Below are 72,089 nucleotides of genomic sequence, written 5' to 3' on the forward strand. Positions count from 1 at the left end.
GAAATATCGAAAAATGAAATATAAAAAAGTTAATTAAAATAAAAAGAAAAAAAAATTAAATAGTAACGCGTGATCAGCACCGAACCCCAGACCATCTTGTCTACAAACTTCTTCAACCTGTGGCGTAAACGACCGCACCACGGCTCACACGCTGCGTTTACGAATATATACTTAAAGAGCTTCATTCCGGTTAATTAACAAAATCTGTTTTGGCCCATTATATGCTCCCTAATTAGTCTATAAATTTTCCCTTTAATACAATTGTTTGGTATATAGAGCTCTAATTTCTGGAAGAGTTTGAAAATTATAAGTTAATATTAAAGGGAGTTACGGAGTGAGTCGTTTGCGTAGCTCCAGAGTCGAAATTTATCTGTTTTTAGCTAATATTCCCTCTTTCCCAAAGTAGAATAATTATTTATATATGTAGAACACTTTATTCACGATGAAATATTGAAAAATGAAATATAAATAGAGTTAAATAAAATAAAATGAAAAAAATTTAAAAATTAATGCGTGACCAGCACCGAACCTCTTACCATCGGGTTTACAAACTTGTCTACCCGTGGCGTTAACGACCACACCACGGCTCACACGCTGCGTCTACGAATATATACTTAAAGAGCTTCATTCCGGTAAATTAACAAAATCTGTTTTGGCCCATTATATGCTCCCTAATTTGTCTATAAATATTCCCTTTAATAAAATTGTTTGGTATATAATGCTCTAATTTCTGGAAGAGTTTGAAAATTATAAGTTAATATTAAAGGGAGTTACGGAGTGAGTCGTTTGAGTAGCTCCAGAGTCGAAATTTATCTGTTTTTTAGCTAATATTCCCTCTTTCCCAAAGTAGAATAATTATTTATATATGTAGAACACGATGAAATATTGAAAAATGAAATATAAACAAAGTTAAATAAAATAAAATGAAAAAAATTTAAAAATTAATGCGTGACCAGCACCGAACCTCTGACCATCGGGTCTACAAACTTCTCTCCCCGTGGCGTTAACGACCACACCACGGCTCACACACTGCGTCTACGAATATATACTTAAAGAGCTTCATTCCGGTTAATTAACAAAATCTGTTTTGGCACATTATATGCTCCCTAATTTGTCTATAAATATTCCCTTTAATACAATTGTTTGGTATATAGAGCTCTAATTTCTGGAAGAGTTTGAAAATTATAAGTTAATATTAAAGGGAGTTACTGAGTGAGTCGTTTGCGTAGCTCCAGAGTCAAAATTTATCCGTTTTTCAGCAAATATTCCCTCTTTCCCAAAGAAGAAGAATTACTTTTATGTATGGAACACTTTATTCACGTTGAAATATCGAAAAATGAAATATAAAAAATTAATTAAAATAAAAAGAAAAAAAATTAAATAGTAACGCGTGATCAGCATCGAACCTCTGACCTTCGGGTCTACAAACTTCTTTAACCCGCGGTGCTAACGACCTCCCCACGGCACACACGTTTCTTCCACGAATATGTAGCTTAAAGAGCTTCATTCCGGTAAATTAACAAAATCTGTTTTAGTCCATTATATGCTCCCTAATTAGTCTATAAATATTCCCTTTAATACAATTGTTTGGTATATAGAGCTCTAATTTCTGGAAGAGTTTGAAAATTATAAGTTAATGTTAAAGGGAGTTAAGGACTGAGTCGTTTGCGTAGCTCCAGAGTCGAAATTTATCTGTTTTTTAGCTAATATTCCCTCTTTCCCAAAGTAGAATAAATATTTATATATGTAGAACACTTTATTCACAATGAAATATTGAAAAATGAAATATAAACAAAGTTAAATAAAATAAAATGAAAAAAATTTAAAAATTAATGCGTGACCAGCACCGAACCTCTGACCATCGGGTCTACAAACTTCTCTCCCCGTAGCGTTAACGACCACACCACGGCTCACACGCTGCGTCTACGAATATATACTTAAAGAGCTTCATTCCGGTTAATTAACAAAATCTGTTTTGGCACATTATATGCTCCCTAATTTGTCTATAAATATTCCCTTTAATACAATTGTTTGGTATATAGAGCTCTAATTTCTGGAAGAGTTTGAAAATTATAAGTTAATATTAAAGGGAGTTACTGAGTGAGTCGTTTGCGTAGCTCCAGAGTCAAAATTTATCCGTTTTTCAGCAAATATTCCCTCTTTCCCAAAGAAGAAGAATTACTTTTATGTATGGAACACTTTATTCACGTTGAAATATCGAAAAATGAAATATAAAAAATTAATTAAAATAAAAAGAAAAAAAAATTAAATAGTAACGCGTGATCAGCATCGAACCTCTGACCTTCGGGTCTACAAACTTCTTTAACCCGCGGTGCTAACGACCTCCCCACGGCACACACGTTTCTTCCACGAATATGTAGCTTAAAGAACTTCATTCCGGTAAATTAACAAAATCTGTTTTAGTCCATTATATGCTCCCTAATTAGTCTATAAATATTCCCTTTAATACAATTGTTTGGTATATAGAGCTCTAATTTCTGGAAGAGTTTGAAAATTATAAGTTAATGTTAAAGGGAGTTAAGGACTGAGTCGTTTGCGTAGCTCCAGAGTCGAAATTTATCTGTTTTTTAGCTAATATTCCCTCTTTCCCAAAGTAGAATAAATATTTATATATGTAGAACACTTTATTCACAATGAAATATTGAAAAATGAAATATAAACAAAGTTAAATAAAATAAAATGAAAAAAATTTAAAAATTAATGCGTGACCAGCACCGAACCTCTGACCATCGGGTCTACAAACTTCTCTCCCCGTAGCGTTAACGACCACACCACGGCTCACACGCTGCGTCTACGAATATATACTTAAAGAGCTTCATTCCGGTTAATTAACAAAATCTGTTTTGGCACATTATATGCTCCCTAATTTGTCTATAAATATTCCCTTTAATACAATTGTTTGGTATATAGAGCTCTAATTTCTGGAAGAGTTTGAAAATTATAAGTTAATATTAAAGGGAGTTACGGAGTGAGTCGTTTGCGTAGCTCCAGAGTCGAAATTTATCTGTTTTTTAGCTAATATTCCCTCTTTCCCAAAGTAGAATAATTATTTATATATGTAGAACACTTTATTCACGATGAAATATTGAAAAATGAAATATAAATAAAGTTAAATAAAATAAAATGAAAAAAATTTAAAAATTAATGCGTGACCAGCACCGAACCTCTGACCATCGGGTCTGCAAACTTCTCTCCCCGTGGCGTTAACGACCACACCACGGCTCACACGCTGCGTCTACGAATATATACTTAAAGAGCTTCATTCCGGTTAATTAACAAAATCTGTTTTGGCACATTATATGCTCCCTAATTTGTCTATAAATATTCCCTTTAATACAATTGCTTGGTATATAGAGCTCTAATTTCTGGAAGAGTTTGAAAATTATAAGTTAATATTAAAGGGAGTTACTGAGTGAGTCGTTTGCGTAGCTCCAGAGTCAAAATTTATCCGTTTTTCAGCAAATATTCCCTCTTTCCCAAAGAAGAAGAATTACTTTTATGTATGGAACACTTTATTCACGTTGAAATATCGAAAAATGAAATATAAAAAATTAATTAAAATAAAAAGAAAAAAAAATTAAATAGTAACGCGTGATCAGCACCGAACCTCTGACCTTCGGGTCTACAAACTTCTTTAAACCGCGGTGCTAACGACCTCCCCACGGCACACACGTTTCTTCCACGAATATGTAGCTTAAAGAGCTTCATTCCGGTAAATTAACAAAATCTGTTTTAGTCCATTATATGCTCCCTAATTAGTCTATAAATATTCCCTTTAATACAATTGTTTGGTATATAGAGCTCTAATTTCTGGAAGAGTTTGAAAATTATAAGTTAATGTTAAAGGGAGTTAAGGACTGAGTCGTTTGCGTAGCTCCAGAGTCGAAATTTATCTGTTTTTTAGCTAATATTCCCTCTTTCCCAAAGTAGAATAAATATTTATATATGTAGAACACTTTATTCACAATGAAATATTGAAAAATGAAATATAAACAAAGTTAAATAAAATAAAATGAAAAAAATTTAAAAATTAATGCGTGACCAGCACCGAACCTCTGACCATCGGGTCTACAAACTTCTCTCCCCGTAGCGTTAACGACCACACCACGGCTCACACGCTGCGTCTACGAATATATACTTAAAGAGCTTCATTCCGGTTAATTAACAAAATCTGTTTTGGCACATTATATGCTCCCTAATTTGTCTATAAATATTCCCTTTAATACAATTGTTTGGTATATAGAGCTCTAATTTCTGGAAGAGTTTGAAAATTATAAGTTAATATTAAAGGGAGTTACGGAGTGAGTCGTTTGCGTAGCTCCAGAGTCGAAATTTATCTGTTTTTTAGCTAATATTCCCTCTTTCCCAAAGTAGAATAATTATTTATATATGTAGAACACTTTATTCACGATGAAATATTGAAAAATGAAATATAAATAAAGTTAAATAAAATAAAATGAAAAAAATTTTAAAATTAATGCGTGACCAGCACCGAACCTCTTACCATCGGGTCTACAAACTTCTCTACCCGTGGCGTTAACGACCACACCACGGCACACACGCTGCGTCTACGAATATATACTTAAAGAGCTTCATTCCGGTTAATTAACAAAATCTTTTTTGGCACATTATATGCTCCCTAATTTGTCTATAAATATTCCCTTTAATACAATTGTTTGGTATATAGAGCTCTAATTTCTGGAAGAGTTTGAAAATTATAAGTTAATATTAAAGGGAGTTACTGAGTGAGTCGTTTGCGTAGCTCCAGAGTCAAAATTTATCCGTTTTTCAGCATATATTCCCTCTTTCCCAAAGAAGAAGAATTACTTTTATGTATGGAACACTTTATTCACGTTGAAATATCGAAAAATGAAATTTAAAAAAGTTAATTAAAATAAAAAGAAAAAAAAATTAAATAGTAACGCGTGATCAGCACCGAACCCCAGACCATCGTGTCTACAAACTTCTTCAACCCGTGGCGTAAACGACCGCACAACGGCTCACACGCTGCGTTTACGAATATATACTTAAAGAGCTTCATTCCGGTTAATTAACAAAATCTGTTTTGGCCCATTATATGCTCCCTAATTAGTCTATAAATATTCCCTTTAATACAATTGTTTGGTATATAGAGCTCTAATTTCTGAAAGAGTTTGAAAATTATAAGTTAATATTAAAGGGAGTTACAAAGTGAGTCGTAGTGTAGCTCCAGAGTCAAAATTTATCCGTTTTTCAGCAAATATTCCCTCTTTCCCAAAGAAGAAGAATTACTTTTATGTATGGAACACTTTATTCATGTTGAAATATCGAAAAATGAAATATAAAAAAAGTTAATTAAAATAAAAAGAAAAAAAAATTAAATAGTAACGCGTGATCAGCACCGAACCTCTGACCTTCGGGTCTACAAACTTCTTTAACCCGCGGTGCTAACGACCTCCCCACGGCACACACGTTTCTTCCACGAATATTTAGCTTAAAGAGCTTCATTCCGGTAAATTAACAAAATCTGTTTTAGTCCATTATATGCTCCCTAATTAGTCTATAAATATTCCCTTTAATACAATTGTTTGGTATATAGAGCTCTAATTTCTGGAAGAGTTTGAAAATTATAAGTTAATGTTAAAGGGAGTTAAGGACTGAGTCGTTTGCGTAGCTCCAGAGTCGAAATTTATCTGTTTTTTAGCTAATATTCCCTCTTTCCCAAAGTAGAATAAATATTTATATATGTAGAACACTTTATTCACAATGAAATATTGAAAAATGAAATATAAACAAAGTTAAATAAAATAAAATGAAAAAAATTTAAAAATTAATGCGTGACCAGCACCGAACCTCTGACCATCGGGTCTACAAACTTCTCTCCCCGTGGCGTTAACGACCACACCACGGCTCACACGCAGCGTCTACGAATATATACTTAAAGAGCTTCATTCCGGTTAATTAACAAAATCTGTTTTTGCACATTATATGCTCCCTAATTTGTCTATAAATATTCCCTTTAATACAATTGTTTGGTATATAGAGCTCTAATTTCTGGAAGAGTTTGAAAATTATAAGTTAATATTAAAGTTAGTTACGGAGTGAGTCGTTTGCGTAGCTCCAGAGTCGAAATTTATCTGTTTTTTAGCTAATGTTCACTCTTTCCCAAAGTAGAATAATTATTTATATATGTAGAACACTTTTTTCACGATGAAATATTGAAAAATGAAATATAAATAAAGTTAAATAAAATAAAATGAAAAAAATTTAAAAATTAATGCGTGACCAGCACCGAACCTCTTACCATCGGGTCTACAAACTTCTCTACCCGTGGCGTTAACGACCACACCACGGCTCACACGCTGCGTCTACGAATATATACTTAAAGAGCTTCATTCCGGTTAATTAACAAAATCTTTTTTGGCACATTATATGCTCCCTAATTTGTCTATAAATATTCCCTTTAATACAATTGTTTGGTATATAGAGCTCTAATTTCTGGAAGAGTTTGAAAATTATAAGTTAATATTAAAGGGAGTTACTGAGTGAGTCGTTTGCGTAGCTCCAGAGTCAAAATTTATCCGTTTTTCAGCATATATTCCCTCTTTCCCAAAGAAGAAGAATTACTTTTATGTATGGAACACTTTATTCACGTTGAAATATCGAAAAATGAAATATAAAAAAGTTAATTAAAATAAAAAGAAAAAAAAATTAAATAGTAACGCGTGATCAGCACCGAACCCCAGACCATCGTGTCTACAAACTTCTTCAACCCGTGGCGTAAACGACCGCACCACGGCTCACACGCTGCGTTTACGAATATATACTTAAAGAGCTTCATTCCGGTTAATTAACAAAATCTGTTTTGGCCCATTATATGCTCCCTAATTAGTCTATAAATATTCCCTTTAATACAATTGTTTGGTATATAGAGCTCTAATTTCTGAAAGAGTTTGAAAATTATAAGTTAATATTAAAGGGAGTTACAAAGTGAGTCGTAGTGTAGCTCCAGAGTCAAAATTTATCCGTTTTTCAGCAAATATTCCCTCTTTCCCAAAGAAGAAGAATTACTTTTATGTATGGAACACTTTATTCATGTTGAAATATCGAAAAATGAAATATAAAAAAAGTTAATTAAAATAAAAAGAAGAAAAAATTAAATAGTAACGCGTGATCAGCACCAAACCTCTGACCTTCGGGTCTACAAACTTCTTTAACCCGCGGTGCTAACGACCTCCCCACGGCACACACGTTTCTTCCACGAATATTTAGCTTAAAGAGCTTCATTCCGGTAAATTAACAAAATCTGTTTTAGTCCATTATATGCTCCCTAATTAGTCTATAAATATTCCCTTTAATACAATTGTTTGGTATATAGAGCTCTAATTTCTGGAAGAGTTTGAAAATTATAAGTTAATGTTAAAGGGAGTTAAGGACTGAGTCGTTTGCGTAGCTCCATAGTCGAAATTTATCTGTTTTTTAGCTAATATTCCCTCTTTCCCAAAGTAGAATAAATATTTATATATGTAGAACACTTTATTCACAATGAAATATTGAAAAATGAAATATAAACAAAGTTAAATAAAATAAAATGAAAAAAATTTAAAAATTAATGCGTGACCAGCACCGAACCTCTGACCATCGGGTCTACAAACTTCTCTCCCCGTGGCGTTAACGACCACACCACGGCTCACACGCTGCGTCTACGAATATATACTTAAAGAGCTTCATTCCGGTTAATTAACAAAATCTGTTTTGGCACATTATATGCTCCCTAATTTGTCTATAAATATTCCCTTTAATACAATTGTTTGGTATATAGAGCTCTAATTTCTGGAAGAGTTTGAAAATTATAAGTTAATATTAAAGGGAGTTACAAAGTGAGTCGTAGTGTAGCTCCAGAGTCAAAATTTATCCGTTTTTCAGCAAATATTCCCTCTTTCCCAAAGAAGAAGAATTACTTTTATGTATGGAACACTTTATTCATGTTGAAATATCGAAAAATGAAATATAAAAAAAGTTAATTAAAATAAAAAGAAAAAAAAATTAAATAGTAACGCGTGATCAGCACCGAACCTCTGACCTTCGGGTCTACAAACTTCTTTAACCCTCTGTGCTAACGACCTCCCCACGGCACACACGTTTCTTCCACGAATATTTAGCTTAAAGAGCTTCATTCCGGTAAATTAACAAAATCTGTTTTAGTCCATTATATGCTCCCTAATTAGTCTATAAATATTCCCTTTAATACAATTGTTTGGTATATAGAGCTCTAATTTCTGGAAGAGTTTGAAAATTATAAGTTAATGTTAAAGGGAGTTAAGGACTGAGTCGTTTGCGTAGCTCCAGAGTCGAAATTTATCTGTTTTTTAGCTAATATTCCCTCTTTCCCAAAGTAGAATAAATATTTATATATGTAGAACACTTTATTCACAATGAAATATTGAAAAATGAAATATAAACAAAGTTAAATAAAATAAAATGAAAAAAATTTAAAAATTAATGCGTGACCAGCACCGAACCTCTGACCATCGGGTCTACAAACTTCTCTCCCCGTGGCGTTAACGACCACACCACGGCTCACACGCTGCGTCTACGAATATATACTTAAAGAGCTTCATTCCGGTTAATTAACAAAATCTGTTTTTGCACATTATATGCTCCCTAATTTGTCTATAAATATTCCCTTTAATACAATTGTTTGGTATATAGAGCTCTAATTTCTGGAAGAGTTTGAAAATTATAAGTTAATATTAAAGTTAGTTACGGAGTGAGTCGTTTGCGTAGCTCCAGAGTCGAAATTTATCTGTTTTTTTAGCTAATGTTCCCTCTTTCCCAAAGTAGAATAATTATTTATATATGTAGAACACTTTTTTCACGATGAAATATTGAAAAATGAAATATAAATAAAGTTAAATAAAATAAAATGAAAAAAATTTAAAAATTAATGCGTGACCAGCACCGAACCTCTTACCATCGGGTCTACAAACTTCTCTACCCGTGGCGTTAACGACCACACCACGGCTCACACGCTGCGTCTACGAATATATACTTAAAGAGCTTCATTCCGGTTAATTAACAAAATCTTTTTTGGCACATTATATGCTCCCTAATTTGTCTATAAATATTCCCTTTAATACAATTGTTTGGTATATAGAGCTCTAATTTCTGGAATAGTTTGAAAATTATAAGTTAATATTAAAGGGAGTTACTGAGTGAGTCGTTTGCGTAGCTCCAGAGTCAAAATTTATCCGTTTTTCAGCATATATTCCCTCTTTCCCAAAGAAGAAGAATTACTTTTATGTATGGAACACTTTATTCACGTTGAAATATCGAAAAATGAAATATAAAAAAGTTAATTAAAATAAAAAGAAAAAAAAATTAAATAGTAACGCGTGATCAGCACCGAACCCCAGACCATCGTGTCTACAAACTTCTTCAACCCGTGGCGTAAACGACCGCACCACGGCTCACACGCTGCGTTTACGAATATATATTTAAAGAGCTTCATTCCGGTTAATTAACAAAATCTGTTTTGGCCCATTATATGCTCCCTAATTAGTCTATAAATATTCCCTTTAATACAATTGTTTGGTATATAGAGCTCTAATTTCTGAAAGAGTTTGAAAATTATAAGTTAATATTAAAGGGAGTTACAAAGTGAGTCGTAGTGTAGCTCCAGAGTCAAAATTTATCCGTTTTTCAGCAAATATTCCCTCTTTCCCAAAGAAGAAGAATTACTTTTATGTATGGAACACTTTATTCATGTTGAAATATCGAAAAATGAAATATAAAAAAAGTTAATTAAAATAAAAAGAAGAAAAAATTAAATAGTAACGCGTGATCAGCACCGAACCTCTGACCTTCGGGTCTACAAACTTCTTTAACCCGCGGTGCTAACGACCTCCCCACGGCACACACGTTTCTTCCACGAATATTTAGCTTAAAGAGCTTCATTCCGGTAAATTAACAAAATCTGTTTTAGTCCATTATATGCTCCCTAATTAGTCTATAAATATTCCCTTTAATACAATTGTTTGGTATATAGAGCTCTAATTTCTGGAAGAGTTTGAAAATTATAAGTTAATGTTAAAGGGAGTTAAGGACTGAGTCGTTTGCGTAGCTCCAGAGTCGAAATTTATCTGTTTTTTAGCTAATATTCCCTCTTTCCCAAAGTAGAATAAATATTTATATATGTAGAACACTTTATTCACAATGAAATATTGAAAAATGAAATATAAACAAAGTTAAATAAAATAAAATGAAAAAAATTTAAAAATTAATGCGTGACCAGCACCGAACCTCTGACCATCGGGTCTACAAACTTCTCTCCCCGTGGCGTTAACGACCACACCACGGCTCACACGCTGCGTCTACGAATATATACTTAAAGAGCTTCATTCCGGTTAATTAACAAAATCTGTTTTGGCACATTATATGCTCCCTAATTTGTCTATAAATATTCCCTTTAATACAATTGTTTGGTATATAGAGCTCTAATTTCTGGAAGAGTTTGAAAATTATAAGTTAATATTAAAGTTAGTTACGGAGTGAGTCGTTTGCGTAGCTCCAGAGTCGAAATTTATCTGTTTTTTAGCTAATGTTCCCTCTTTCCCAAAGTAGAATAATTATTTATATATGTAGAACACTTTTTTCACGATGAAATATTGAAAAATGAAATATAAATAAAGTTAAATAAAATAAAATGAAAAAAATTTAAAAATTAATGCGTGACCAGCACCGAACCTCTTACCATCGGGTCTACAAACTTCTCTACCCGTGGCGTTAACGACCACACCACGGCTCACACGCTGCGTCTACGAATATATACTTAAAGAGCTTCATTCCGGTTAATTAACAAAATCTTTTTTGGCACATTATATGCTCCCTAATTTGTCTATAAATATTCCCTTTAATACAATTGTTTGGTATATAGAGCTCTAATTTCTGGAAGAGTTTGAAAATTATAAGTTAATATTAAAGGGAGTTACTGAGTGAGTCGTTTGCGTAGCTCCAGAGTCAAAATTTATCCGTTTTTCAGCATATATTCCCTCTTTCCCAAAGAAGAAGAATTACTTTTATGTATGGAACACTTTATTCACGTTGAAATATCGAAAAATGAAATATAAAAAAGTTAATTAAAATGAAAAGAAAAAAAAATTAAATAGTAACGCGTGATCAGCACCGAACCCCAGACCATCGTGTCTACAAACTTCTTCAACCCGTGGCGTAAACGACCGCACCACGGCTCACACGCTGCGTTTACGAATATATACTTAAAGAGCTTCATTCCGGTTAATTAACAAAATCTGTTTTGGCCCATTATATGCTCCCTAATTAGTCTATAAATATTCCCTTTAATACAATTGTTTGGTATATAGAGCTCTAATTTCTGAAAGAGTTTGAAAATTATAAGTTAATATTAAAGGGAGTTACAGAGTGAGTCGTAGTGTAGCTCCAGATTCAAAATTTATCCGTTTTTCAGCAAATATTCCCTCTTTCCCAAAGAAGAAGAATTACTTTTATATATAGAACACTTTATTCACGATGAAATATTGAAAAATGAAATATAAAAAAAGTTAAATAAAATAAAATAAAAAAAATTTAAAATTTAATGCGTGACCAGCACCGAACCTCTGACCTTCGGGTCTATAAACTTCTCTCCCCGTGGCGTTAACGACCACACCACGGCTCACACGCTGCGTCTACGAATATATACTTAAAGAGCTTCATTCCGGTTAATTAACAAAATCTGTTTTGGCCCATTATATGCTCCCTAATTAGTCTATAAATATTCCCTTTAATACAATTGTTTGGTATATAGAGCTCTAATTTCTGGAAGAGTTTGAAAATTATAAGTTAATATTAAAGGGAGTTACAGAGTGAGTCGTAGTGTAGCTCCAGAGTCAAAATTTATCCGTTTTTCAGCAAATATTCCCTCTTTCCCAAAGAAGAAGAATTACTTTTATGTATGGAACATTTTATTCACGTTGAAATATCGAAAAATGAAATATAAAAAAGGTTAATTAAAATAAAAAGAAAAAAAAATTAAATAGTCACGCGTGATCAGCACCGAACCTCTGACCTTCGGGTCTAAAAACTTCTTTAACCCGCGGTGCTAACGACCTCCCCACGGCACACACGTTTCTTCCACGAATATGTAGCTTAAAGAGCTTCATTCCGGTAAATTAACAAAATCTGTTTTAGTCCATTATATACTCCCTAATTAGTCTATAAATATTCCCTTTAATACAATTGCTTGGTATATAGAGCTCTAATTTCTGGAAGAGTTTGAAAATTATAAGTTAATGTTAAAGGGAGTTAAGGACTGAGTCGTTTGCGTAGCTCCAGAGTCGAAATTTATCTGTTTTTTAGCTAATATTCCCTCTTTCCCAAAGTAGAATAATTATTTATATATGTAGAACACTTTATTCACGATGAAATATTGAAAAATGAAATATAAACAAAGTTAAATAAAATAAAATGAAAAAAATTTAAAAATTAATGCGTGATCAGCACCGAACCTCTGACCATCGGGTCTACAAACTTCTCTCCCCGTAGCGTTAACGACCACACCACGGCTCACACGCTGCGTCTACGAATATATACTTAAAGAGCTTCATTCCGGTTAATTAACAAAATCTTTTTTGGCACATTATATGCTCCCTAATTTGTCTATAAATATTCCCTTTAATACAATTGTTTGGTATATAGAGCTCTAATTTCTGGAAGAGTTTGAAAATTATAAGTTAATATTAAAGGGAGTTACGGAGCGAGTCGTTTGCGTAGCTCCAGAGTCGAAATTTATCCGTTTTTCAGCATATATTCCCTCTTTTTCAAAGAAGAAGAATTACTTTTATGTATGGAACACTTTATTCACGTTGAAATATCGAAAAATGAAATATAAAAAAGTTAATTAAAAAAAAAGAAAAAAAAATTAAATAGTAACGCGTGATCAGCACCGAACCCCAGACCATCGTGTCTACAAACTTCTTCAACCCGTGGCGTAAACGACCGCACCACGGCTCACACGCTGCGTTTACGAATATATACTTAAAGAGCTTCATTCCGGTTAATTAACAAAATCTGTTTTGGCCCATTATATGCTCCCTAATTAGTCTATAAATATTCCCTTTAATACAATTGTTTGGTATATAGAGCTCTAATTTCTGAAAGAGTTTGAAAATTATAAGTTAATATTAAAGGGAGTTACAGAGTGAGTCGTTTGCGTAGCTCCAGAGTCAAAATTTATCCGTTTTTCAGCATATATTCCCTCTTTCCCAAAGAAGAAGAATTACTTTTATGTATGGAACACTTTATTCACGTTGAAATATCGAAAAATGAAATATAAAAAATTTAATTAAAATAAAAAGAAAAAAAAAATTAAATAGTAACGCGTGATCAGCACCGAACCCCAGACCATCGTGTCTACAAACTTCTTCAACCCGTGGCGTAAACGACCGCACCACGGCTCACACGCTGCGTTTACGAATATATACTTAAAGAGCTTCATTCCGGTTAATTAACAAAATCTGTTTTGGCCCATTATATGCTCCCTAATTAGTCTATAAATATTCCCTTTAATACAATTGTTTGGTATATAGAGCTCTAATTTCTGGAAGAGTTTGAAAATTATAAGTTAATATTAAAGGGAGTTACGGAGTGAGTCGTTTGCGTAGCTCCAGAGTCGAAATTTATCTGTTTTTTAGCTAATATTCCCTCTTTCCCAAAGTAGAATAATTATTTTTATATATAGAACACTTTATTCACGATGAAATATTGAAAAATGAAATATAAAAAAAGTTAAATAAAATAAAATGAAAAAAAATTAAAAATTAATGCGTGACCAGCACCGAACCTCTTACCATCGAGTCTACAAACTTCTCTACCCGTGGCGTTAACGACCACACCACGGCTCACACGCTGCGTCTACGAATATATACTTAAAGAGCTTCATTCCGGTTAATTAACAAAATCTTTTTTGGCACATTATATGCTCCCTAATTTGTCTATAAATATTCCCTTTAATACAATTGTTTGGTATATAGAGCTCTAATTTCTGGAAGAGTTTGAAAATTATAAGTTAATATTAAAGGGAGTTACGGAGTGAGTCGTAGTGTAGCTCCAGAGTCAAAATTTATCCGTTTTTCAGCAAATATTCCCTCTTTCCCAACGAAGAAGAATTACTTTTATGTATGGAACACTTTATTCACGTTGCAATATCGAAAAATGAAATATAAAAAAAGTTAATTAAAATAAAAAGAAAAAAAAAATTAAATAGTAACGCGCGATCAGCACCGAACCTCTGACCTTCGGGTCTACAAACTTCTTTCCCCGTGGCGTTAACGACCACACTACGGCTCACACGCTGTGTCTACGTATATATACTTAAAGAGCTTTATTCCGATTGATTAACAAAATCTGTTTTGGCCCATTATATGCTGCCTAATTAGTCTTTAAATATTCCCTTTAATACAATTGTTTGGTATATAATGCTCTAATTTCTGGAAGAGCTTGAAAATTAGAAGTTAATATTAAAGGGAGTTACGGAGTGAGTCGTTTGAGTAGCTCCAGAGTCGAAATTTATCAGTTTTTTAGCTATTATTCCCTCTTTCCCAAAGTAGAATAATTATTTTTATATATAGAACACTTTATTCACGATGAAATATTGAAAAATAAAATATAAATAAAGTTAAATAAAATAACATGAAAAAAATTTTAAAATTAATGCGTGATCAGCACCGAACCCCAGACCATCGGGTCTACAAACTTCTTCCACCCGTGGCGTTAACGACCACACCACGGCTCACACGCTGCGTCTACGAATATATACTTAAAGAGCTTCATTCCGGTTAATTAACAAAATCTGTTTTGGCCCATTATATGCTCCCTAATTAGTCTATAAATATTCCCTTTAACACAATTGTTTGGTATATAGAGCTCTAATTTCTGGAAGAGTTTGAAAATTATAAGTTAATATTAAAGGGAGTTACGGAGTGAGTCGTTTGCGTAGCTCCTGAGTCGAAATTTATCTGTTTTTTAGCTAATATTCCCTCTTTCCCAAAGTAGAATAATTAATTTTATATATAGAACACTTTATTAGCGATGAAATATTGAAAAATGAAATATTAAAAAAGTTTAATAAAATAAAATGAAAAAAATTTAAAAATTAATGTGTGACCAGCACCGAACCTCTGACCATCGGGTCTACAAACTTCTCTCCCCGTGGCGTTAACGACCACACCACGGCTCACACGCTGCGTCTACGAATATATAGCTTAAAGAGCTTATTTGCGGTTAATTAACAAAATCTGTTTTGGCCCATTATATGCTCCCTAATTAGTCTATAAATATTCCCTTTAATACAATTGTTTGGTATATAAGGCTCTAATTTCTGGAAGAGTTTGAAAATTATAAGTTAATATTAAAGGGAGTTACGGAGTGAGTCGTTTGCGTAGCTCCAGAATCGAAATTTATCTGTTTTTTAGCTAATATCCCCTCTTTCCCAAAGTAGAATAATTATTTTTATATATAGAACACTTTATTCACGATGAAATATTGAAAAATGAAATATAAAAAAAGTTAAATAAAATAAAATGAAAAAAATTTAAAAATTAATGCGTGACCAGCACCGAACCTCTGACCATCGGGTCTACAAAATTCTCTCCCCGTGGCGTTAACGACCACACCACGGCTCACACGCTGCGTCTACGAACATATAGCTTAAAGAGCTTCATTCCGGTTAATTAACAAAATCTGTTTTGGCCCATTATATGCTTCCTAACTAGTCTAAAAAAATTCCCTTCAATACAATTGTTTGGTATATAAAGCTCTAATTTCTGGAAGAGTTTGAATATTATAAGTTAATATTAAAAGGAGTTACGGAGTTAGTCGTTTGCGTAGCTCCAGAGTCGAAATTTATCTGTTTTTTTATCTAATATTCCCTCTTTCCCAAAGTAGAATAATTATTTTTATATATGGAACACTTTATTCACGATGTAATATTGAAAAATGAAATATAAAAAAAGTTAAATAAAATGAAAAAAATTTAAAAATTAATGCGTGACCAGCACCGAACCTCTGACCATCGGGTCTACAAACTTCTCTCCCCGTGGCGTTAACGACCACACCACGGCTCACACGCTGCGTCTACGAATATATAGCTTAAAGAGCTTATTTCCGGTTAATTAACAAAATCTGTTTTGGCCCATTATATGCTCCCTAATTAGTCTATAAATATTCCCTTTAATACAATTGTTTGGTATATAAAATTCTAATTTCTGGAAGAGTTTGAAAATTATAAGTTAATATTAAAGGGAGTTACGGAGTGAGTCGTTTGCGTAGCTCCAGAATCGAAATTTATCTGTTTTTTAGCTAATATTCCCTCTTTCCCAAAGTAGAATAATTATTTTTATATATAGAACACTTTATTCACGATGAAATATTGAAAAATGAAATATAAAAAAAGTTAAATAAAATAAAATGAAAAAAATTTAAAAATTAATGCGTGACCAGCACCGAACCTCTGACCATCGGGTCTACAAAATTCTCTCCCCGTGGCGTTAATGACCACACCACGGCTCACACGCTGCGTCTACGAACATATAGCTTAAAGAGCTTCATTCCGGTTAATTAACAAAATCTGTTTTGGCCCATTATATGCTTCCTAACTAGTCTAAAAAAATTCCCTTCAATACAATTGTTTGGTATATAAAGCTCTAATTTCTGGAAGAGTTTGAAAATTATAAGTTAATATTAAAAGGAGTTACGGAGTTAGTCGTTTGCGTAGCTCCAGAGTCGAAATTTATCTGTTTTTTTATCTAATATTCCCTCTTTCCCAAAGTAGAATAATTATTTTTATATATGGAACACTTTATTCACGATGAAATATTGAAAAATGAAATATAAAAAAAGTTAAATAAAATGAAAAAAATTTAAAAATTAATGCGTGACCAGCACCGAACCTCTGACCATCGGGTCGACAAACTTCTTTCCCCGTGGCGTTAACGACCACACCACGGCTCACACGCTGCATTTACGAATATATAGCTTAAAGAGCTTCATTCCGGTTAATTAACAAAATCTGTTTTGGCCCATTATATGCTCCCTAATTAGTCTATAAATATTCCCTTTAATACAATTGTTTGGTATATAAAGCTCTAATTTCTGGAAGAGTTTGAAAATTATAAGTTAATATTAAAGGGAGTTACGGAGTGAGTCGTTTGTGTATCTCCAGAGTCGAAATTTATCTGTTTTTTAGCTAATATTCCCTCTTTCTCAAAGAAGAATATTTATTTTTATATATGGAACTCTTTATTTTTCTATTTTTTAAAGGAAATAGCGAATAATAGCTAATAAACGGATAAATTTGTGATAATTTTTACTTATTTATTTATTTAATTTTATGTTATATTTTTAACTTCTTTTCCAATATTTTTAAGTGAATAAAGTGTTCTATATATGAAAAGAATTATTTTTCTTTGTTAAAGAGTGAATAATGGCTGAAAAAGGGACAAAAGTCATATCAGGAGGCACGCACTTATCGCGCCCCTTAACTCCCTGTAATATTAACCTATATATTTCAAACTCGGCCTGAAATTAGTGTTTAATGTAAGAAACAATTGTACCAATGGAATTTTTTTACAGACTATTTAGTAGGCCTAGAAAGGGCCGAAATAAGTTTTGTTGCCTAACCGGGAGTAGGTGTATTAAGCTAAATATTCGTGAGACTTTCGTGTGAAGCGTGGCGTAGTTGGTAGCGCTCTGTGCAAGGTTGATGTGTTATCCCGGAGGTCCTGGGTTCGAAACCCGTTGAGGGTAGACTTTATATTTTGTTTATTTATTTTATATTATTTTTTTTAATATACTTTTCGATATTTTAACGCGAATCAAGTGTTCTGTATTTAAAAATAACTATTTTTTCTTTGGGAAATAGCGAGTAATAGCTAATAAACGAATAAATTTCGGATAATTCTTATTTATTCATTTATTTTATCTTATGTTATTTTTTTTAACTTCTCTTTCAATATTTTTAAGTGAATAAAGTGTTCTATATATGAAAATACTGAAAGAAAACACAAATAATTAAGATCAAAAGGATAAAACTTCTTTGAAAAAAACGCGCTAAGAAGCAGCAGAAATTTCAGAGAAAAGTATCAATACAAAACAAATGAAATAAAATAAAAATATGACCACCGAAGCCGACGTCTTCAGGGGGTACCGGTTTTTAATGGCTACCGGGGCCGGTACCCCCTGAAGACGTCGGCTCGGTGGTCATATTTTTATTTTATTTCATTTGTTCTATATATGAAAAGAATTAATGTATAAATATAATATTGTGTTGAAAAGCGTTTAAGGCTACACGGTACCCTTTTTTAAAAAAAATTTTTAAGGCCTGTAATATTAAAAGTAATAATAGATTTTCATTTGTATTATATTATTAAACTGATTTTCAAAAAGAAAAGGGAAATCGACAAACCACAATTTAAAAAATTTAAATTTTTTTAAAAAATTCAAGATTTTTTTAAATTTTTATAACTTTTTTAATTTTCAAAATTTTTCAGTTATTTTAAATAATATAAATATCTTAGATTATTAGGAACAAAAGTTAGTATGGATTTGATGCTCTGATACTTAGTTGAATCTTAATTATTTTTATCGTTACTAAACACGTGGAAAACCCGAAAATTCTAAGAACTCCAACTTCAAATTTTTATTTAAAAAATTGTATACATCTCACACTGAAATCCATACTAACTTTTGGTCTGTATATACATAAAAGTTTCTACAAAAAATTTCAAGGCTTTATCTTTAAAGGGAAAAAAGCCTTAGGGAATCGAAAACAGTGGCATCAACAAAAAAGAAAGTCTGAGAAAATGACATTTAAAGTAAAGAGAACCATAAAACCAAAACTAAAAATGCTTGTACAGTCCTACTTTCTTAATATATTATAAACAAACTTATTGCTGGTCCAAAAACACTAATTTACTTGAATATTAATAGTATTATATTTTTTCACATTTAAAATTTATATGTAACCTGTATCGGCTAAAATACACGTAACATTGGTTTAAACAAACAAAGCAATAGGATTAAAGAAATAGCTAGCATAATTATATAAATATTCAGTCAATCAAGTATAACAAATATTCTGTTACGAATGTATTTATAAATTAAAAAATATTAGTCTTAAAAAAGACTTTTTATAAATAAAAATTTAGTAAAAACACAACTTTAGAACGTATCCATCGAACACCGAACATAACTAAACAACAATGCTTCTAGAAGTGAAAGTGAAATTTGATAACTTTTGGAGAAAGTGAAAATTAATAATCATCGAAATAAAATAAGTCTTTTTTTGAAAAAAAAAGTTTTAAAATTAGATTTAAAAGAAAACGAAACTAACCACGCCCCCTCGCTTGTCAAATTGTGAGTCTGACACAACTCGGAAAAATCCTAATATCTCTAAAACTAATTAGATCTCAGATTCAAAATTTTTCAACTTGCTTCCCAACCACATTAGCCACCCAAAAATGCAAAAATAATTTTTTGCATATTTTTGCGAATTTTAGGGTACTGTGTAGCCTTAAATGAGGAAATTCGAAGTCTATATTTTGTATAGAAATATGGTCATATATCTCCCTCTAATATTAACCTATAATATTCAAATAGGACCACGTATTATATTACCGGGTAATAGAATACCCTACCTGAAGAAATAATTATAGACCTCGTAGGGGTACACAATGTGGCCCTGTAGTTTACTATGTATGTATATCTAAAATAGTCTTCTGTAAAGCTTTGAAATGAGGAAATTCGTCTTCTAAAGAGCTTTAAAAATTCGAAGTCATTTTTCATTATTATCTAGCGCAAGACCCGATATCAGACCTGAATATCGATCCATAATATTTTAATAGGATCACGTAATATATTGCCTTGTAATAGTGTGCCCTTCCAGAGGAAATAATTATAGACTTCTTAGGGGGTACACAATGTGGGCTTGCAGTTTACTATGTACGCATACCTAAAATAGTGCGTTCAATCGCTTTAAAATGAGGAAATTCGTTTTCTAAAAACCTAGGACGAGACGATTCGAAGTCAATTTTCAATATTAACGCAAGGCCCGATATCAGACCTTAATATTGACCCATAATATTTTAATTGGACCACGTACTATATTACCGGGTATTAAATAGTCTGATGATCGAATGATGGGGCGAAAAAAAAATTTTTTTTTTTTACCTTTAAACTAAAAAATTGTTTATTTATAAATCTATATATTAATAGGCTAGCAATATTTTGTCTCGCTAAAAACTCCCAAACTACGCAACAGAATTAAACAAATAAGGTGTCGTTTTAAAGGTATTGTTATGTAGATGTGTAATAAGGTCTTAAATTATGAAAATTTCCTTTAATTAATTAATAAAATTAATAATTTAGTTTCAACCAATGAGAATTCAGCAAATCATTTTTCGGGTGGTTCGCATAAGCATTGTTTCCGTAAGCATTGTTTGATTTAAAGCATTTCTGAATTAATAGATTGATAAACAAAAATAAGAGTGGATAAAAAAAACGGAACTGAATTTCTTAAAAAAAGAATTCAATATCTTTAGTTCCTTTGATAAATTTTTAGTTTCATGATACGTCGCCAATAGCCCATTGTGCAGCTCTAGTGCGACGTAAATTAACAACAACAACAACAAGTTTCATGATAAATTTTTTGTTTCGTTACAATAGAATGGCAATGGCATCGTGCGAATATTCAAACCAAAACAAACGTGCGAATATTCAAACCAAAACAAACTTTCTACAAACAATTATTTTGATTTGAGATTTAAAACGCTATCTTAGTTATTTAGTTCTATTTTTATTTATTTAGTGCCTGCTGCCTAAATAAAATGCCTGCTATCAGGCGTCGAAATATCTCTGGCAGACGTCAGAGAAATGAATGGCGGAATTCTAAACGGGAAAGCATTTCTTATTGAGATATATTCTCTGCTACAGCTCCAAATTTCTCAGCTACATGAAGAAAAGATAATCAAATTGTGAAGGGGGCACAGAAGTGTATAAATTTCATTAAGTAATTGATTTCAATATCTGGCATTTTTATTCTAAAATTTAAATGTGTTAAAATGTTTTTATAAGATTGCGAAGCAATATGCAATGGAACTGCGAAGCAGTTCTGGGGGTTGGCGAGCGTAGCGAGCAGGGGGCGGAGCCCCCTAGTAATTTATTAATACTCAAATTGCTTGAAAGATGATATATTCCCTAATAATGACAGCGAAGTTTTTTGTTTTATCAAGGCTAAACTCGATCTGCCGTCACACGCTGGCGCTGCGGCAAGCGTCAGCGGCAGATCGAGTTTAGCCTTGGTTTTATTCAGTCATTTATTTATGTTTATTATGTCCGACATTGTAAAAAAGGGAAAAAAAATGTTTTTTTGGCTTCTGAGGGCTCTAGCCACGAATAAAACTTTAATAAAAGAGGGGGGAATGTAGGATCTCGGGGCCCCAAGCTACAGCTTATTTAGCTTAAGTAACGTGTACAGAAATAGGCAACCGGATCCTTTACATAATTATGAAATCAGTTCGTAAACAAACAAAAGGCTGTGATGAACATTTAACTAAGCATACCCTTAATTATTTAATGAAAATAGTTTGAAATATTCCAGTATGTGCATCAGCATTAGTCAATGTCAATTAAGAATGGTGTGAGTTCTTTTTTTTTTATTTCTTATAGTAATAAGTGCAATAACGTGTTCTTAATCTTTCAACATAGGAATTATTTATATAAAAGCTCAGCAATTTTGCATTGCACATGTAAATGCAACTAAGGGATACTAATACATTTCGAAGAAAATTTTGTGTAAAATTTTTTACATTTGGGCCGTGAAATTTGTCAAACCTAGTGCCGGTATAAATGCTGTTGCTTTATCTTTATAATTATACAAGTTCAATGAGTGTAAATTGCTGTAAAGACCATTTTTCTATAATCTTTTTAATTCCTTTTTTTCTCCCTTTTTAAAATTGGTTAACCATAGTTTTTGCAACCCTATTAAACTTTTATTACCTTAATCACTTATTGCAGTAAGTTTATTTTACCTTGTTGTATCAAGTAGCTCATTATGGGAAGATTTCTGTATCATGATCTATAGCTGAATAAATGCCAAGTTTTGGCAGCTTTCATGCAGTGGCCCTTGAGAAACTAAAAAAAATAACATAAAAGGGGGCCTACTGAAAGGATATTACTCATAGCCATCCTCAGACAAATTTCTACTTGTTTTATTTATTTATTTTAGTTTGCAAATTTAAAATAATTTTGTTACCTTATAGTTGGCATGACAGATCAGGATACAGAAATATTCCCCTCATTATTACTGTATAGAAACTTAACTAATAATTGTAAATAAAATTCTGCATTCTTAGTTAATTTGTGTGAAAATATTACAAAATTGTTAAACCTTCTGTGAGGGTAAACTAATCAAGGGTATTCAAGTACTTTTCGCTTCACTGGGCGCAAGCGAATAGTTACTAAAAATGTATGCATGTGCTTGTCTTAGTTGTTATTATGTGTTTGTGAGAATATGTACTAAAGACCTAATAAATATTGACCAGATCTGAAAGTGCAAGCATGTAAGAGGCAAAAATTAAATCCACAGTTTCTAAAGCAATATGAGTTTGTAGTTATATATTGTTTTGATTTTGGATTATAAATCTCAAAATAACTGAAACTCTACTATTTTAAAAAGGTATCTAGTATAAAATCTAAGTAAATATGTGCACTACATATTAACACGATAAAGCAAACTCATGTTATCTCATTCGCTTTTGTTTGGACAGGAGGATTCATTATATTGAGCGTCAACTGTATTTATATTATTTTATGGAATATAACTCAGCTAGAGACTGAAGCTTTAAGTGGCGTTAAGTGAAAACTCTAATATAACATTTCTTGTTCTTATAAAACAGAATAATCTCTGTTTTTTTAAAATTTCTAATGCATGTTTACTAATTTTGCCTATGAATAATTGCAGTCCTTACAATTTATGCAAATTCTTAAAAATATTTAAATTTTTTTTATAGAATTGTTAAAATTGGAGGTGAGTTTTATCATTGAATAGCTTTTTCCGGAGTCGTTGAGCATGGCAAGGATACCAGTAATGAGTGTATCAGCACCCATTAATGATCCTGTTGGTGTTATGAATACTTAGTGCTCATATGTATCAATGCTCATAGATCCTGTTGCAAGTAAGTTTAATAATTAGTCATTGGGAATTGAAAAATCAGAATTTATTTGCACTTGAAAATTTCTCATAGCAATTTAGTACAGTACAGAACCCGTTATCCGGAAATCAGAAAACCGGAAAACCAAGAAACCGGAACGAAATTTGATAAATTTTCCCGCAATTTTTAAAAAAAAATTTTTTTTCCTCATAAGATTTTAGGATTTTTCTTTCTTTTTTGAAAGATGTTTACCTTATCATCATTCCAGAAATAATCATTAGTGTATTACTTCATCTTTTTTTCTTATTTTTAAGATTATTTCCAAATATTATTTTTTTTAATTGGGTTTAACACTAAAAAAACGGCTTTTTGTAGCGATTCAGAAAACCGGAAAAATCAGTTATCCGGAATAGCGATAGTCCCGATCGTTCCGGATAATCGGTTCTCTACTGTATTTGAGATTACATAGATATTATATTTTGTACTAAGGATGTACCTAATGAATAACTATATACTTATGGCTCATGTTACTTTGTTGGTAATGTTTACAATTCTCATACATTGATATTCACAAAAAATAAAATAACCAAAGTAATATACTTATAAATAAATCTTACTTATCTACTTAAATCATACTTACTTAAAGATAACTATATACCTATAAATAAATCATTGTATTTATCTGCACCTGATCAAAAATCATACTTAAATATTCTTACTTCTCATTTTTAATTTAATCAAATCCACATTTCTTTTTAAAGCAAAACCTTGATCAAATATATTTTATGCATTTATTGTAGTAACCTGTAATTATAGCTTATTTTATTTTTTGTTTATTTATCTGTCATTAATTCACTTTTCCTATTGATTTTTATATTGCATAACTTTAATTTTCTCTTTTCTTTTCTTTTATAGAGGATGAAAGTAAATTGAAAGCTTTGCCAGAATTGAGTGGAGAGCTTGAAGTAAGGTATAAATTTAATATAGTAAAATGCTATATTCAGATTGTCATTGTATGGGGAATTCGAAATTTATTTTTTCAGTTTCAGAAATGACAGTTCATTTTTCATAATTTCGCAGATTATGTATGCCACAATTAAAGTCATTGTGCCGTTAAGCCCAGCATTCAATTCCATTTTGACTACCGAATTACAGGAACCCAGGACTGCTGTTTTTAAAAATTAGATTAAATCAGGGTTAGTAATTGTCCTGATGATCCTGATATAAAGTATTTTATCCGTATTTGTCCTGAATTTTTTGTGTGTATTGAATATTCGATTTTCCAGTAATGAAAATGCAGATTTTTGAGAAATTAGATTTAAAGAATTGAAAAATTTTGATTCAATATCCTTTTTCTTTCTTTTTTAAATGCTTGTCATAATTGCAATATTTGATAGTTCCAATATAGGGACTGTCTATTGATTATTTACATGGTTTAGAGTCTTACCCAGAGGAATCATTGTTTCAACCTCTTTGAGAATTAAGTCATTCAATGGAAAGGAAAATTGATAAGCAATTTCGCTACATCAAATTTTTATGATGTCGATTTCAAGGGTGATATGCTTACTTATTATTTTCACCAAAAACAATAAAAAATCTTGTAAGATTTCCCAGTTGCACAAAAATTGATTGTTTTCTTTCATGTGATTTCAGTCATTAAGCAGTTATAAAACTTTTAAATGATAAATTAGGGGATTGCTTACTAAAATTAGTGTTCTACATAAATGTTAAGCGGCATATTCATTGCATTTTTGTTTTGAGATCATTGAAACCCTACTTTAAAGAGATTAAAGAAATCTTCAACTCAATTACACATTTGAATTATATATTGGTATGAGTAAAATATTGACGAATTGATACTGTTCATTTTTTTAATGCAACAGCCTCATCAAATTTTTCCATGTTTTGATTGGGAACTATTATTTGTTGTTCCGTGTTAATAAAATTATTCTGGAAACTGTTAAAACTTTTTGCTATGAACAAGTAATTTTTTGCTGTGAAATTTTATTTTGTTACTATTAAGTAGAGTAAATTGTACTTTTTAACTAACTGTTCCAAAAAATGCTATGCTGTTCCAAATCTGTTCTAAATTTTGTCCTGTTTTTTTATTTTTAAATTGCTGTCTTGATTTGTTCTTTGCCCTGCTACAAAGCTTGTTTAATGTCTTCAGCTTGGGCATTTTATTTAATAATAATGTGTATAACCTTTTTTTTTATTTAAATATATTTGCAGTTTTTTGTCTGTTCAAGTTTTTAGAGATTTATTAAATGTTTTTAAATTTACTAGCAAATAGGATATTTCATATTTTCATCATATAATTTCAAAATTAAATTTGGGAACTCTACTTCTTGTTATATAATATTTTAAGCATAAAAATCTGTCTGTTGTCTAATATTTTATTGACAATTTTTTTAAATGGTAACTAATCGAACCTAATTAGAATTTTAATATTATGATATATTGTCACAAAACATACATATTTCACGGTGTATTACAATATTTTTAAAATTTAAATATTGACTTGGGTCAAGTTTTTGTTAACCAAACAAAATATAAAATTCAGTATAATTCAATATAATCTATAATTATAAATGTCAATAATACTCCTAAATTTATCGCATTCTATATTTATCATTTTCAATAAGGAGTGCAATTTTTTGATGTTCAAGAACTGTAATTGATAATTGTGTTTTTGATATTTATCATTATTGAAAATTATCATATACTCAATATGTATTCAAATTTACTCAATGTAAATCAAATATTGTTATCATAATGGTTAAGAATGAATGTTTTGTTGCTCAACCCTAGTAACTAATATGATTCTTGTTGTGGTTTTGAAAATATTTGTTTAAAATTATTTAATTATATAGTTTCATTTGCTTTTTTATTACGATTTCCTTAAAAAATATTTCCACTGAACTGTATTATTTTTTTCGGCAACTTCGTAAGACAATTTTAGAAATAATTCACAGGCTCCCTACAAATAATCATTTGCTACCTCATAGCAAACCAATCTTGTCTTTAATGTTCAAATCATTGGAAGGAAGTAACAACTATCTTCTTAATAAGTGACTCAATTATATATACAATATATATTATTTAAAAAAAAAAAAACTTTATTTAATAAGTTGTGTGTAAATCAACCAGCAGATATGTATATTTTCAAATAGTAACAATTATTGATCAATTTAATTTCCCTAACATTATAGGCAGAATAAGAACTTACAGTATGTTTTTGTTCTGCATGCATTGTTATTTGTTGAGTATAATTGAAATACATAAAAATCAAGAGCATGGATCTAGAAAAGTTTAAACTTCTAGGATTTCATTTTTATGAGCCATGCTGTTTGATTAAAAAAAAGTGTTAAATTTTACTGAAATATTGGGCTGTAAGTCTTTAGGCAACCATGTGCCCAGGATTTGTAAGCCCGTAATTATAAATAATATTCTAATTAAAATTAAATTTATCTCTCCGAGGTAATACTATTACAAAAATTATGCAAAGTAAAGTTTATTTGGTAAAAGTTTTGAATGGCTGAAAATATTTTTTGAAAACTGAAAATTTTCTTCTCTAGCATTTTTATTTGCTTCTCTACATTTTATAATAATAAATAAAAGATTAAGAGTTTGTATTTTCTTCATATTGTGGCAAAAGAGTGGCGCTTTTTGTTACAGAATTTAAAGTGAAAATAAAATTTGACTTACTGCGCTTCATCTGAAAACCGAATTTTTAATTTTAAATACTTGATTAATTTTTTATTTTTTCAGAAATTACTTAACTACATTAGATTGATGTTTACATCTGAACAGATTAATATCTCTAACTAATAAAATGTTGCTATTTATAAACTTAGAATTTTGTTGCTTCCATAAAAACTTAAATGAAATTATGCAGATATTTTTCTCAACATATATTTCCTCTATATATTTATTGTTGGAATTTTATGACTTCTCCTATACTGATTTTATTGATGTTTTATTTTTATTCAAATATTCATATTTTAGGTGGAAAATGAGGAAAACATATTAGTAGTTTTAAGATTCAATCATAGAATTTCATAAGACCTTCAGGCCACCATGCAGCTTTGAAGTAAGAATGTGTTTTTGATATGATATATCTTTTTCAATGAATTTGCTTTTGCATTAATATATTTCACACGTGTGCAGATTCATTGAAAACTAGTTTATTAATAATCAATTTTTGTAAATTTTTGCATTACATTGAGTGGAATGTGTTTCTGTAGGTTTTTAAACTCGCATTTTCATGGGGAAAAGAATATTGACTTGAGTGGATGTCATTTAATGTATCTTATAAGAGATTTTAGATTTTTCTCTTGTTTGATTAATTAGTTATTTTGTGTTTAAAAGTTTAAAAATGTATTATTATAGACTTCCATTACAATGATAAATGCTTATATGAATTATTCTTGATAAAATGAGGGAATCAAAGAAGAAAAGAATAGAGAAAAGAGATGCAGATAATAGTTCTGCAATGAATCAATTTATAAATAAAGTTTATAAGCTTATTAATATTAAGTTTAAGATATAAATTTCTATGATCACAAGGAGTTAACTCATTTTAGATTCTCAGTACAGAAATTTTAATAAATGACTAACTCTTTGTGTGTACAAGTTCTCCTTATTTTTGAGAAATTCTTTACTTTCTTGTGCCATTTTTCAGAATTCTGCATATCTTACTAATTATATCTGAAAATTAATGACTCTAAGAAAAGGAAATTTGTAGAAGTGTTTGTAATAGCAGGATTTTTTAAAAAAAGAATAGCAAAATTATATTTTAAAACAGCCTTTCTCAGCCCAAAATAATTCATAATTTAAATACTATTCATTTTAAAATAAACTATGTTATTATATATCTTTCATTTGCTAAGATGGAGTAAAATACTTTTCATAACTATGAACAAACAATTGAAAAAAGATTTTACTCAATGGCATAATTGCTATTAATGTTTAAATTAAAAAATATAATATAAAAAATGTTTCATTTGAAAAAATATCCTTGTATAGTTCTTACGATATTACATATGTTCAATAATGTAAAAGACTTACAAATTTTTCAACCTTGATAACTATTTCTTCATATATTTATACAATGTGAATTTAGTTTTCCTCCAAAAAAGTCTTACATGTCTAATTAGAACAGTGAAAAAAAATTCATTTTTTAAGTGAGTCAAGTTAATAAACCTTAAATATCTTATAAAGAATACTAGATTAAATATGTATTATATAATTAATAAAAAATTTAAAACTTTTTTGTTTCTTTTTGCTTTTAGTTTATTTTGGTTTGTGGAAGTTGGAATTCAAATATTTAATTATTAGTAGTTATAGATCTACTATATTTACCAAAAAAGGGGGTGAATGCATTATTAACATTAATTTATTCCAGCTTTAATATTTAATTAGTTTTAAACGTTTTCAAGAATGTTATTAGCCCTCCAAGGGTTGAGCCTCTGGGATAAATATTCCAAAATTTCCTTACTACCCACTTTTCTATTGAATAACGGAGAAAACTGATTTTATGATGATTTTATTATTTGCAGCTTACAATTCAAAAATGGACTAAGGCTCAAAGGTGCTTTGAAAGTCACTAGTATTTAGAAACAAAGATTTTTCAACACTGTCACTAACAATAAGATTTTTTTTTATCTGTGTATTTTTCTTGAAAATTAGGGGTCTTCATGAACTGCTAGTTGCTATTTAGAGCATCTCATTTCCTTGGAGCTGAGCTTACCAACTCACAGATTTCTCCAATTCTTAAGTTTCACTTTAAACATAATTTCAACCCAATTTACTATTGTTTTATAGAAAATCATTCTCTAAAAGAGTTTACGATGACAAATGATATTTATTTTAGAATATTGAGTCTTGTTTATCATCCTGTTTTACTGTTAAAATTATACAGTTGTTACAGTTACTTCTTAGAGTTTTTGAAAAAATTGCTAGCCTTAATTTAACGAATTCCATTTGTTATCTGGAATTTTTTTTTAAATGTTTGGTTCATTGTTATAAAAATTTATATAAAACTAGAGTTTATTTTGAGAAAAACTTGAATTCAAACTAAAAATTTTTGTAAGTTTTTTGAAAGGCAAAAAAAACAAAAACAACAAAAACAACTGTATGCTCTTTCCAAAAATCTAAACTCATTTCCTCTAGTTATTTTATGAAGCACTTTTTAACTCATATATCAATTAACAGGTTTGTTTCTGCCATGTCAAGTGCAGTATCTATATTTTAAATGAGGGGGAGGGGAATTACAAAATTTTTTCTTTTTAAATTTATTTTAACCATATTTTCAAGTAAAGTTAACAGTTTTCTATTTTCAAAATTTGTGCCATCCCTTGCAGAGCTTTTTGATGAAAATATTTTAATTTGGACAGGATGGACAGCTTATGAGTCATTAAGATGTTAGTTTTGATTCTTGTGGCATTAAATTGCATTCTTTACACCATTCCATTCTCTAACTATTCAGAAGAGTAAAATAAGAAAATTATATTGAAATTGAAAGATTCTCGAATCTTAAAACCAATTTTTATGATTTTAATTGTGAAACTAGTAATATATTATATTAATACAATATGTTCAGTTTTTCTTCCTTTATGTAAGCCTAAGAAATTTTTAGGATTATTTATTAACATTTCTGTTTCACAAAAATTGCATCACTTAAAAAAATCATACCTGATGTCAAATTTAGATTTTTTACTAACAAGTAAATATCTTCTTTTTGTTGTTGTTGATATCTCTGAAAGCGGGGGGCTGTGTGTTTGATTCTGGTGTCCATCCAAAAATCTAGTAAGTATTGATAGCAACTAATATGTTATGACTGAAAGTCATTCTAATTTTGTAAAAATTTGGAAAAGGGGGTACCAGCTCAATCACTGATTATCCTTCACTCTACAAAATTCTGTAAAACTTTTACCAAGGCTTTTACAAAGCATTAAAAAGGTCCAAGTTTTTTGGCTATTTTTAGATTTGTGGTTAAAATGGTAATTATGATAATTTCAAATTTGACCAGAAGGCCTTTTAGGCAAACGTGTCACATCAATAAATTCAAATAATACATTGTTCGTAGCGTTTTTAAAAAGTACTTAAAGGTACTTATTTTTTTTTAAAGCCCTTAAAGGTTCTTTTTTCATGAGGTGTTTTTAAAAAGTGCTTAATTTTCCCTTTTCGAAATGAGAATTTTTTCTTTACCATGTAGATTTTCGCCACATAATATGCAAAAAAAGTGGTTTTCACATTGTTCTAACGTTTTTAACAGTTCATTCAACCACAATCCATTTTGGCTTACATTCGATCCGTAGCTTTTAAAAGTGCCAATTGTTTTACATGTTCGATAAAATACTTTGGATTCCACAGGTGCGTCTACTGAGCTTGGTCAGGTGAGATTATTGCCCTCGCATGTGCAAACGCTGCTGCATTTTGCAAGATATTTTCAATTTAAGGCTTCAATTTCCACCCTCTGAAATTGAATCGATAAATATCTCAATATTTTTATGGTGGCTAATATAATCAAGAAAAGAGTTCTTTGTCTAAAACTAGTTATTTTATCATGATCATGTCAACTGTTTGAAAATTATTGTGCATTTTGTTAATGTATATAGTGCTAAAAATATTTCTTGAGTGCTTAAAAAGTATTTAAAAGGTGCTTATTTTTGGTTGAAAGATTTGACTACACACCCTGTAATATATAAATCGATAAATTCAATTTTCCTTGTTACCAAAATCTATTAGATTATATAATATAGTTAGAAATTCAATAGCAAGAGGGAGATAATTAATTTTAATATGGGTTCCTAAGTTTCTAATTCTAACATATAGGTGTTTTGTTAAAAATTTAGATAAAATTAAGGTATAATCAGTTTATTTTTATCTATTTTACTGCTGTTTGAAGTGGATAAATCATAATATACAGAGATGTTAAAAATATCTACAATATAACAGCATGAAAAAATTACAAAAAAGTTTAATTAAAAAGATTATGTGACTTTTTTATTCTGTTTTTGCTTTACTTAACATGCCAATATTCAATGAATTGTTTTATTGCAATTCTCAAAGTATCCTCTAAATGCTAATTTGTCAAATATGTTATTTTTAATTAAGTGTTCTATTATGTTTACTTGGCATCTAATTTTATAATCTTCTAAGCCTCTGCTTCAAATGTTGTATTGCAAGTTATCTGAAATAATTTTCTTTGTACAAACTTTTTTATTTTCCTATCAAATTGTTTTAAACTGAATGAGATAATTCAGTGAGACACAAAAACATCATCTGTTTCTTGTGCTGAAAAACCTACAAAGTTCACAGTTGTCCTAATATTCCAGATTGACTGGATGAAAAAAAAATTGTTCTTGTTTCTAATTTTTTGATCTAATATTCCCAATTTTTTTTTTGTATTTTCTGATCCTCCTATTTTCTACAAGCCTGAACTTTAAAAGATTTGATTTGTTGAATAAAAAGATTTTGATTTTCAAATTTTTTATTTTATTTTTTATTTTAATAAAAATTGATAATGCTATTAAAATTTCAAAATTTAGTAGTTCTAACTCCGAGACCGCCTATCAACTACATATATTAAAGATATTTTATTGTGTCATCTGTGGGCTAATAATATCACTTAGATTTTAGTTGCTCTTTGAATTATCTAATTTTGTTTAAAATAATAATAAACTGCTTGAAAAGAGAAAAAGTTTATATAATGACAATTTTTGTATTGTAATGTAATTTTTTTCCTTTCTTTTTGCAAAATAGTGTATTAACTATCTAAGTATCATAGTAATTTTGCCTATGCATTAATTGATTCTACTCTAACTTTATGTGAATTTTTCACAACCAACATTTAGTAACATTTAGTGAACTTTGTTTTAGTAGAGCAAAATATACCTTTTTACTTTGTCTTTTGTATTTTTTAAAATTATTTTAACCCTGTATACTGTTCCAAAAAATATCTTGATTTTTTTTTTTTTTGAAAATTGTTTGAGTTTTTCTTTGTTTCATTATGAGGCTTGGAAAATATATTCTAAATTAAAATTTCTTGTTAAATGTATTATGTTTCACAGCTCTTTAATTGCCTTTACTGACTGTGGTATTACTTATTTTAATGTTAGAATCTTGTACATTTTTAGGCCTTTTGCTTATAGTACTTTAGCTGATCTTGTGCATCATATGAGACAATATTTATAGTTGAAGGTTCTGGCTAAGGCTGTAAATGTGTTCTCAAGAAATGTTCATGATGAATCTTTAGTAACTACAATTTAAACAATGTCTTGTATGCTTATTCTGAATTTAATTAAATGCATTAGAATGAGATCTGATCAAGAAAATGTCAATGTAAGTTCTTTTTTTCTTATTAATTAAAATATACATTTTATGCCACTAATTAAATTTATTGTAATTCAAGGCAATAATGCTTTTAAATTGTGAAGAATTTTTATTCTATGAATAATAGTTGCATTTTACTAAAATCATGAGAGTTGCTTGTGTAGTTAAATTTATTTTGTTACACTTCTTATGTCTATAAAAATATGATGTCAATAACCATGAGAATCTGGCAGCATATCAAAGCCTTATACTTTCAGCCATTGAATGCATTGTATTTTTCACATTTTATTCTTCTAGCTACGAATTTCAACCATTTTTGCACCTTAACTATTCTTAAAGTGAATTTCTGTTCAGATTATTTCATGGTATTATAACTAGTTTATAATTCATGGTATTATAACTAGTTTTGTTGTTCTGGCAATGAAAATTGTTCTTTGCTAACTATTAAGTCTATTGTAGAAATTTTCCAAGTTTTTTTTTCTTTTGCAAATTAGTAATTTCCATAAGAATAATATTTGTAGCAACAGTAGCTCTGGTATAACATGTATGAAGCAGTAAAAAGTCATCTATGATGTTTATTATATTTTGAAAAAATTTATGCTTTATTTATAGCCGTAAGTTGTTAGTGAGGATGCTTGAAGTTTTAGTTTTAAAACTACTGCAAAGCTGCAACTGCCTGCTCTGCAGAAAAAAGCGTAAGCATACATTTACTTTCTGTTAAATTTATATAGTTGCTTATAGTGCTTTTATTCACAGTAAAACTTGAAAATGTAATAACTCCTTGAAAAAAATAATAATATCCACTGTTTTTAACATATTTTGACTAGTATTAATCATTTAGAATAGAAAAAAAACTTGAAGGATATTTTTAATTGTCTTAAAGAATACTAATTTTAATATTGACTATATAATATATATTGTCTAATATATATTATATAAATATTGTCTTAAAGAATTTGTATCTGTTCAGTGCTGATAACTGCAAATGCATTTTATAAATCATTCTTGTCACACATATTTATAATTAAAACACAAGAATGAAACTTATTTTATTAAGAGGCATCCACTTTATTTATTTTATTTTTTAATGCAAATAAATTTCTATCTATATTGCCAACAGACAAAGTGCAAACATAACGAGCAATTTCAATGTTAAACACCTACTCACCAAGCTTTTTTTTTTCGTTCTAGAAATGAATTTTATACATATCAATCTTTAAATTCTGGAAAAATTTTTGAATTTATTTAGTAAGATTTAAAAAAATAAGTGGTGTACGAATATCTATTTTCATTTATTATTATCCCCTTAAAGAATTTTCATACCTTACAACTACCTTAACCGTCGGTAAATATTTTTTATTTTTTTATAGTCACTATTAGTTAGTTCAAACTGAAGATTCTCAAAAACTGTTCCTTTTATTCCTCTCTCATTATCTCATCAAGTTTTGTGAATGGTAAAACTATCTCTGTTAGTACATATCTATACTGTTTTTACTTAAAAACTCTTCTAGGGTATTTTGCATATTTTCAACGCACAAATATGCTGTGCTATATTAAAATGGTCTTTTTTCTAGATTTATAATTCTAACTCAGATGAATTAGATATTTAGTAAATACCTGCCCTATATTGTGTCACAGAATTTTAAATACTAAAAGAAAACACAAATATTTTTAATTCTAAATAGAAAAAACTTCTTTGAAAAAATTTTATTTTTATTTCCTTCGTTTTCTTTATAGGATTTTAAACTCATTTACTACATGTTTAAGGTTACATCTATATAAATTAAAAATATTATAAAAACATTGAAGAATGTTTGAAGTTAATACATGAAATTTTTGAAAGTATGAAAATTTTTAATTTTATTATATTCTTCTGAATTTTAGTGCCCAGCCTTTAAAACATCAAACCTTGGCTATTTCTGACTCACACTCTGCCCCTCCCATAGTTGCCTCTTCAAGTTCTTCCCTTTCAAATGTGACATCTTTTGTATCTGCAGCTCAGGATATCATGTTAATCCACTTAGTTATGCTCCTGGAGTCCTCCCGGTAAAGACTTCCATTCAGGTGGTCTATTAGACCGACCAGATGAATAAGTAAGATTTGAGAAAGCAGTCGTGTTTACGCATTTTAAGATTTTTATCATTACTGTTACTTTAAAGAAAAATAAATCAGAATTACATTTTCGTGTAATTAATACAGTTGAACCCTGCTGAGATGAACCCGAAATATAGTGGACACTCAGTTGTAGTGAACTCCCATTTAACATTATTTTATATGTTTATAGTGGACAGCTATGTTTATAGTGTGATCTAATTCCCATTTTTCTTTTTTATTTCTCTGACTTTAAATTTGCAGGGCAGGAATTATGATTGCAAGTGACTGCATTATTTTACATTGTGTCAAATCTTACTCTTGCGTGCTTTTTGTTTTGAAATGGGAATAACTAATAATGGGAATAACTAACTGGAAGGCTATGACACGGAATAGATCAAGATGGCAAAAACTTATTGGGATGGCCTTGGCCTGTCATGGGCTGTAATGCTAAAGAAGAAGAAGAAACAAGTTAAGCAGCACGTTCCTCTTCTTACCTCTCTGAATTAAGTGTTCTGAATTTTTTTCCGGCAGAAAATGAGGATTAGAAAATACTAGGTTCTTTAATAATTGTTAGGAAAAGTGGTAAACTCTAGTTAACATCGAATTGAATATCCATCTTCCATAGAATATAAAAATTATTTATATTTTTTTTTAGATATTTAATTTATTACATATTTAATTTATTACATATTTAAGGATTTAATTTATAAATAAATAGTTTACTATCATAATCACGATTTCCAACAATGCTACTGTCATATGCTAAAAAATAATTTTTCGAAGAATTTGGATATAGTGAACTTCTGTTTTATAGTAGACTGGGTTCTTAAACAGTTTACTATTCAAGGGTCCAATTTTACTTCCGTATGATTTTATGTTTTTATTCTTTAAAATATCAAAAATCTTATAACCTAAGAAAAACCTTTTAATTGTCTTGGAATTTTTTTTAAAGAAAAATAAGAGATGGAAAAATACAAAGTTAGGTTGGAACCTAGAAAAATCTTTCAGCAAACCTAGAAACTAAACAACTTATTTCAAATTGGACTATAGCACTAAATAGCCAATAAGGTTCAAAGCAAATAAGTTCAACATCTGTTTTTATTTTTTTTTGTTGTTAAAATTCTGTAGTAACATTGTTGAATTTTTGAATTTATCGAAATTAGAGTACTGATTTGTGTTATGTTTTTATGATTCTTTCTGTCGCAAAAAAATTAATGAGGTAAAATCAGATCTGCATTTTATAATAGTCCCGCAGTGGACTTATCGTTAAAACTCCGAAGCATTATTGGCTGCGGTCAGTGTGCGGATGGGTGACTACTTGGATCAGTCTGCGTAGGGACCGAGGGTGTGCGGTATGGGTCCTCGTTAGAACTGTCCTACCATAAAGTGCTCAACTTTGCGTGCAGGTTGTCGGGCTACTGAAGCGAGGGTGCTATCCCCTCTGCAGAGGATTAAAATTGTGATGGCTTGTCTTCGGATCATCCTCAGGGATGTTTCCCAGTCCGTCGCCAATAGCCCATTGTGCAGCTGTAGTACGACGTAATTTAACTACAACAGCATTTTCTAATAAATAAGTAATTAGAAATGTTTGCATGTTCTTTTGTGTTTTTATTTTTTAAAATATCAGGGTTTTCACTGGATAAGGAAGATCTGGAAATGTCTGGGAATTTTATTTAGGGAGAAAAGAGTCGGGGAATGCAATGTATGGCCAAAGCCTAGAAAAATTTTGTAACAAACCTTGAATATAAATAATCAATTTTAAAATTGACAGTAACAATATGTAGCCAATGGATTTCAAAATAAATAAGTCTAATATCTATTATTTTTATTTATAATTTTTTTTTTGTTAAAATTTTACTGTAGCATAGTTGAATCTTTTCTAGAACATTGAAATTAGAATGCTAGTTTGTAAAAAATACTTTGTTTGACAATTTATGGATTAAAATTTTTTCTTAAATAGAAGTATAATTCCAGATCAATAATAAAAGTTCTTGAAAATTAAGTTTTCTGTATAAATAAATGTTGGTTTTTAATCATTAGTAGGAAGTTTGATGGCAGACTGTATGATTGATATTACTCTATTAATAAATTATGTTTCATTGAGTTTTTCAGTTTCTAGTTTTCATGCAAAATATTGATTTTGTCTATAATTTTTATTTATATTTGTGTCAAACCCTTCTAGGGAAATAAAATACATTTTACAAAAATTAATATTAGACATATTTGCTATTTAAAAGTGAGTTTGAATAAAAAAAATATAATATTTCTAAAGAAATATTGTTTTGTATAGCAATAATATAATCTTGAAATTTTCTCGAAAACCAGTTAGAGAATTTTAATTCTATACCTGAATAGGAACCTTGAATATATTTTAAGTATAAAATCTCCATTTCTGTGTCTTAGTATTATTTTTTACATTAACAGCAGAATCAATAATTTTTCAGTCTGCATTCAAACAAACGTTTCTACGCTAGAATTTTGAAACAACAGTATTTAAAAAGCAGGCTCAAATATTTTTAGTATCTTTTTCTTCCTAATTTTTAACATATAATATTTTATACATTGTGTGTAAAACATTTTATACCATCAATAATAATTTTATAATCAACTTCAAGAATATTTTATTAATTTTTGTTTCTTGACATTAATTGTATGTGTACTCATCCATATATGTCTTGACAGAGCTCATAGGTTTCAGGTTCATAAGTATAACTTAAAATAAAATGAAGCAAAGTATACTTTCTATAAGAGTAATTTCTTAGTTTGTTGAAAAATGTTGCAATAGATTTAAATAATGCATCTAATGCAAACTTATATTTTTATTCATTCTTCGAAATAAGGAAACATGTATGCAAAAAAAGTCTATCATTAAGGTGTTAAAAGTGCTGTAGTCTCACAAACATATTAATGCTTCTGTACATTTCATTAAATCATTATTTATTAACTATTAAAAAAATTGTTATCTTGTTAATAATTTTTTTAATATTAGTGAAATGTTTCATTGCTTTAAATGTATATATTTTCTAATAGTTTTCTTTAATTTCAGACGAAATTTGGTGTTCCTGCTTCTCAGGCAGCTATTTGTAACATTGCAGAATGTAGAAGCTTAGTCAAAACTTTAGTAATGCGCAGTGAAAACTGTTACTTGGGGAATAACGGCTTACAAGTTTTCTGGCGGTACGCTTTATTTACACCTTCCTAAAAAATTTTGTTTTAGTATGACTATAGACATTATCCATAACCTAAATGAAATGTTGTAAAATGTGATTTTTTTTTACTTGCAAAGTATCTATATTATTTGATTTTTCTGTTATAATGACATATCCTTTAACATTTAAATATTGTACGAAATATATTTATCAATGATAGTGAACTAAATAAAAAAAATTTAAAGCAAATAAAATTTTTATAAAACTTTTACCATAACTTTAGAGCACTACTATTTCTTTATATGAGCTTTAATATATCAATTTAAATTATTTATATGAAATGGGGAAAAATTCTTGGAATTCTAATTTATTAAACTCATTACCTTTGACACTACTAGGAGAAATGTATTCTAAAACTATAGAGATTTTATAGTAGTTGAAAGGTATGTATTGAGGTTTAAAACATTAACCATAGTCATGAAAAAATATTTATTCAAAGTACCTAGATTTTTTTTCATAAATATTTTAATTATTTCTTTTCTTGCAAGTTTTATTATCTGGTGTAGCGTAGCTACCACTAGAGTTATTCAATTCCAATTTACTTGTATATAAGACATGTTAACTTGATTCTATCTGGAGGTACCTTTGGATAGATAACAGTTGGCACTGTCAGTAGCTTATCCCCACACTGGATTGAGTTTTAAATGAATTATAATACAGTAGGGAACCGATTATCCGGAACGATCGGGACCATCGCTATTCCGGATAACTGATTTTTCCGGTTTTCTGAATCGCTACAAAAAGCAGTTTTCTTTTATTGTTAAACCCAACTAAAAAAAAAAATATTTGGAAATAATCTTGAAAAAACGAAGTAATACACTAATGATTATTTCCAAAATGATGGTAAGGTAAACATCTTTCAAAAAAGAAAGGAAAATCCTAAAATCTTACGAGGAAAAAAAAATTTTTTTTTAAAAATGGCGGAAAAATTTATCGAATTTCGTTCCGGTTTTTTGGTTTTCCGGTTTACTGATTTCCGGATAACGGGTTCTGTACTGTACAAAAATGATGACAGCAATCAATGAACTCAAGGTCAGTCTTCTAGTGTTAAAGGTCTTTGTCAGACAGAAAAAGGATTTCATGTAAACGTCAGAGAATTATATAAATGTAATTTCTGTATTTATATTAAATATCGGATCAATATTTTGGAATATCTTTTTTATTATTCATTAAAAAATAATTATGATCAAATTAGTTAAGGTGAAAATAATTAAGGTTCTGTTGAATATAATTACCTTCAGTAGCAAGTCAGTTTTTGCTACAATTAAATAAAATTAAACAAAAATTGTACCAAAATATTTTTTAGTTATTTAATAAATGGGGAAATTGTGTTCAAAATAATTATCCTTTATTTAACAATAAAGAAAGTATTCTTTTCCTATGTGAAAATGACCTAAATAAGGTACTGCCTGGAATGTTATTTTTTCCTACTTATCTCTTAGATAGTAAAAATAAACAGAATTTAAAATGTGGGGATACTAATAACTATAATTTCTCTGTGCATAGTCCACTTGTTTCCCTATCTGTTTTTGGTACAGTTCTTAAAGTGTTTCAGAAACTCAGAGATAGTTTTTTTTTTAACAATTAAATAGATATAAATTATTTTTAAGTATCACATTTTAAAGGTATATATGTATATATACCTTTAAAGGTATTTGGCATATAGCCTTTTTATGTTTTTAAGTTCAGGGGTGTTTGTGCTCCGGGGAAACCCCGGAATTCCGGGGCTTTTGAACTTCGATACCCGGAAATTCCGGGGATCGTTGTTCAAAAGGAAGTAGGAATAATAATGAATTATTTATTTTGATCTGGGTAATTTTGTTTGCTTTGAAAGCAGAAAACGCTAAGGTCAGTGTGTGTGGTGAAAACTTTTCCTTTCTTTCTCCAAAGGCAGTGATAATGCGTGAAAAAGGGGAAAAAACTTCTTTTTTGTTCTTTCCTTATTTCGAGTTATGACTCATTGCCCTGGTTCTTGGACATTCTCTTCTGGATTCTTTTCGGCAAGTAGGCGCGGCAGAAAAAAAAGGGAGAGACTTCGCTCGACCAGATGTGCGATCACGTGACCCTGGGTTCAAAGGTCTTATCTCTCCTGGCGTGGCGCCAAAAAGTAGAGAAGGGGGATTTTTCGCCATATTAGCTATTTGTCATTGATCGCATCGCAACTTTTTTTTCTCCGTTGTGTAAAATTTTCGTTTCATTTATTGATGCACATGTAAATTTTTCGTTTCGTTTATTGAAATATTTATTTATTTATTTATGTACGTAAGAGAATTTCACCATGAAATTTCTTGATATAAATAGTGATATTATACAATTCGAAGAAGGTGACCGGAATGCATTTAGGTGGAATTGGATTGAACGGAGAGATGGTAATGGGGATACCATCGGCACATGGTGCAAGAAAATAAATGTTGCTGGACAAGCATATTGTGTTTTTTGTAACTCACTGCTGAAGTATGGTGGGGAAGGATTCAAGGCTTTCAGAAATCATTCTAAAACTCTGACGCACATAAAATATTCAAAGTGCATTAAACATTCAATGACTTTAAGTAATTATGCTAATTCAAAAAATACTGATGACTTACTGGAGACTGATGCTCGGCCATTGGATATAGTGACAAGAAAAGCACGCCAAGAGGTATTAATAACTTCTCCATCGTTTATCGCCGAGAATTCTCTTTCTTTCAATGTAGCTCCCAATTTAATTGAATTCTGCAAACAGTTGAGCCGCGATCAGATGGCACTAAACTCGTTGGGTATGTCCAGGACTACTGCAGGTTATAAGATGAAATATGGGCTCGCAAAAACTATGAAGGAAAATATCATTAAAACTTTAAAGGAGACTCCTTTTTCTCTAAATTTGGATGAAAGTACTAGCAATGCTCAAGAAAGTATACTGGCAATATTGGTGCAGTTTTATGACAACAATTAAAATGAAGTTGTAGTTCATCATTTTGCATCTCTAAAGATGGAATCTTGCAATTCAGAAGCTGTTTTTAAAGCAGTTGTTAATGCTATTGAAGATAATAATATTCCATGGGCAAACTTAATTAGTGTATTAATGGACTCATGTAACACCATACGTGGAAAAAAAAGGGTGTTGAAACCAGACTACGATCAAACAAAGCACCCCACTTATTAGATATTGATGGTGACGCATGTCACACAGCTAATAACCGTGCAAAAAAATTTGCTTTATGTTTTGATAGATACTAAGAAGATTTGTTTGATGACATCTATTTTGATATGAAAAGCTGCAGTAAAAGAGAAAAATTTTTTAAAATCTGTGAATCCCTTGCCATTAAAAAACTTAAGCCCTTGAAGAGACCAGACCATAGGAGGGTGTACATTTTATGTGTTTTAGAAAGAACCAAAGATCTGTGGGATGCTCTTATTGCATTTTATTTTCACTACTTGGATAAAACTGATAAAGGAGATTATTTTTTCTTATGTTGAAACTGTATACAATAAAAGAAATGTTTCTGCAGCTCAGAAAAAAATTGTTGAAGGGGTGTATTCTTGCTTGCATTCCCAACAACTCACAAAGGATGATTTAGCTCGGAAAAAAAGAATACTAAATGGGTTATTTGTTATGCAAAACAAAACTTTATTACATATGGCATTATATTCAGCAGTATTACCAGATTTGCACACATATATTAAATTATTTGAAACAAAAAAACCAATGCTTCATTTAATACATTCCAGTATTCATAAATTGATGGCAAAATTTTTCTCTTTTTTTATGAAGCCAGAAAATATAGAGTGCACATCTTATAATGATTTATTAAAGGTTGATGTCACAAATCCAGAATTCCATCTACCTAGCAAAGTAATATTTACTGGTGCAGAAGCTTCCACTCTCCTGAAGAAATTATCAAAAAATCATCCAATAGCAAAAGAATTCTAAATTTCTCTGATGAAAGCTTATACTAATACAGCACAGCATATGAAACAGAAATTACCCCTTAAAAATTCATATCTAATTAGTTTTACAGCATTAGATCCAGAGCTAAGAGGTAAAACCAGTACAATATTAGCTTTTGAAAAATTATCATCTTTTATGTCCCATATTTTTAGTGATAATGATAAGTCAAAAGTAGAAGCTGAAATAAGGTTATACCAGAGTGATATTGATATCACCAAAGAAATGCTCTACACATCTGATGAAAGTGCAAATCAAGTCAAGTGTACAATTGATAAATATTGGTCTAAAGTTTTTAATTTGAAAGATGATTTCACAAATAATTATAAGTATCCTACATTGGCTAAATTGGTCAAAGCCTGCCTTAGCTGCTTTCATGGCCCATTAGTGGAAAGTGCATTCAACTTAATGGATACACTTGTCACTGACTATAGAACCTCTCTTAAGATTGATTCCCTAGATGCAGTGCAGACTATTAAATATGATTTAATGGCTTCTAAAGAAACCTCACGTGAAAAATATGGCTCAAAAAATCCAATGACTGATCCAATTCACAAAGATCTCTTACTGAATATGAACAGAAGTTGGAAAACATATCAAGAGGACTTAAAAACATGTATTTCAGATGAGTCACCTATAAAAGTCTCTGAAAAACCTTCTACATTAGCAGAAAAGCAAACTGCTTCTACCTCTGCATGTGCAGTTCTCGAGGAAATTGCTTCAACTCTAAATGAGGAAAATAAAAGTCAACCTTCCTGCAATTATGAAGTTCACCACAAAAGAAAGACAAGCCCACAAACATCAGAAAATAAAAAAAAAGCAGCAGAAATTAGATAATTTTTTACCTGAATTAATTCATTCAGGTAATTTAAAATATTTACATAAAATGTAGTAGTTTATATGTTTGAAAATTTATGGTTAATAATTTTGCAAAAAAAGTAATTCATTGAACTTTTATAATTAGGTCATTCAATACTTCATAATTGTAATTTTTAATTTCTCCCCCCCCCTTCTCGAAACTCCAAAATGTCGGTAGTAGGTCCGCAAAAGTTTCAGGGGATTTTTTGGGGTCCCACAATCACCCCTGTAAGTTTGACTTAAATTTCTTTTCTTCTTGTGTCCAGAAGTTATTAAGCTGTTAAATTTATTAAATTTATTCAGAGAATATTTTAATAAAGTAAATAAAATTGTAACTTTTCTTGGGATGCCTTCTTTTTAAAGTTAAGCATAATTTTAGATTCAGATATTTAACATTTTGCATTGTATCACAAATTTTTATGAATTATTTGACTTTTTGAAACAACAAATAAGTGTTGATGAATTTTTTTCTTAATTTTCCTATTAATTTTATTATCAATACATAAAATATGTATTAAACTTCCAAATTGCATGGCAGTTTCATAAGCAGTAATTTATTTATATCTTAATTTATAGGCATATTTAAACTTTCTATTTTATATACGATTTCAAAGAAATATTTTTTGGTGAAATTTTAAGCTAGCTTATATTCCGTGTGATGTGAATTTAATATCAGAAATAGTGCTTAAAATAGATTTTTTTTTTAAATTAAATATTTTTTTCAAGTGATTTTTATGGCTTTTTTTTTAATTTTATGGTTCTGTTTATCATGAAATGCATGTTATGTTTAACAGAATTGTTTCTTAATTTCTTATAATTTTTTTTTAAAATTTCAAGTTGATTTTTAATATTTAAGAAACAAAATTATTCTCATTGATGAGTATAAACCTTTACATGTAATTTTCTTTATATTTTTAGGCTATATTTGGTTTATTTTAATGCTTTAGAAGATTAATATTAATTTTAATACTAAAGGGATATTTCAAACTGTTTTACATATTCATCAATGTACATGCTTTATTGGAATTGCAATAAAGCATAATTTATCAAAACTATTTAAACAAATTATTTTAAAAAAGTAGTTTTATAATTTTTGTTAATTACACTGAAAAAAATATGGTCAGAATCATCCCTTTTTCTATATTAATACCATTAAAATTGCATGTCTCTATGATTTTATCAAAATCTCACATTGACTAGTTTTTTTTTTACTTTATTTTTGCTGTTCGCTGTTGTAGCCCTAAAAAATGCAGGATACAACTAGTGGCATACTTTCTTAATCTTTTTGCAACTTTTTTTGTGCTATGTTGCAATGCTTCTGCAGTCACCATAGGGTGTAAGTATGAAATTTGATAGTAAGATATTCCTCTGGTAAAAATTATATAGTTTTCAAAATTATAAAAGAGTTTCTAAGATTACATTCTTCTTAAAGAAAAAGTGAATGTTGTTCGTATTTCTTCTATCATGCTATCCTCATAAAATTTGAGTTATTTCTTCTTTTATCATTATAAAAATTAAAAAAAAAAAAAAACTACATTATTTTTTGTGTTTCATGCTATTTCTTTACAAATTAAATACTATTTTTGCCTGAATATTTGACTAACCATCACTATTTTTTAATAGGTGTTCCCTGTCAAATTATACATTTAATTTTGTTCCTTTATTTAAATTGTTTCAGATTCAAACACTAATCCAAGTAAGCAGTACCAACCTAAAGAAACCTATTAGATTGATCAAGTATGCTCAACGAACTTTGGATATTTATAAGTTAACAGTCCCTATTCCTGGACAAGCTGTTCAGTAGCGACCAATGATGTAAGTATTGTGTCAATTTGAATGCTGCTCTTATTTTAAATTAATTTTTCTCCCATAACATTTAGACCATCAATAGTTCTGCTCATAGAATAACCTCATTCTTACTTATTATCTTGTCTTATTACTTATGTGCTTTTATTTATTTTTATTTTATTATTATTGTTATTATTATTATATTTTTTTGGTACTTTTTCATTTCACCGGTTCAAGTAAATTTGGCTATTTTTTTAAAATTTATTTACTAGATTATTTTTTTTTTAAAAGAAGCTGTAAAGTAAAAAGAAGAGAAAATAGTTTTAAAAAACAGTGAAAGAAAAAGTATATATATAGCATAATAAATAAAAACAAAAAAATATGAAGAATATTAAGAAAAACAATAAGTTTAATTTATAGCGCATAAGCTGCAAGTAAATAGAACTCATGAAATAAGTTCAAAATGTAGAGAAAACAAGGGAAAAATTACAGAACAATGGAAAAAAAGAAAAATAATAATAAAATTAAAAATAACAAAAAACCGGGAGGGGGGAGAGAACAAAAATTTTAAAAAATCCAGAAAATAAAAGATAGCTTTTCATCAGCTCACGCGATTATATCCGCAAAAAAGAGTGCTTTCTAATATTGCATCAATATAGCCAAAGCAAAATATATCAATACAATAGTGTGAGATGCACTCCAAAAAATTTTACAAAAAAATTACAACAAATAAAATAGAACACAATAAGTAAAAATATAACGTAAAAACAGAAAATAAAATATAAAGAAAAAACAATAAAACATGAAATGAAAACTGTAAAGCGAATAGCAAATTCAAATGAACTTACATGAACGGGAAATTTTTCAAGAATGATTTAAATTATTTTCGTAACGAGATTGCCAGATTGCAAAAAATGAAAACAAAAGCGTAAATTGAGCTGAAAGCGTAACTAGGGGAGTTTTGTATTAAAGTGCGTTTTTGCTGCATCACTGAAGTGCATTTGATTTGTTAGTTACCAAAGCTGGACCCAAAAATGGAGGTGCGCGAGGTAATATTATACTGGATAATTTAAAGAAGTTGACAATAAATAATTTTAGAAAATAAATATTTATTTAAGAAAAAAATATATAAAATAGAAAAGAGAAAGAAACATGAATTGCCTGTTTTCCGCATAATTTTAGCCACGGATTTTCCCGAATCCGAGGCCAGAACACAATAAGTAAAAATATCACGTAAAAAGAGAAAATAAAATATAAAGAAAAAACAATAAAACATGAAATGAAACCTGTAAAGCGAATAGCAAATTCAAATGAACTTACATGAACGGGAAATTTTTCAAGAATGATTTAAATTATTTTCGTAACGAGATTGCCAGATTGCAAAAAATGAAAACAAAAGCGTAAATTGAGCTGAAAGCGTAACTAGGGGAGTTTTGTATTAAAGTGCGTTTTTGCTGCATCACTGAAGTGCATTTGATTTGTTAGTTACCAAAGCTGGACCCAAAAATGGAGGTGCGCGAGGTAATATTATACTGAATAATTTAAAGAAGTTGACAATAAATAATTTTAGAAAATAAATATTTATTTAAGAAAAAAATATATAAAATAGAAAAGAGAAAGAAACATGAATTGCCTGTTTTCCGCATAATTTTAGCCACGGATTTTCCCGAATCCGAGGCCAGAACACAATAAGTAAAAATATCACGTAAAAAGAGAAAATAAAATGTAAAGAAAAAACAATAAAACATGAAATGAAACCTGTAAAGCGAATAGCAAATTCAAATGAACTTACATGAACGGGAAATTTTTTAAGAATGATTTAAATTATTTTCGTAACGAGATTGCGAGATTGCAAAAAATGAAAACAAAAGCGTAAATTGAGCTGAAAGCGTAACTAGGGGAGTTTTGTATTAAAGTGCGTTTTTGCTGCATCACTGAAGTGCATTTGATTTGTTAGTTACCAAAGCTGGACCCAAAAATGGAGGTGCGCGAGGTAATATTATACTGAATAATTTAAAGAAGTTGACAATAAATAATTTTAGAAAATAAATATTTATTTAAGAAAAAAATATATAAAATAGAAAAGAGAAAGAAACATGAATGGCCTGTTTTCCGCATAATTTTAGCCACGGATTTTCCCGAATCCGTGGCCAGAATTATTTACTAAAAAATTTCTTTGTTAATTTTTTCCATGTGCAAATCCATTTCGGGCCAATCCGTGGCTAAAATTGTTTAGCCCTTTTTACCCTACCCTACTTTACCTTTACCATACTTTACTTTTTTCTTTACTTTGCATCTTACTCTTTGTGTAACATTTTATACTCACCCTTGTTTTCTCTACATTTTGAACTTATATATGTATATATATTTACTGAATGATTTTTTGTGCTACTTAAAAAAAAAGTTAAAACGGCTAAATTTATTGCTGAAATCATACAGAAGCAAATTTAAATTTTCTGGCTTATTTTTATTATTATTATTTTATACACTATGCATAATGTTTCCTAAAAACCACAAATTTTTTAAACCCTCTTCGAAAATTCAGGAGGGTTTTTTGATTGGAGAAGGAAGCAAAGTGGTTAAAGACGATTATTGGAACAACCTTCTGGTTTCAACCTCCAACTAGACCTGTTTTGCTGTTTATTCACTCTACTTATCTCCGCTGTAATTGGTCGAATATGAATGGTGTTTTATCTATTTTCCTGGGTTAAATATTAATTTGCAACACTTTTTTTTGTTGCTTTTGCTAACATGTTTGATGAAGATTATACATCTTTGAGGAACAACAACATGTAAAGAGATTTAAAAAAAAATATGGATAAAAAGAGGTTGTTAAGGAAAATCCATAAACATTTATTAGCTGCAATCTAATAAATTAAAGAAGCTAACAATAATTGAAAAAGAAAAAAACTTTTTCTTAGTTTCAAACTAATATTTTTAATTTAAATGTATTTCATAAACAAAAATTATCATACATCATCAATAGGGTGGGTTAATAAATTGTTAGATTTTTTTTTCTATGCTGTTTCCATGCCTTTGGCACATTTCCCTCTCCTCCTCTTTTCATTTGTATAGGAATGTATTTTCTTAATATTTTTCGTATTTAATTGTTCAAAATAGTTTTATGAATTTCCATGACACTTTCTTTCAGAACTATGTTTAATATAGTTTTCAGTTCCATATAGTTTCCTAACTTAAAAGATTTTAATCTAATTGAAAATCAAGACGGAATCTAACTTCTTTCCTTCTTCTATGACTCTCCACACGGTAATGGTGAAAGCATGTGAAGTGTTGCCATAGGTAGAGAGTTCTGCTCTACGCCACCTGTAGCCCATTTCGATCGCCAATAGAATGGGATAATTTTCTGTAAGGCATGAGTGTTCAAAATGCCTTCTATTTCAATGCCTTCTATTCAATGCCTTCTATCATCATTTCAATGCCTTCTATCATCAAAAGGAAATTCATTTGAAAAAAATTAAAGAATAAAAAGACAATATTTTTAAATGTTTAGAATAAAAGTATTTGAGGTGTAAGCTAAGAATACTATTTTTTTTAAAACTTACGACACTTTCCATTTTCCCACCACTCCATTTCGTTCAAATTCTGTTTTTGTTTTTTTTAAAGATTAATTTCCTTCTTGTTGAAATGGGACTTTGTTTCTTTCAAATACATTTTTAAAAAGAATAATCATACATAATGTATTGTTGATAAGTTTTTCAATATGGAACAGCTTCCAGGGGTCTGTTTAGAAGAAATTGGGGTCCGTTAACGGACCCTTCACAAAATATCTTTTCATAAAAATGGACCCTTCACAAAATATTTTAATTTAAAAACAGACCCTTCACAAAATAGTTTATCTTTTAATCAAACCCTTCACAAATTTGTTTATCTTCAAAATTGTTTTGTTAATCGAATAAACCCTTCCCAGGAGAAGAGGGGAAGAAAGACAAAATTAGTAAATGAACTAAATTTTGTCTTCGGCAGACGCTTCTTCCTTTATTCGTCCGAAATGAATATTCTGCGTTCAGCAGTATAGGCAAAATACCAAATATTTATATGTTGCATTGCTAATTTAGTAGCTGCAATTGCTGTTTATTTTTTAAAATTTAATTTTTTTAATTATAATTTGTTGAGCATAATCTTGTATGTCTTTGCAATTTAAAAACTCCTTGAAAAAGTTTTTTGCAATAACCGGAGCCTATTTGCACAAGTTCATAACCCTGTTTCAACCCTGGTTGAAAGAATGTGACTTAACGTTTATTTTATACTCACAAATTATGAGTAATTTTTTCACTATTTTACCAAAATGTCTGGACAGACCCCTGGCTTAATTTTTTTTTTTAACAATTTTGAAAATCATCCCTAAAATTATGATCTGTGTGTTTTTTTTTTTTTCATAGTTCTTTCTTTAGCTTTTTTTCATCAATAAATTAATAAATACAAATTTAACCTTTATTAATGCTGTTTGGGACTTAAATATGAATATTTGTTTTAGGGGAAATATAATGTCATTTTCTTAATATTTCTTTATTGTATTTTAGAGATGCATAGCATTAAAGACCTTGTTTGAAAAATGTCGTAAGAAATGGGTTTATGCCCGCATGCATTGTTTTCTCAACGCATTACTTTTTGCAATGATGGATTTTACTGATGAAATTTCAAGTGGTGCTGTTGATCTTGCTAAGTAAAATAGACAAATTAATTTTTTTGAGACATAAAAATATAAGTTTTATTTATGAGTATAAAATAATTTTATAATGTATATTTCAAAGTTATTTACTTAATCTAGTAATATCTGATGTATTAGTTTCCTTATTAATACTTTGTTTAGATTTATCCTGATCCTCCAATCAATATTGTTTTTGTATATATTTACCACTGTAGTTTTTTATTAGTATAGTTTATACCATTGTTACATTACTTTTTAATTTGAGCATGAATTATCATAATGTTATTTTTACTTTGACTTCTGTGCAGCATACTCACATCAAGCTTATATGTTTTTTAGTTATACTTTCAAACTAGTTTTTCAGATTTTTCATTCTGAAACAATGATTTCAAGAAAAACCAAATATTTCTCCTTTTAATATGTATGCATTGCCTTGAGTTAAATAGACTTGAAAACAGAAGAAATTGTGAATATTTTTTTAATATAATACTTTTACTTTCTTAGGTTAAAAATAAATCTGTTTAATGTGTAAAATATCAATCCGAAGCTTTTCAAAATGTAAGACTTTGCATTCGCTAAAAAAAAAATGACAACTAGCTTACTCAATGGATATCATGACACATCAATATTTCCTATTTTTCATTGTACTTGATAGGTTGAAAAAGTTAACCAATATGTCAATAATACTACTTGTTATATGCTTTTTTATTAGTTCTCATGAAAATCCTTTTTTTTTCCTTACTTATTTACAGACAATTTAAAAAGAAACGAAATGATATTACTTCATTAATTTTTTCCTACATTTTTATTTGTTTAGAAATAATTTACAAACGATGCTCACTACTTACTGTAAACATTATCCTGGTGATGATGCAGCTCAAAACAAAGCTATAATTGAAGTTGTTCAAAAACTTGTACGACAGCCGACTCAACCAAACACATCTGTTAGAGATCAGAGTAAGTATTTTTAATGTCTTTTTCAATAACTTAAATAACAAACAGATATATTTCTTTAGTTTTAATTATGTAAAAATTAAATATTTTGAACAAATATATAAATTATCGTGAATGATTTCCTTATAAATTTGTATGGTATATTATTTATAAAAAAAGAATAATTTTTTTATCAGTCAAAGAATTAGTTGAAAATCTTCGAGACATCAAAGAAATTTGTCATCAGAGTTGTTAGGAGACACACAACCCTGAATATAGAAACTTAATTTTTTAACTTACAGCTTAACTGAGTATAGAAAATTACAACTTAAATTTTAGGGACCATAATTGTTTTTCCCTAAAATGTTCATAAGACCAGAAATTTTTAACATTAAAAACATAAATAAATTTAGTTTATCATAATATAGTTTAGTTTATCTTTATACAGTGTTAAGCAAATTTCTTTGAAAAGTGGAGGATAATAATTTAAAATTTCAAAAAGCTTAAAAATATTATAGCAAAAATAGCAATAAAATGCAATTGTGATTTCAAAGGTTATTTTAAAAAAAATTTGAACTGCATTGTTCAAATTTCAAAAAGTAATGCTAAATGTTCATCCCTTCGCCTCCATTTTTAATAAAATTCTTTACAAGGTGCATGGATGAAAATGCATGTTTATTCGTAGAAGATAAAATGGTGTAATCATATATTATCTCTACTTTTCTACTTTACATTGTAGCATTTATGATCAGTATAAGAAAAAATGCACTTTAAGGATTAACATTTTATTTTTATTAATTCAGTTTTTAAAATAACTTACTAATAATTTTTTTTAATCTTGTGAGACACCATAGATAGTAACTGAAGGCAAGTAAACTACTATACTGACATTATTAGTGTGATTTTGAAATTTTTTTGAACTTTTTTCATTTCAATAGAATGAAATATATTAGATGACTATACTCTTATGTATGGACACAGAGGAGCAATGTTACTTTTTTTGTTATTCAGCATAAAATAACATAATTTTGAGTCATTTCTCTGTGAAGTTATTTTAAAAAAATGTGAAATATTTTTTGCTCTTTTTCTGAAGTCATTTTTCAAATTTACTACATTTTTTTCCTTCTTGAGGAGAATGCTTAGAAAAAACCACTCACAAGAATTTACAGTAGGTAGTTAAAGGCATTTACATTGCAAAGTATTTACATAATTAAGAAATAACTTAAAACACACAAGAGAGGGAATTATTGGATTAGAATTTATAATAACTACTGAAATCAAACTTTAAATTTATTAATTGATAAAGAAAAAGGTCATGTTTCTGCAATAGGAAGTTTTAGCATGTGGGTCATTTATTAATTTATTTTTGTAACATAATAGACCTGCTAAATGTAACTACGGTGCTGGTTTTCAGTTTCGTTACCTAAATGTTTCATTTACTACTTACCTTTAACTACCTTACATTACCTTTTATATTTTTAACATCTTATTATGTAAACACTTTTTAATTGGTATAGTTACATATTGATCAATTATTGCTTGTTAAAAGTTTAAAATTATCCTATTACTAATTTCACTTAGTGTTAAATTCTTCTAGTCTATTTCTTATCACAAGAATAAGAAAAGTACTATGAGCATTGTTGTGAATAAGGTGTCAGCACTGTAAAATGCATATGTATCAACTAGCTTAACTTTGATAGAATTTTAAGTCATCTGTAAAGTACAATACAGCAGATAAGATACTGTAAAATTTGTATTTCAATATTAGTTGCTTATAAGTTATATTTCCTTACATTATTTAGATTTTTTTCAAAAACATAAATATTTAATATGCATAAAATGAATATTTATTAACTAGCTTGAATAATTAAGTAATTTCAGGCCAGATCTGTGCAGAGTAAAATTTCTATTTCAAAATTAGTTGCTTATAAGTTATATTTTCCTACATTATTCAGATTTTATATTTTCTTCTATAACACAACAATTAAAATGCATAGTTACTAAATATACTGCACATATAACAGTTTTAACTTCTTTTTTCTATGTATATTTTTTAATTCCTTATTTTTCATTCATTTATTTTTTCTTTTTTACTATACCATGCTTTTAGATTTTATAACTTGGCAAATACTGTGGGTATTTACCCGGGTAAATACTCAAAATTCACAAATACCTGGGTATTTATGAATTTTATTGAAAATTCCATGCTCATCTTCTTTTGGGGGTTAAAAAATTATATATATTTAAGGTACAATTAAGTTTTACTCACATTCGAAGAAGTTAATTAGTTCTTAACTAAGAAGAAAAATCCATTCATAAATTGTTCGAATCATTGTATTTTAGTTTTTATTTGAGAATGGCTATAGTTTAATCATCCTCACATTTTGATTCATAATATTTTTGGTTTCTCATCTCAGAGTATATTTTTGAAATTTAAAATATTTATCAGATTTTAATTTATTTTAAAAAATTTATCATACAAAACTTTCTCTGCCTATGAATACTATGCAATTTTAACTCGGATCTATATTTACTTGTGATGTGATGATATCTGAACAATAATGCTTATTGTGTTAATTTAAATTGGCTGTAAATCTTTAAGCTTTTATATAGTTATTATTTATTGATTGAAAAGTATAGAGCTTAATATTAAAAAGATTTTCAAAGGGGTAAAAAATATATGCTAAGACTAGTGTGCCTGTTTCAGTATTTTATGAGTTGAGTTTAATAAGTTGTTAAGCTTCTGTTTTAAAAATAACTGCTGTGGGGAAAGAGGATTTATTAAGAAAGGGAATAGACTTTGTACTGTATGATTATTTTTGAAAAAATCATAGGATATGTTTAATTTTTATAATTTAAATTTATTATGGAAATTATGAAGTTATTTGATTTCACAAATCAAAAAAGTAATTTTTTATAAATTTTCTTTAAAATGAACTTTCTAGAAAGGCATTCTTTCGTAATTATGCTTTATGTGTCACCATGTGTTTTTCGTGCTTCTTTCTTGGATAACTTGTTCGACTTTTATTGTTCAAGTTATTTAGTTCTGTTTAAAAAAAAATTTAGTGTATTTATGCTTATTTATCTTTTTTTACCCTTTTCAGAACAATGAAAATGATTACTCTTAAAGTTACGCCACTTCACAAATGATACTTTAATAAATATCTTATTGTCTAGTAGCTCTTCATACTGTCAATCAATTGTGGATACTGTGACTCAAGAGCTCAATAATTTGTACGAAGTTTTTGTATCCCGTAATCCAGCATTTTGTAGAAAAGTGTTTTGTTGCTGGTCATAGTTTAGGTAAGATGAAAATAGTTTCAAATTTTGCGTACACTGAGCAGCCATTTTATAATGATTATCTTTTTAATATCTCTTTTGGCTACTTTTTTTTCTTTCAATACAGTTTTAATTCTAAATATTTACTCTGCAAGGATGTTTGCTTTTTATACTATATAAATATTGACTTGTTTCCTTGTTTGTGGGATTCCAATATATCCAATTTATTGCATTTTATAAAGAGCTGATATAAATGTTGAATTCTTCTCATTCAGACTGGAAGGCTTCAACCTCTCAGCCTCAACAATTGAATTGTTATCTTTACAGAAATTCTTGGTGATGAGAGAATTTTTCTCTTGATCCCTTTGAGAAGCAGTGTGCGAATGAAGTTGAAGTTCAACCTGAATATTTTAATGTTGTATTTTTTAACCTTTAAGTAAATTAGAAGTGGAAATTGATTCAGATTCTTATTATTTAATTATTTATTTGCAAACATTGTGAATAAAGTTTTCCGTTCTGAGCAACCCATGATCAAAGAAACTTCCATTAAACTGTGCAACTTTTCTAAAAATAGGAGTTCACTAGCCGTCGTATGTAAAGCTAGAATTATTAATTTCAAAAATTGACAGTGAAAATATTTTTGAATGTTCTTGGTTTGAACCTTTGGGAATTTCATTAACTGGGGTAAATGAAATTGAAATTATTAAAATAGTTGGTAGAAAGGGATCGTATACAATAATCCAGCATCTCTTCTTATAAAGTCAGTTATTGCTCCTGTTTGATGTAAAGCGAGTAGCGTTTCTTGCGCAATTAGGCCCAAAATTGAAGCTGCAAAAAATAAATCTTGATTTGTTTTAAATTGTACAACACAAAGTCATGAATGTATCGCGATTCTTTTGGCTAATCTTTTAATTTCTGAAATTTTAACCTATCAAATGATAACCAGCTAAAATTCTTTAAAATAATTTTTATAAAAATAAACAAATGATCTTTTTGCTTAAATGATCTATCTTATAGACCAAGTTTATCCTCACTTTCAGCTGAAGTTCAACTTTATTATTTTTATTCTCAGAAATATAAGACTTCAAAATTTTTTGATATTCAAGTAAAATGATGCAACATGATGAGGACGTGGATAAAAGAAGAATGGGGAAACTGCTTTATTAATTCTATATTTAACATTTATTTTAACAATTTTTAACTGTTTAATCATTAGATTTATTTATAACTGATATATTACAAAAATTATTATAAAAGAAATAATGCATTTGCGATCATTTTCTGCTTTAATTTTATTCAAAATTACATTATTGGTTCCTTTTTTATATTTTAATTTTTAAAAATTATTTTAAAGGTTTGAAGTTGTTTATCATTTAAATAAGGGTAAATGATAAATTATCAATAAATGATTAACGGTCAATTTTAATAATTTTGGTGAATTTTAATTCTTTAATATTCCTTAACTTTGTTTGGAAAATTTTAATAGTTTAAATCAAGAGATTCAATTTTGAAGCATTTGTTAAATTTTGACTTAAAATTATTCCAGCAAATGTGTTTAGGATAATTCATAGTGTTTTTCAGTTAAGTGTTTTGTATATTTATATCGTTGTTATTGTGAAAAATATGTGTCTTATTTTGCTAAATTCTAATCTTCAGCGTTAGTTTTGTGTTTGAATTTTATTTAAAACCCATAACTTGGGGAAAAGATGTAATATCAGAATTTATCAATTTGTCTATTATTTGTGTTAATTCAGAGATGGCGCTGCCTTTGTGTTTCTTTTGGGAGTAACCTCCTTCCTAAAGGGAGTTACTCCCAAAAGGTTGTCTGGCTTAAGACTATTTGTTTTGTTTTCCTAATTTTTAATAAATGTTATTGAGTTTAATTTTCAAGTTTATTCAAGAAGTCCATTTTCAACAAACCTTAAATACTACATTATGCCTGTTTTTTTAAAAAAAATTTGTTTATCTTACTTAAAGACCTATATCCGGAAAAACTTATTTTCCTGACGTGTCGAAATCTTGATGATTCCGAACATGGGACTTTCCATTGTATTAAAATGTATTTGATAATAAAGTATCAAAATGTATGCATATATATAATATGTACTCATATTTATAAATATTCATTCAATATTAATATTTTTAGGTTCTTTGATTCTTTTTAATATTATTTCAAACCAAAACTTTAATGATTGCAGCAAAGAAAGGGCAAAACCTGAAGTTCTTGGAAGCTTTGAAAGTAACCAGCAAGAGTTAGAAAGCTTTGTAGATATTGAACATCTTTTAAGAACTTTGAATTTGGCGGAATATTTAGATACTTTTAATGAGGACGAAATTAGTTTATCAACACTGGTGAGGGTTGACCGAAAAGTTTTCCTCTTTAATGTGAAAACTAATTCATGTTATTCATAGGTGGTGTATTTAGCTTCAACCAAATTTTAAAGTTCTTTATCTATATTTTAGTTCTTTTTATCAGATGAATATTTGAAGAACATGGGCTTACCTATTGGTCCGGGTCGAAAATTGGTGAATGCTGTTAAGAAAAAAAAAAAAAATTTTATGTAGTATTTTTTTTTATAAAATAACAATTTTTTTTAAATCATAGCTTTTAATACATAACATACTTTGATTTGCTAAAAACTCCAATAATAGCAATAAAATTTACATTTTAAATTTTTTTTTTTTTTAAATTTTATATTTATCTTTTGAAATGAGTTTAAACCTTTCAATATGGTTTATTCATAGGATTATATACAATCATATGGTTGTGAATTATGTCTCTCAAATTATATTAGCATATTTGCTAAATTATTTTTTAATTTTTTCCTATAGCTTTTGTGGTGTTTGTGAATTTTGTTTTCATTTGTTTAAAATCATTACATATGTTTATGCTTTATTTGAGCATTTCTTTGTTATTTGTTTGACCTTTCACATGAAAATGCAATATCTTTTTTTAGAAATTTTTTGTTGAAATTCCGGCTACAATATCAATAAAACTATTGTAATGTAACTGTTTAAGAAAAGTTTCTTGATATATACATTTACTTTGTTTATATATATATTTTCATTTTGTGTGCTGCAAAATTATGCATGCCCTACAATTTCTGTTAAATTTAATTCTTTATGTGCTTCATTAAAACTATTAAAATGTAAATTAAATAAGTTTTGAATTGAAAAATTATTGCAACATGAGCAAGAATTTTAATTTTGTTATTTTCACCTAAAACATTTAATGGTCACATGATCAACCATTTTATCGATTTAGCAAATTGTTAGAAAGTCCTTTTAAAGTTTCTAAATTTATTTAATTTCAAGCAAAGTATTGTTAGTTTTATTTAATTCTTGTTGTTGTATTGATAACAGTTCACTTAATTCTTTTTTATCCAACTAATGTAAAATTTCATGATTGGATTCAAGCCAAGGGAGTAAGCTGATCAATCCATAATTTAATTATATTTTTAGGTAGAGCTAGCTGCTAGTGCTTGCACTAGAGTGTATGGATGTGTTGTCGTGTTGCCAAAACAAGTTTAGATTTCCTATTCTTCTTCGAAAACGTATTAAGTTTGTCCTGTAGAACTTTTTGACAGTAGTCCTTGTTATCCATTTTATGTTAAGTAAAGGCTAAATTTAGTTTACCGTGTTTACTGTAGGCTTCCCAGGAGAACATTTTTCTTTGACCACTCCCTCCAATAATATGAGTATCCATCTGGGCATTTTAGAAATTAAATTTCTGGTCACTAAAAATAACCCATAATTAAAAACTCTAATTTTGTGAATAGTGGTTTCATCGCAACGAAAATTGTTAGTTTAATATTTATTAGTGACTAATTACTATTCATGTTTTTTTTCTTCAAAAATTTAATCTTGTGACTTTATGATGAGGTTTCTGACTTTCCCTTTATTGCTCACAGAACTCAATCCTTTGAAACATCTAGGTTGAATTTTGTTCATACTTCAAACATTGACTTATCTGACACTGTTTGAATAATTTTTTTTCTTCCCAATGAAAAAGTTTTTGAGGATGTCCTGTATATTTATTCAACTCTTAGATATACTGTTTAGTTAAAATGTAAATTGCACCAATTAAATGTTTTAGAATGTACATATATCCTTTACATATACTCTTAAATGCAGTCATCTGACCTTTCTCTAGGACAGACAGCTGAGTTTCGTAGGGCATGAAATAAAATTGAAATTTCAAAATCAAAATTCTTTTGCATCTGGTTTCAATATCAAAATAAAAGCAGAATATATATATTTTTGTGATTTTTTTTTTCCTTCATATTTGTATGATGCAGCTAAAATCAAAATAAATAATTTACAGTCTCACATGAATTTGTAGTAAGTATTTTTTTAAAATAAAATCTAATAAATTCTGAGCAGCTAGTAGTATGTGCATATTTTTTTACCTCACTGACTATAGTTGCTCCTGTAAAATGTTCAAAAACTTATTACCAAAGATTTAATAAAAAAACTTGAGTTATTTGCTAAATATTTCTGAATCTAATATAATTCCGTAGTGTATAAATCAGGTTAGAATAAGTGTACATGATTTGTATAACAAAAAGCCACAATATTTTACTTTTGTATTATATGAAAAACACAAGAGGAATTTTGTTTTGATATTATTATGATAAATAATATCAAAATACTTTGTATACAATAAAGAGGTTTGTGGATTAAAATATTTTTGTATTATTTAGTTTATTTACATTCTATCAAAATTATAAAAATATAGTAACTAAAGTAAACAGTGTACAAAGATATAAACATTTTGTGTATTGAGGTCTTCCAATTACAAAGAGGCCTATTTAATTTTAAGCTTGAGCAGCTATAAATATTAGCACTTGAGAATGTGTATTAAAAACTAATTCAAAAATATAAGAGCTTATTAACAGATATGATTTATTTTCTATAGTTCTATTAAATAAATGCCTTTATGTTGTCTAGTGTATGGAACAAAATTTTAAATAATATCCATGACTAGGATTTACACCAGTATGGCGACCAATATCGCTGAAATCAGCGAGTAGGTTGCAAAATTGTCTTGAAATGTGTTTTGAAATTACAAAATGGTAATAAAAAATAGTTTTTTTTTGCATCAAATGCCATGCATTAAAAAATAATTGTTGTACTAATCTCATTGTTCTATGTGTATGTTAGATTTTAATTTTAAAGTTTTTCAAACGGAATAATTGAAAGTGTCTGGTTCAAAAATTTTTTAATTTAAATGTTGCTATTTCTAATGTACAGGCTGTACTGTGCTTTGCATTCATGTACTGGCAGTATAATTATTCATTAATAAAACACTGTTATTTGCTCTTTCAGAATTTGCTTTATTTGGAATTTTTAAATAATGAATTTTCAATATAATATTTAGCTATTTCTTACATTTTCTGTTTTTTTTTCCCCATTCATTTATTTAGTTGCTCTATGCATTTTAATCTATATGTTGAATCTGTTCACTAATATTTTTCTATCTTTTTTTTCCATTGAATTTTAATAAATACTAATCATTATGGGGTGATGGACCTAATTTAATTAGTTTTAGGGTGTAATAGATGGCAAGTACTAATTTTGATGTATACCATAACATTAATTATGCAATTGTAAAATTCAATTTTTCCCCAAAGTAAGTTTAACATATTATGTTTTTGGACCCCTAAATGAACACCTAGGTGGTTTTATTGGACCACTAAATTTTCATTACTGGTGTGAGCCCTATCAATGACAGTACTTTTTTGGTAAATTAGGATCTTCTGAATTATTTATTCTGCGTAAGAAACTTATTTTATCCATTTTTACATATTGATTGTTCTTTGTCAGAATCATTTTTTGTAATAGAATATGCACTTATTACTTTGTAGTTAAGTGGAAAAATTCTTAAACCTAAGCGCAATTTCTTCAGTTTTGGAATGATTTTAAAAGATTAAAATATGTAGTAAAACTTATCAGCTTTACTTTTTTAATGGGGTGTAATAGCACATATTTTCAAAGTATAAACATTTTATTAATTTTTTTCCAGTTATGTGGCGCATTTATTCTTGATGATCACGTGGAATGGTTTAAAAATCATTTTGCATTCCTTTATCGAGTAAAGTAGCGGTCGTAGCTGCAACCAACCCATTTTATGTATACTTAAAGGAGTTCAAAGAAAAGCACAAAACAGAATAACTTCAATCATAGCTCTTTTATTTAGAGTTTTTCCTTATCTCTTAATTTTATAGTCTTAAACAAAGTTATGTGCTTTTCAGTTTTTAACTAAATACTCTATTCAAAAACATTTTAAGTGAAAACAAATGTCCATAAATTATTTTATGAGAAAAATATTTTTTATGGCTAAAACAAAAAACTTGTATAAAGCGCATATGAAAGTACATAAATGGGCATACTATAGTTTCACTTCTATAAACAAGTACCTACCTCAGTGTCTAAACGTCAAATAAAAGTAGAGAAGTAAGAGACAAACACATCTAAAGTAGTCTAAACAATAGGGACAGTTCATTCAACACTGCTCTTCATCTTCCCAACTTGATTTTTTTGAGCCATTACTTTTTTTTTCTTTCCAAAAATTCTAATAATTCAATTTATGAACTTTCAAGTATCCATCGTTTTCCAATATTTTAAAGTCCATTTTAACTTAAACTGTTTTCACCCTGGGGTTCCCGCTAAATTTCCTGACACCTGTTTCTTATATTCCCATTGTTATTTTCTTGTTCAGACTTGTTTCTCTGTCTCTATTGGTTAAACCACTGCACTCATGTTTGCTACCTTCTTTTGACCTCTAGACACTGAGGGATGTTTTTGTTTATAGAACTGAAACAATAGTATGCTATTTGTTGTACTTTTGTTTGTGGTTTATTCACATTGTTTTTGCTTTAGTCTACATAGCATTAAGTATTATCCTTTCCTTTGTTGGATATTTTTTACGATTTAATGCTATGTTATTAAACTTTATGATCATGAAAAATATTAGATTTACAAGTCCAAACAATACCTTTAATTATTGTTGATCAGAAATATTGTGTAATTCCTTTTTCAATTTCTTTTTTTTAATGCTTGACCCTGGAACAACAGGACATATCTGCCACATTAACAGTAAAAAATACAAGTTTTTCAATGTCATTAAATCATTATCAACTCTGAGCTCACTCATTCAAAATTATTTCTAGATTTTTTTTCTTAAAAAAAAAAGCTATAAGTTGCCAGTCTTTTCCAGAAATAGTTTCATTTGTCACTGTATGCTATTGTATTATCATGGTTGTTCTCATTAGTTTTGGACAATGAAAATATTTAAAACTAAAATATAGTATAAAATATGCAAATCGAAAAAAAAGGTAAAAATAAGCATCAGAAAAAAATAATTGATGCTGATAAAGATTTTCAACAAAAAAAAAGTTATTAAATATATTTTAATCCAGCAGAAAAAACAGTATCAATACAAATAGCATCAGCATTTTTTGTTATTGAAACAAGTTAAAGTCAGTTTTTTATTCACTAAACTGTGTTTATTGTTTGTTTTCAAAATAAAACTATGTTAAAAAGAAATATATACCTCAATCACTTCAATAAATTGTTTAAAAAAGTAAAATCCCTGGCTTGATAGAAATTATTTCTATCTTGTTAAATTTTTCTTGAAAACATGCTGTGCTAGAGACTAAACTCTTTGCTTGCTTTCAAATTTTAAGTATATTTCTGTGTTCCATGTCCAAAAACACATTTTTTTTTGTGTGTGATTATCATTTAAAAAAAAAAGGGATGGGACTCGTGTTCCTATATTCTTTTATTTTCCCACAAAAAATTGTGTTTCTGAAAGTACCCATGTATAGTATATTGAAATTGTTATTTTTCTTGTAAACAAATGGGAATGGTTAATTAAATAAATTTCTGAAAGATTTAAATATTTTACTGTGCATAAATGTAAGGTTTATTTTTAATAAAATTATTTTTCTAGTGTTCTTCTCTTTTACATAGTCTGTTGAACCAGAAACTATTTCTTTAGCCTCTAAAACAAAAAATTTTGAGCTTAATGCTACAGAAAACATTACTGCTGTATATCATAATAGGATGATATTTCCTCTTTAAAATCTGAACACAAGAGATTCTTCAGTAATTTATCCAAGGTATACTTAAGATATGGGTGATTCTTTCTAAACATGACAATTCGGGCCAAAAATTTCTTCAAATTTAAAGTCTTCAAAATAATCTAAAATTTTTTTGTATACTTCTTTAGTTACTCTTATTAATATCTTACAGGCAGCAGTGTAGTTTATTGACATTTGCTTGAGAAAAAAAAAATTAGAAAATCACCAAATCTTGAATGCCAGGAAAGGGACATACTAGCTTAGAAGTTTAGAAGACAGTCATTTTAAGTTAATAGTAAGTTACTCAACTTAGGCCTTTATGTTAGATGGACCATAAATTGCTTAAATAAATTCTTTTCATCCACTGTAGGAAGAATCAAAAATGTTTTTGTTGCTGATATATACCGAATAAAAATGTGTATAATTATCAATCATTAGATAAATAAATAACTTTTATTACACTCAAGCATATTAGAATCGTACATAAACTTGGTATTTGGTTAATATTTGCTTTCCCTCCTTACAGCATTAGCAGTTAAGAAAAATTTCTGGTAACACTTCAATGTCCTGGCATTCATAAGCCAGGATAATGACAAATTCGCCATTTTATAGCATATAACTTTAATTTAATATTTTGGCCTAAGACGTTTATATTCTGCAGAAAACAACAGGATTTCTTAAAATAACTCAGATAAATCTATGTAGTTTATGTTATTAATGATTTCAAGAAGCCAGGAAAATCACAACACAAAAACCTACTCACCTTGAAAATTTTTTGAAATAGATTTTGAACCAGAAAATTGGTTCTTTATTCTTGTAACAAGACATGTAGGAGGGCATCTAATCAATCTATTAACATAAGATATTGATTGCTGGCTCTATCTATTTTGGTTATAAACCACTAAATAAAAGTAGCCAGGAAAATGACAGATTTTCTTGGGACAAACAAATTATTGATAGAAAAAATTATTTTAAACGAAGTTTTTGTAAATAATACCCTCTGCGTATATTCTAGAAATGCTTACACCAGTTGAGATAAAAAAAATTAGACATTGAAAAATTTATGGGAAGTTTTGAAGCTAGTTATTATTGGAAATATTGTTTGTGACATACCAGGAAAATGACATTTTAAAGTTCAATTAAATTTTATTTTTTAACTGTACAAAACAGTCAATGCTAGTGCAAAGTCATTTTAAAATGCTAACAGAAATGCTTTTTTTAAATTTTTTTTTTAAAAAAAAGTTCTTTTAGTATTATAATATTAGATCTTGGAGCAAGGGACAGTGAATTGTCATATTTCGTGAGAATCACCCATATATGAGTTATGCTATAAAATTTTCTTTAATTTAAGACCTTTAATAGTATATCAGTGATGTCTAATATTTAAATCAAGTTTATCAATGGAAAACAAGTGTTTGATACCGTTTTTCTCAAATATTGGAAAATGAAAGTTCTGGTAAATACCATTTACTCGCTTTAGTCTTGACCAGACCTGGCTGGGAGATATCGACGATGTAATCGAGACCAAGAATCTCTGACTTTTACGTCGAACTTTACGAGCGATGACTTTAGCTCGTTTAAATGAGAAAAGGATTGGATTGAATGTAGGGTTTAGTGGCACAAAGTTCAAAAGAGGGCATACTGCGCCAAACAATACGGTAAAAACAGTTCAAAAGACGTAATGCGTGCAACACTTAGTTTGTCGTATAATTATAACTGATAAAATTGTATAAGTTGAGATAGAGGGATCAGTGATCAGATAGAGGGTGTGAATACGATATAAAATACATGAAGTAAGTAAAGTGAATAAAATTGCAAATATATTAAAACATTTATATACAGTTAAAAATACCAACAGCACGTAAATACGCAAAAATGTTTGGATGATGAATGTTATCTAACAAATCCTGCATGCATAAAATAGAACTTCCAAAATACGTTAAACGATACTGGTTAAAACATGGACATGTTATTAAAATATGATAAATTGTGAGAGGAACCATGACATTGAGGAGGGGGTTCTCCTAGCAACAAATGGAGGTGTGTCAACCAGGCATGACCAATTCGAAGACTGGTTAGTTTTACATCTGCTCCACGCAATCCCAGTACTGGGAAATGGTCCAAATCAGATTTGACGCTGTGGAGTCTATTAAAATATATTTGTTATACCTCATTTTACTTATTAATTTGTTGAAAATAAAATTTTATAAAAAATTATATCTTTGTAGAATGCTTTTGGGTTCCTTTTCTTTTTAAATGCATATTTTTTAGTTTTTAGCTTGAAAATTTTAACTAAAATTTACTTTAACACACACACGAAGTAAAAAAAAAAGAAATATTAACCAAATTTACCATTTGATTTGTTTACTTACAAAAATTCAAATTTTCTAAGTCGTATGTTCGTAAAATTACAATTTTTAATCCAGAAGAGCAGTTAACTTGATAATTTTAAAAACAGAAAAAAACATTAAATCAAATAAGATTTATTTATTTTACAACTATCATACAATATATAGATTTACAATTATAACACATCGCCACAGATCTGAAACATATCTACTCATAACTTCTTCCACCCTACTGTTAGTATCACCTCTTCACTGCAATGTAGTACCTGGAAAACAAATAACTATTTTAGCATATGAAAAATTCGCGCGCAGGTCGTCGGGCTACCGAAGCGGGGGTGCCATCCCCTCCGCAGAGGATCAAAATTGTGATGGCATGTCTTCGGATCATCCTCCGGGATGTTTCCCAGACCGTCGCCAATAGCCCATTGTGTAGCTCTAGTGCGACGAAAATTAACAACAACAACAGCATATGAAGAAAAAAAATATGCCGGACAATAATATTAAATTGTTACAACCAACAGTAGATTTCTAAAACGAAGCAATACTGACTAGATAAAATACAGAGTTAAATAAAATTAAAAAAAAAAAAATAATAATAATAAAACTGTTTATTATTTTCATGGAATTTCTACTAAATATATATCGATTGAGTACATCCAAATATTTAGATATAAGAAAATCTATTTTACAAATTTTAGTCACATATTACACGACAAAATTACATACATATACAGCACAAGTCTGAATTAGAATATTTCATAATTTTTTTTCTTTTAATCTAGACGATCAGTAGAGAACTTCAAAGCTCTTGAAGTAGCAGCTAGTGAAATGGGACTAACCGTTAATGCTGACAAAACTTATTATGAACAGATAAACAGAAGGCTCTCTAAGGCAGTGCCCTTGCTTGTGAATACTTATGAATTTGAGGATGTTGATAAACTTAAATATGATAGGACTACTGTAACCTGCCAAACTGACGCAAGTACCGAAATCCATAGCTGTTCAGTAATGGCAAAGAAGTGCTACTTTGGTTTAAAAAGCAAACTCAAAAGTAAATTTCTTAAACAAAAGACGAAAATTAACACATTCAAATCAGGACAGTGTTGAATTCTTAATGAAAAAGAGAACAAATTGCTGAATTTTGGCAGGGATACTTAGATGAATTTTGTGCAGTCAATGAGAATAACAAATGACGCTCCCTTTACAATCATGAGTTATATAAAAAGTATAAAAAACCAGACATAATTCATGTTATTAGAGCCAATCGCATTCGATGGCTGGGACACCTTTATGGATCGGAAGATTTGAAAAGTAGCTTTTTCTAAACCAGAAGGTACAAGAAAAAGCAGCCGTCCCCTGACTAGCTGGCTGGACGCAGTTGAGAGGGACATTAAGATAATAGGAATAACTAACAAGGCAGGTAATGGCACAGAATAGATCAAAATGGCAAAAACTTATTGGGACAGCCTTGGCCTGTCATTGGCTGTAGCGCCTGAGAAGAAGAATTTCTATTCTGTAATATAATATTTTCTATTGTGGCGACATCTATTGAATAGCAAATGAAGCAAAATATCAATGAAAAAATATAATATTTATTATTTAGTAATATTATTATTTTTCTATTGTGGCGACATCTATTGAATAACAAATTAAACTAAAGATCAAGTAAAAAAGGTATTTATGATTTAGTAATATTATTACTTTTCATTGTGGCGACATCTATTGAATAACAAATGAAGCAAAATATCAAGAAAAAAATATAATATTTATTATTTAGCAATAATAACATTTTCTATTGTGGCGACATCTATTGAATAACTAATGAAGCAAAATATCATGAAAAAATATAATATTTATTAGAAAGTAATATTAATATTTTCTGTTGTGGCGACATCTATTCAATAACAAATAAAGCAAAATATCAAGGAAAAAATATAATATTTATTATTTAGTAATATTAATACATTTATTGTGGCGACATCTATAGAATAACAATGGAAGCGAAATATGAAGTAAAAAATATTTATATTTTGAAATATTCATATTTTCTATTGTGGCGACATATCAAGAAAAAAATATTTATATTTTGTATATTATTGAGACTTTCCCTCTTTTTATTGACTTTAAGGCAGTATCAAGAGAAATAAGTTGTATGACTCAATGGAGGAATTTGGTATTCCCCTGAAGCTTATTAACTTGATTCGATCCCGCCGATGGCTGGATACGAATTCCACATCAGGCTTGCACCGACCACAGTGCTGATGTGAAATATCTGCAGTGGTAGACGGATGATAGGTTAGAGTCCCCTTGCCGTTAGGTTTTCCGTCGGAGGCTCTCGTGGTATTCCTTTGCATGCAACGCAAAAACGGGTTAGTTCCATCAAAATGTCCTCCACGAAGGCAAATTTCTCCCAATACTTAATCCAGGAGTTTTTCTACGCTGACGACCATGAGGTCTTGACGGAATCCCCCAAAAAACAACCTGCATCAAGTACCGAAAACCATAGCTGATCAGTAATGGCAAAGAAGTGCTACTTTGGTTTAAAAAGCAAACGCAAAAGTAAATTTCTTAAACAAAAGACGAAAATTAACATATTCAAATCAGGACAGTGTTGGATTCTTAATGAAAAAGAGAACAAATTGCTGAATTTTGGCAGGGATACTTAGATGAATTTTGTGCAGTAAATGAGAATAACAAATGACGCTCCCTTTACAATCATGAGTTATATAAAAAGTATAAAAAACCAGACATAATTCATGTTATTAGAGCCAATCGCATTGGATGGCTGGGACACCTTTATGGATCGGAAGACTTGAAAAGTAGCTTTTTCTAAACCAGAAGGTACAAGAAAAAGCAGTCGTCCCCTGACTAGCTGGCTGGACGCAGTTGAGAGGGACATTAAGATAATAGGAATAACTAACAAAGCAGGTAATGGCACAGAATAGATCAAAATGGCAAAAACTTATTGGGACAGCCATGGCCTGTCATTGGCTGTAGCGCCTGAGAAGAAGAATTTCTATTCTGTAATATAATATTTTCTATTGTGGTGACATCTATTGAATAATAAATGGAAATGAAGCTAAATATCAACAAAAAAAAATATAATATTCATTATTTTGTAATATTAATATTTTCTATTGTGGCGACATCTATAGAATAAAAACTAAGCAAAATATCAACGAAGAAATATAATATTTAATATTTAGTAATATTATTATTTTTCTATTGTGGCGTCATCTATTGAATAACAAATGAAGCAAAATATCAATGAAGAAATATAATATTTAATATTTAGTAATACTATTATTATTTTTCTATTGTGGCGACATCTATTGAATAACAATGGAAGCGAAATATGAAGTAAAAAAATATTTATATTTTAAAATATTCATTTTTTCCATTGTGGCCACATATCATGAAAAAAATATTTATATTTTGTATATTGAGACTTTCCCTCTTTTTATTGACTCTAAGGCAGTATCAAGAGAAATAAGTTGTATGAATCAATGGAGGAATTTGGTAATCCCCTGAAGCTTATTAACATGATTCGATCCCGGCGATGGCTGGATACGAATTCCGCATCAGGCTTGCACCGACCACAGTGCTGACGTGAAATATCCGCAGTGGTAGACGGATCATAGGTTAGAGTCCCTTTGCCGTTAGGAGGTTCTCGTGGTATTCCTCTGCAAGCAACGCAAATACGGGTTAGTTTCATCAAAGAGTCCTCCGCGAAGGCAAATTTCTCCCAATCCAGGAGTTTTTCTACGCTGACGACCTTGAGGTCTTGACAGAATCCCCCAAAAAACAAGCTGCAGAAGAGATTTGTCAGGGCTAGAGTTCAGCCTTAGAGGTCTTAGAACTTTGTTGTGAGGAAAATAATGTGAGGGTAAACTTTGACAAAACAGTCTCAGTCACTTTCTCACTGACACACCAACCCTTACAGATCGATCTGTCGTATCAAGGCCATGTCATTCTCAATGTTGACAAGCTCAATTACTTGGGTGTCACCTTTGATCGGAAACTATAAGCCCATGCTGAAAACGTTGTGAATCGTATCTCAAATAGAATGACACTCTTGAAACGACTGGCCGGCTTTAGATGGGGCTCTTCTAACCATACTTTAAATTTAACTTATAAACTTTTTATTTTGCCTGTCATGACCTACTGCTGTGAGCCTCTGATTAAAGCATCTAACTCTCATTTATTTGATAAGACCCGAACTGCGGATCATTAGAAGGACCGTAAAAACAACACCGATTGACGCAATGCTCGTGAGAACAGAAAACAAACCTTTAAAGAATATTTTTCAAGAGAATGACCTGCTACTATGATAAAAATTAACACGATTACCTGGTTGCCTCTCTCTTTTGAGTGAACTCTCCTTGGACACAAGAATGTGTTTGAAGATCCAACGTGATTCTGGGTGTTCTAGAACTAAAGGTACTGCTTCGATCCCGAACCCCTATGTCTTCCTTTAGATCCAACTATTGATAAAGGCTTCCAGATCCGCACTGATGTCACCCAAGCTGTTTCCAAAAAAGAGCGAGACACCTCGATTTTAAGAATGCTTGCTCCGGAAACAACAAGATTGAGTACATATCTATACCGGTGGTAGCGTTTTGAAGGACACTGAAAACGCGGGAGGAGGGGTTTATAGCCATCTCTTCTCCTTTTATTTTTCAACTGGAAATTAAACAACTGCCTTTGATGGTGAGGTTGCTGCTATTCGTGTAGCTCTGTCGCAGCTGAACTGTCAGCTGAACAGTTTTGTTAAGGCTGTTGTCTTTTGTGACTCAAAAGTGGCATTTTTCGCTGTGAATTCAAACACTACTCCTGCCTCCTTTAACATCCTTGAGTGCAAAAAGCCCCCACAGGGCCTGTTCGGGCTTTCTAAGGATATTGTTTTGCAGTGGATCCCGGGACACTGCGGTGTAACTGGTAATGAGTTAGCAGACCATCTTGCTAAGCAGGCAGCTTCTATCCTACTGACATCAAAGAAAGTTGTCCCTTTCACCAATGCCAAGCGCCTAATCAAGAAAAAGATGACGGATCTCAATTTAGACCAATACACAGAGAAAAATTCTGGTAAGATCTGGTGGAATAATCTCAAAGATCTTCCTATGTCGCCAAAACGTAGGGTAGTTGCTGAGCTTCGACTGACTACCGGACACGACTGCCTCCTCAAAACATCTCCATCGAATTCATGTTGCTCAAGCCCCTTTCTTTACGCTGTGTGACCTTCAAGCGGAGATGGATGCAAACCCGCGGAGGAGACTTATTGGGTTCATAGACTTTTCTTGCCTCGTTTGTTTTTGTTTATTTTGCTGTTTCTCCCTTTGTGGTGAGTGGTCTTTTGTAACCTCGGCCATTGGAAATTTTCCCTTGTCTTACGGAATGGATTCAAAATTACAAGGCTACAGAGTTGAACATCAGTAGTCGTAATCCCGAAAATAGGGTCGGCTGTTCAACGACGATTATAAAATAAACACTCAGAGTCAAGTTGCGAAACAAACTCTCCGAGCCCTTCCGCACTGATAGAGGCCTGAGGCAGGGAGATTATAATATCGCACTTGAAAAGGTAATCAGAGCATCTGGAATCAATGTAAGAGGCACTATTTTTTAAAGATCCACGCAAAATTTTGCTTATGCAGTTGATCTTGATAATATAGGAAGATCTAGACAATCAGTAGTGGAGAACTTCAAAGCTCTTGTAGTACTAGCTAGGAAAATCGGACTTACCATTAATGCTCACAAAACTTAATATATGGAGATAAACAGAAGGCTCGCTAAGGTAATGCTCCTGCATGTGAATGATTATGAATTTGAAGCTGTTGTTGATTTAAATATGTTGGATTACTCTGTAACCTGCAAAAATGACATAAATATTGAAATCACTAGCCGTTTAGCAATGGCAAACAAGTGCTACTTTGGTTTAAGAAGCCAACTAAAAAGTAAATTTCTTAAACAAAAGACAAAAATTAACATATACAAAACACTCCTACGGCCTATGATCTTGTATAGTCATGAGTGTTGCAAACTTAATAAAAAAGAGAACAATTTACTGATTTTTGAGAGAGGGATACTTAGACGAAATTTTGGTGTTGTCCATGAATTTAACAAATTACGCACTCTTTACACTCATGAATTATAAGAAAAGTATAAACCAGACAAAGTTTATGTTATTAAGGTCAATCGCATTCGATGGTAAGGACTCCTTTATTTATCTGAAGCCAAATCCTCGCAAAAAAATAACTTTTTTTAAACCAGAAGGTACTAGAAAAAGCGGTCGTCCATCGACTAGGTGGCTGGACGCAATTTAGAAGGACATTAAGATAATAGGAATAACTAACTGGTTGGCCATGGCGCAGAGTGGATCAAGATGGCAAAAACTTATCGTGATGACATTGGGCTGTAGTGGCAAGATTGATTGAATGTAGAGTTTAATGGCACAAAATCCAAATGTGGACATGCTGCGCCAAACAATATGTTTATACATGTCAAAATTGAAGTGCATACTTATTTCCCTAAATATAATTAAAAATTGATAAAATCATATACAAACAATCAACGGTAATATTGGAATAAAATCACGTCAAAGTTAAAACACAGTAAAATAGCATAAAAGTAAGAATATCCTTCTAAAAATGAATAAATTCATGAACAGAATAAACTTATATACAATTTAAAATGCCAATAGCACGTAAAAATGCAAAAATGTTCGGATGATGGGAGTCACCTAACAAATCTCCCATAGATAAAATAGAACTGCCAAAAAAGGCAAGACGATGTCTGTTAAAATACGGGCAAGTGATTAAAATATGGTGAATCGAAAGTAAAACATCACAAGTGTTACATTGAGGAGGTGGTTCACCAAACAACAAATGTAGATGGGTCAGTCTGGTGTGTCCGATTCGCAGACGGGTAAGCTTAACATTTGCACTACGTAGTCGCAACACAGGGAAGGGTTCCAAATTTGACTTATGAGCGTGCAACTTATTATTCACTTGGTTATCCCGCTGCTGCTGCCATAAAGATTTTATATACTTTTTTATATGTATTTTTACATCTGAGAATGGTATAGATAAATTTAAAGTAGTAGTAGCAGATCGCGCTGCTGTATCGGCTAAATCATTGCCTGGGATTCCAACGTGACTTGGAACCCAGCAAAATAAAATATCGAAACCATTTTTATGAAGATTAAATAACAAATGCTGTATAAAACACAAAATGGGATGAGTTTCATTGTCAAAATGGTTGAGTTGGCGCAACACGCTCATACTATCTGAGTAAACGCAGTATTTTCGATTCAAACTAGCTGAAATAAGCCTTAATGCCAACAAAATTGCAACTGCCTCAGCGGTGAATACGGAACACATAGTTGGTATTTTATAACTGTAGGTGTCGTCAGCAATAACAATACCGCAGCCTACATAGCCAGGACATTTTGAGCCATCTGTGAAAACCGGAACATGTTGACAATATTGATGACGATGAGCTTTGTATAGTTGCTGAAAAATGATAGGCGCAACATGAGATTTACTATGTACATCGAATGGAGAATGAAAATGATATTGTGAAACGTTCCAAGGTGGAATAAGCGAGTGATCGACACATTGTGTTGTTGAGTCACAGATATTGAATGATTGGTTGAGCGAGCACATGCGAGCATTAAAAGGACGAACATGTGAGGGTCGAGCATCATAAATCCGCTCTAAACTTACTGGAAGTGTTTCACGTTTAAGAGGGTGTGATGTGGATGAGACTACGTGAAAATAATATGTTAGACTGAGCTGCATGCGTCTCAAATCTAGAGGCAATTGGTGACACACAGCATACAGGCTTTCAACTGGAGAAGTACGAAATGCGCCGCTACATATACGCAAGGCAGTATGATGCACTGTATCCAACCTTTTAAGGTGAGAAGCTGAGGCAGTGCCATATACTGCACAAGCATAATCAATACGCGATAGAATAAGTGCTTGATATATCCGTAGTAAGGCAATACGATCTGCACCCCAATGCGTATTTGAAATGACGCGTAACATGTTCATAGTTTTCTCACAGCGTTTTCGCAACTGTCTAATATGAGGGCCAAATGTCAACTTCTTGTCGAAAATCACTCCCAAAAATTTAGCTTCTTCAACTACGGGTATAGTAATGTTATTAATATGTATGAAGGGATCATTATGCAGCCTGCGCAACCGACAAAAATGCATGCATGAACTTTTGGAGGGGGAAATTGTATGCCCGTTCTCATCACACCATTTGATGGTTTTATTCACAGCAAGTTGAAGTTGACGTTCAATCACTCGCATGTCAGATCCTGAGCATGAGACGTTGA

General features: G+C 29.8%; 2 protein-coding genes across 8 annotated transcripts; both read left to right on the top strand.

Annotated features, from left to right (window-relative positions):
* Positions 1-20,753: 20,753 nt before the first annotated feature.
* Positions 20,754-57,691, top strand: LOC147803277 (transformation/transcription domain-associated protein-like). 7 transcript variants are annotated; one of them, XR_015428992.1, is made up of 13 exons: positions 20,764-21,079; positions 23,082-23,246; positions 24,138-24,187; positions 27,231-27,315; positions 32,366-32,570; positions 33,174-33,256; positions 34,446-34,654; positions 37,702-37,832; positions 44,326-44,466; positions 48,987-49,119; positions 49,922-50,061; positions 53,142-53,340; positions 55,463-57,691. XR_015428992.1 is itself a non-coding variant. In XM_087150727.1 (12 exons), exons 9-12 carry the CDS (start codon positions 44,458-44,460, stop codon positions 53,147-53,149), a joined length of 294 nt encoding a protein of 97 aa, XP_087006853.1. In that variant the 5' UTR covers positions 20,754-21,079; positions 23,082-23,246; positions 24,138-24,192; positions 27,231-27,315; positions 32,366-32,570; positions 33,174-33,256; positions 34,446-34,654; positions 37,702-37,832; positions 44,326-44,457; the 3' UTR covers positions 53,150-53,847. The 7 variants fall into 7 exon arrangements, 5 of the variants coding, with proteins under 5 accessions (XP_087006853.1, XP_087006856.1, XP_087006852.1 ...); XR_015428991.1 differs by lacking the exon at positions 20,764-21,079 and adding an exon at positions 21,356-21,709 and having other exon boundaries at positions 24,138-24,192; XM_087150727.1 differs by lacking the exon at positions 55,463-57,691 and having other exon boundaries at positions 20,754-21,079; positions 24,138-24,192; positions 44,326-44,462; positions 48,979-49,119; positions 53,142-53,847.
* On the top strand, positions 40,137-42,895 carry LOC147803278 (uncharacterized). Its single transcript, XM_087150725.1, has one exon. The coding sequence runs from the start codon at positions 41,784-41,786 to the stop codon at positions 42,624-42,626; it is 843 nt and encodes a 280-aa protein (XP_087006851.1). The 5' UTR covers positions 40,137-41,783; the 3' UTR covers positions 42,627-42,895.
* Positions 57,692-72,089: the final 14,398 nt, after the last annotated feature.

The sequence above is a fragment of the Parasteatoda tepidariorum genome, chromosome 9 (assembly GCF_982258835.1).
Source record: "Parasteatoda tepidariorum strain Cologne lab strain chromosome 9, Ptep-v5.0, whole genome shotgun sequence".
NCBI classification, from domain to species: Eukaryota; Metazoa; Arthropoda; class Arachnida; order Araneae; family Theridiidae; genus Parasteatoda; species Parasteatoda tepidariorum.

Coding starts and splice junctions, on each gene's coding strand:
- LOC147803278 (XM_087150725.1), top strand. CDS start 41,784: ATGAAAGCTTATACTAATACAGCACAGCATATGAAACAGAAATTACCC.
- LOC147803277 (XM_087150727.1), top strand. Junction 49,120..49,921: donor GGTGCTGTTGATCTTGCTAA/GTAAAATAGACA, acceptor TTATTTGTTTAG/AAATAATTTACAAACGATGC.